The 70,784-nt window shown below is 38.7% G+C and overlaps 9 protein-coding genes and 1 non-coding gene across 15 annotated transcripts in view; 5 read left to right on the top strand and 5 right to left on the bottom strand.

The window, feature by feature from the left end:
• LOC121735925 (cuticle protein 18.6-like) overlaps positions 1-24,916 on the top strand; it is a 31,174-nt gene extending 6,258 nt beyond the window's left edge. The window contains exon 3 of the mRNA XM_042126923.1: positions 24,486-24,916. Within this exon, the coding sequence (XP_041982857.1) occupies positions 24,486-24,893 (408 nt within the window). The 3' untranslated portion in view covers positions 24,894-24,916. The remainder of the gene's footprint in view (positions 1-24,485) is intronic.
• On the bottom strand, positions 2,558-4,633 carry LOC121735930 (larval cuticle protein A2B-like). Its single transcript, XM_042126928.1, has 2 exons — positions 4,573-4,633; positions 2,558-3,053 (listed from the first exon to the last, which is right to left on the bottom strand). Exons 1-2 carry the CDS (start codon positions 4,582-4,584, stop codon positions 2,604-2,606), a joined length of 462 nt encoding a protein of 153 aa, XP_041982862.1. The 5' UTR covers positions 4,585-4,633; the 3' UTR covers positions 2,558-2,603.
• Positions 13,242-14,342, bottom strand: LOC121735976 (larval cuticle protein A3A-like). Its single transcript, XM_042126984.1, has 2 exons — positions 14,329-14,342; positions 13,242-13,968 (listed from the first exon to the last, which is right to left on the bottom strand). Exons 1-2 carry the CDS (start codon positions 14,340-14,342, stop codon positions 13,242-13,244), a joined length of 741 nt encoding a protein of 246 aa, XP_041982918.1.
• Positions 24,917-25,129: 213 nt separating the features above from the next.
• LOC121735921 (male-specific lethal 3 homolog) lies at positions 25,130-38,259 on the top strand. 4 transcript variants are annotated; one of them, XM_042126918.1, is made up of 14 exons: positions 25,130-25,440; positions 25,775-25,953; positions 26,108-26,232; positions 26,598-26,712; positions 28,956-29,144; positions 30,983-31,108; positions 31,898-32,034; positions 32,755-32,867; positions 33,060-33,103; positions 33,437-33,529; positions 35,019-35,133; positions 36,249-36,336; positions 36,816-36,900; positions 37,704-38,259. In XM_042126918.1, exons 1-14 carry the CDS (start codon positions 25,339-25,341, stop codon positions 37,774-37,776), a joined length of 1,584 nt encoding a protein of 527 aa, XP_041982852.1. In that variant the 5' UTR covers positions 25,130-25,338; the 3' UTR covers positions 37,777-38,259. The 4 variants fall into 4 exon arrangements, with proteins under 4 accessions (XP_041982852.1, XP_041982850.1, XP_041982849.1 ...); XM_042126916.1 differs by having other exon boundaries at positions 32,755-32,874; positions 32,914-33,103; XM_042126915.1 differs by having other exon boundaries at positions 32,755-33,103.
• Positions 26,938-27,027, bottom strand: LOC121736292. The gene has a single exon (XR_006036988.1). It is a non-coding gene; the product is annotated as a U6atac minor spliceosomal RNA (small nuclear RNA).
• Positions 38,260-40,017: 1,758 nt separating the features above from the next.
• Positions 40,018-48,286, bottom strand: LOC121735924 (histone acetyltransferase type B catalytic subunit). Its single transcript, XM_042126922.1, has 9 exons — positions 47,980-48,286; positions 47,720-47,889; positions 46,690-46,861; positions 46,258-46,417; positions 45,478-45,643; positions 44,448-44,596; positions 43,027-43,195; positions 41,079-41,171; positions 40,018-40,875 (listed from the first exon to the last, which is right to left on the bottom strand). Exons 1-9 carry the CDS (start codon positions 48,038-48,040, stop codon positions 40,801-40,803), a joined length of 1,215 nt encoding a protein of 404 aa, XP_041982856.1. The 5' UTR covers positions 48,041-48,286; the 3' UTR covers positions 40,018-40,800.
• A 510-nt stretch (positions 48,287-48,796) lies between these two features.
• On the top strand, positions 48,797-56,768 carry LOC121736003 (E3 ubiquitin-protein ligase Kcmf1). Of its 3 annotated transcripts, none has more exons than XM_042127021.1 (9): positions 48,797-49,014; positions 49,186-49,353; positions 51,253-51,389; positions 51,816-51,935; positions 52,757-52,851; positions 53,989-54,163; positions 54,863-55,001; positions 55,640-55,827; positions 56,703-56,768. In XM_042127021.1, the coding sequence occupies exons 1-9, from the start codon at positions 48,999-49,001 to the stop codon at positions 56,751-56,753; spliced, it is 1,089 nt and encodes a 362-aa protein (XP_041982955.1). In that variant the 5' UTR covers positions 48,797-48,998; the 3' UTR covers positions 56,754-56,768. The 3 variants fall into 3 exon arrangements, with proteins under 3 accessions (XP_041982955.1, XP_041982954.1, XP_041982953.1); XM_042127020.1 differs by having other exon boundaries at positions 53,980-54,163; XM_042127019.1 differs by having other exon boundaries at positions 53,971-54,163.
• Positions 56,769-60,812: 4,044 nt separating this feature from the next.
• LOC121736060 (SAP domain-containing ribonucleoprotein) lies at positions 60,813-62,101 on the top strand. The gene has a single exon (XM_042127104.1). It carries the CDS (start codon positions 60,873-60,875, stop codon positions 61,671-61,673), a length of 801 nt encoding a protein of 266 aa, XP_041983038.1. The 5' UTR covers positions 60,813-60,872; the 3' UTR covers positions 61,674-62,101.
• Positions 62,102-62,219: 118 nt separating this feature from the next.
• LOC121736081 (S-adenosylmethionine sensor upstream of mTORC1) lies at positions 62,220-63,366 on the bottom strand. The gene has a single exon (XM_042127139.1). The coding sequence runs from the start codon at positions 63,206-63,208 to the stop codon at positions 62,255-62,257; it is 954 nt and encodes a 317-aa protein (XP_041983073.1). The 5' UTR covers positions 63,209-63,366; the 3' UTR covers positions 62,220-62,254.
• Positions 63,367-64,155: 789 nt separating this feature from the next.
• On the top strand, positions 64,156-66,333 carry LOC121736078. The gene is made up of 5 exons (XM_042127134.1): positions 64,156-64,337; positions 64,418-64,603; positions 64,812-65,477; positions 65,777-66,008; positions 66,110-66,333. Exons 1-5 carry the CDS (start codon positions 64,227-64,229, stop codon positions 66,208-66,210), a joined length of 1,296 nt encoding a protein of 431 aa, XP_041983068.1. The 5' UTR covers positions 64,156-64,226; the 3' UTR covers positions 66,211-66,333.
• Positions 66,334-70,784: the final 4,451 nt, after the last annotated feature.

Genomic DNA, 70,784 nt, shown 5'->3' with positions numbered 1-70,784 from the left:
TAGAAATTTTACAGAATCCGTAGGTACATTTTCCCATAAAAAATATTTCCCCCGTTTTTCCCACATTTTCCTGAGTTTCTTCTGTCGTATTAGTCTTAGAGTAATAATATAATATAACCTTCTCGATAAATGATGAGTCTTACTCGATAAATGATCTATCTAACACTGAGATAAGTTTTTAAATCGGACCTGTAGTTTCTGAGATTGACGCGTTCAAGCAAACATACTCTTCAGGTTTATAATATTAGATTTTTTTTAATTATCGCTTGACAAACTCGAGTCTCGATCTAAAAGACTATGATATGGTAGTGATGATGATGATGATGATGATGAAGAATGTAATTTGCATAGTAGCATATGCTTTCTGTTCTTAAAACAACGCCGAAACTCCCAAACTTGTATCTATAAAGAATCAGGAATTCTCTCAGCACCTTCCAAACCACAGTATACCAGGTATATCTCGGTGCAAAATCTTACTTGTTGGTAGCATATGCTTAGAATACTTCTCACGAAACCGAAGTCACCATATGTTTCCCTATAAGTTTTGAGGAGTTCCCTCGATTACTTATGGATCCTTCATCAGATCATCACTTTTCTGAATATAATACCAAATTGGGATGATACCCTATATACCAAAAGAAAAATTTTGAAAATCGGTTAACCAACGGCGGAGTAATCGTTGAATATAAGAAAACGAACATAACACCTCCCCCATTTTGAAAGTCGGTTAAAATTGTAGCCTATGTGTTATTTATTTAATATTTTAATCAGCACATGAATTGAATAACAAAATTTTTTTCAAATTAATCGTAGCACCATTTGTCAGGACAAACTAAAATTGAAATAGAATAATATTGAATGCGATGATAGCGCCGTCCGCCGGATCTAATGTAAAACATTCCAAAATCAACAACTCCTTATAAATAAGAAATTAATTGAAAAAACATTTTCCAGTAGACCAAACTGTAAATCTAAACCATTCTCGAATCTCCACGAACACACACAAAAAATTTCATCAAAATTGGCCAAGATAAGATAAATCCGTTCAGCCGTTCTCGAGTTTTAGCGAGACTAACGAACAGCAATTGATTTTTATATATATAGATTTATCTTTCGATTTCTATATAGTCTTATTAAAAAAATAATCGGACAGAGGCTGCGTTCCAGAAGACGTTAATTTTGACCAAAACGCTCAAAACGTCCCCTTCTGCCGTTCCATTTGACGACCGCGGTCGTGTTGATCGCGGCTATGACGTCACTCATGACGTCATCATTTTCGCTCTAAACGACCCTCGATGAAGATGGGTCAATGTGGTCGTTCTAGTTTTTTTTTAAATTTTAACGTAACTATATCGCGAAAGCCATGTTCGGAAAGTTTTCACGACAGAGTAGAGACAAAAAACTTTATATTATTTCATTACAAATAATAATTTAATTGAAATATGTATATTAAATGAAATAACATTTTATGAAATATTTTGATTGGAAAATAAATTGTTTTAAATGAAAGGTCAAATGATTTCTTATAAAATATAATACTAATTTTCATCTCTCCTATACCTGTTGACCTCGTACTTGACTAAGCATTACGCGGTATTGTTACCTAACGTTTATAATATGTGACAATAGTCAATATTCAACGTATGTGGTTTTGTTATTAAAATATGATTCAATGTGAAAACTCAAATACATATACTTAAGTAATAAAAGTTTAACTATATTAAAATATTAAAAAATGTAATACTAAAAACGAAACAAATATAATATTATGTATTTTATTTGTAAAATAAATGTAACTATAAACAATTACTTTTATTTACGACTTGAAGAAAAGGATCGTAATATCCAAGTTCGGTTCAATGTACCTATGTATAAAAAAAAATTATAGTTCTTTTTTTAAACTTTTCTCAAAACGATCCATAATCCGTTCCACTTGGGTTTGTATCACTGACGCTCACATGCTAGTGGAACGGGAAAAACTACAGTCTTGAGCGTTAGCGTTTCAACGTCATCTGGAACGTAGGGAGAGTAACAACTTAAGTTAGCTAAAATAAAAAAATAATCGGACAGAGTAACAACTGAAGTTAGCTAAAATTGTGTTTATTTATGTACTATATATTTTGAGACTATGCAATTTTGTCGCGTTCGCGATTCACTTTCACTTTTGTTGAGTTTCAGAACGCGATATTAGGTCCTCCAACGCGCACGCGAATTTGAACTTTATGCAGCGGTAATAAATTACAAATTGACTCTCCATTTTATTTAGAAAACGTTTGTATGGGAAATAGAAAAATGCTGTTTTGAGGATTTTCCCGGCAATTATTCGAATTTTTCTCACCTTTTAAACCTTCCCTAGACCTCCACGAATAATTCAAGACCAAGATAAGATAAATCCGTTCAGCCGTTCTCGAGTTTTAGCGAGACTAACGAACAGCAATTGATTTTTATATATATAGATATAGGAATTTGAAATTAAGATTTAAATATTAGAAGAAGGTAAGGTTCAAAACAAAATTAAAAATGTTTTCCATCTTTTAATATAAATAACATTTACAAAACTTAAGGTACATTAACTATAACACAACAAAATTGTAATAATTCATCTATAGATAGTATGGTCGGGGCCCTAGGAAGGGCGCAGGGGCCGGGGCGTACAGCGGCGCCCTGGGGTACACCGGCGCCCTGGGGTACACCGGCGCGGGGGCGGGGGCGAGGAGGGGTGCGGGGGCGGGGGCGAAGAGGGGCGCGGGAGCAGGGGCGACGACTCTGGCAGGGACGACGAGGGGCTCCCTGCGGACGACGGCGTTGAAGCCATTGATAGGATCGGCGGCGTAGTCAACAATTCTTCTGGTACCGTCAGGGTCTACAACAGTATAGGATCCGGTGACCAAGTCTCCGTTGCGTTGTTCCTGGTGGCCCTTGTAGTCCCCCGTTAGGGCGTCCTGGACGTCGTAGCCGTAAGAATACTGAGGGAAGGGGTCCACCCGCGCTAAGGGCACCGCGGGCACGACGCTCGCCGCCGCAACCGCCACTGCGCTGATGAATATTACAATCTGGAAAGACAGAGATTATGTAAAGATAAACGGCATTAGTAAATTTATTTTAAAGAAATACAATTTACAATAAAGTGGTATTGTTGTAAAGTTTCGTTCTTTGAGGTTTCTAATTATAAAGGCTTCGGTATTTAACCTGAGGGCCTAGACAAGCGGCGGTGACATTAGTAGTAGCGAAGCGATGACTTATGTCAAATAGCATACATTTTGTTAGCGTTTACAATAATCGCTTGCCACTTGTCCACTAGGGCAGGAAGGATTTACCAAACTTTTCATTAAAAGAAATCTATCATATTAAGTATACTCTTTCGCATTTTAATGTTAAGTATGGATGTAAAATGATTAATATGTAGATTAAGATAGTGATAGCTGATAATAATGATGCAATCACAATAATATTAACAACAGTACGTGTTAATGATATCGATGTTATACAACACCATCCTTATTCCATCAGTGTACTTCGCGTTGCAACTGACGAAATGGTAACGCGCTTTGAATTTCAAGTGTAGATCCGACATTACACCACGTTCGATAATATTCTACCCCTGATATGACCTTATAGGGACGACTTAAGGAGTATTTTTGCAGAAACTTCAAAGTTAAGTTACTGTCATGATAATGTTAAAAATTGGAGCAAGTGCAATGGTTCTACTGAGTGGGAGTGTGACAAATAATGTCTGCATGCTAAGTCGCATGTACTACTAGATGCTAACATTTTACTTGGTAAGTACGTAGTATTGCTTACGTACATTTTACTGCAGTTAAATTTAAAACTATCCTATCTTTTTCAAAAATAAGTTTGTTTTATGTCGAAATATCGTTTATACAGAATATGATGTGTATGACACATGCACATCCTAAAGTATCGTCTCAAAGATATGATATAATATTAATCTATCTAGATCGAAATCTAATCTAGGTTGTCTTGAAAAATTGCTCCAGATTTTAGTATCTAATCTAGATACTAAAATCTGGAGCAATTTTTCAAGACAACCTTCTAATACTTCGCTTTCAAGACGTTTCTTGAAAGCGAAAGTGCTTGTAAGTCCTAATACGGGGCCTTAGTCAACGTGAACTACTTACTGTCGATAGCATCGAGACATGACTAATCTAACATCGTCGCACTTGCAACGCCTCTAGTGTTGCGGATGTCAGTGGGGTCATCTTACTTGGCGCTGATGCATGCAACAATGCAATGACATGCAATTGAATGTGGATGCATTACATACATAAATGTGAAAAGGTGACTATTTGTTACCGGCTTGACCTCTTCACTATTAAACGACTACATGAATGAAATGAATGAATCAAACTGATTGAACTAAACTGATTCAGATAGGTATGTGACGACAAAGGACATAGGATACTTTTTATCCCGGAAATGTACGGTTGCCGCGTGATAAACTAATTTTGGAGCAACGTAGATGCAGGCGTCATTTAGTCTTCAATTTTTACGAAGGAATTAAAAAGATGATGAAAATGGGGATGGTGATGAATATGATGATTAAACACTCACCCTGGTGGTCATGTTGTCTAGTTTAGTGGTGTGTGGGGCACTAGGAAGTGAAGTGTGGGTGCCTGAGGGCTGCCCGCCGTTATATACAGCCAGCAACGTAACAGGTACGTGAGGAACATACGTAGATGTTGCGTATAAAAATGCTTTCATATCAAACTGTAACGATGACGTAGGCAGCATGCGGAGTCACGGAAGCCATGTCACGGCTCTGTCCAGCGCAGCACAAGGACCTGATCAATTTCAATTTATGAGCAGCATTGGGTTGGCGACGATACTCTAATGCGAAGGAGTCACAATAGATCCTCGAGGGCCATGGCATCAGGGCTACCATGACCTGCCTTCAGCACAAAAAAAGACCTGATTAGGTACACCTATTGCCATCTAAAAATCAAGCACTCGGTAAGTTTATTATGGACGTGCTCGGCCGAGGGCACTGTCTCGCCTTTATACTCGGTAGGTGTGAGTAGGTCCTATGGAAAACTTTCGGGTTTTAGTAGGATGATCACGGGTGGCTCCATCTTAGCCCAGGAAAGTTCCGGGGATACATTTTCCGACGTGGAAAAAAAGGAGTAGGCCCATTGAATAGCAACTTTAGCCGAATTGATGTTCTGATGGTGACATAATATGTTTCTGAGGTTTTAGGCAGGACAAAAACATTGTTGATTGGTTAATTTTTTGAGGTTTAGCCTAAAAAATTATCAAGTACTATTTTACTATATTTTTGAATTTTGTTTGTAGGGAAGCTAAAACTTTTTAAAAATATTGAATCGGACGAATTAATTCTAAAACCGAAAGTGTAATATTCTATTAACATTCTTCGTAGAAAAGTCATGATCACGTTTGCAATAACCTATGCGCAGTTAGACTTTAACGGTTATCTAGTCGTAGTCTGATATCTATGAGTCGTAGCGTACACGAGCTGACAGTGTAAGTTTTATTGGCTACCATTAAGCCGCTGAAACTTCGGTCATATTATTATCAGTGGCGTAACTGTAACATCCGCGGCCCGTAGAAAATTGATGGGGCCCTATCAGTAAATCGTCACGTTAATAATAAAACAATGTATAAGTAAAAAATTTCTGACCTCACGGCCTCTTGGGCCCTTTTGGGTCGGGGGCCCGTGACATTTTGCCAGCCCTGCCACCCTATAGTTACGGTACTGATAATATTTTGACGGAATTGACGAATTTAACGCCTCCGTGGTCCAGTAGCTTAGAGCGCGGCTCTTGACTCGGAGGTCGTGGGTTTAATTCCAGTTGGTATTTCCAAGTTTGTTTAGGACAATGCAGACTAATCACTTGATTGTGTGACAAGTAAGATGATCCATGCGTCGGATGGGCATGTAAAAAGTCGGTCCGGCGTCTGACTCTGACCTCTCGCCAGTCGTGTCGGTCGTCCATCCCACTAGGTTATGAGAGTAAAGGAATAGAGAATGCTCTGGTGTACTGCGCAAACACTTGGGCACTTAATTACGTGCACAACAAAGGGGCTGCTAACTGGTAGCATAAACGTGAAACTTGAGCTCTATTATTAACTAGACATAAGCTGCCGTCTATAGTTATAGCATGACCTCTGATAAAAGAACTGTTGCTTGATTTTGGTATAAATCTGAAACTCTTAACCTAATATATTTACAAGTGCTGATACTTATTGTTCCTGCACGTTCCCTATAAAATTTCGATATGCAGTTCTTTCGTGTGGTTGGCAGGGTGTCGTTAAATCTGACTAGTACCATCAAGTTTTAAATATAAGTAGTATATAATAGATATATTTGTGCTTCACCTTACTATCTACTCAACGTAAATGAATTAAAAGAAGCAAGCTTAGCTTACCGAATGAAGCAAAAAGAAATAGTTATTTTCCAATGGGTTTCGTTCTTCTATTTAATACATAATATTTACACATACTATTTTAGTTAAATAAATACTAAATATGTGGTCCGTTTTTCTCTCTAGTTTTAGTACCTACTTTAATATAATGAACTCACTTATGAGTGAGTTCATTATATTTTGTGCACTACACGGAATTTTACCATCATTAAAGCTTTAATGAGTACTCGTATCAAATATCAAAATTTTAAATGCTTATGGTCTGGCTCTTTATATTGTTTAACTCATAATAAATTTTATTTTACTTTGGGATTTCAGTGACATAACATACAGGTATTTTGGTATGTTTTATTTAAAGCGTATAAAAATCAAGTCTTTGTTCATTGTCGTTCAGGGGTACCCAGCTTCGGAGGCGTCAGTCAGCTTGGCCGGTTTAGGTTGAGCTTTGGCTTGAGGGGCGGCGGTAAGACGAGCCGGTTCAGGGTTAGCTGGTGCTGGGGCTGGGGCGAAGGCCGAAGGGAAGGCAGCGGTGTAGGCGACCGGGGCTGAATACGCCACTGGCGCGTTGTAGCGGGCAACCACGGGTGCAGCGGCGTACTGCGCGCTCACATATTGAGCAGGGGCAGCCACATAGGGGGCGGTGTATCTCGCAACCACAGGAGACGGAGCTACTGCGTATCTACTGAATGTTAGGGGAGCCACATTGGTTACTGGGGCAGCATATCTGGCGAATACTGACGCGGTGGACACTGGGGCGGTGTATCTCGCTGCGAACTGGGCTACTGGGGCAGCGGCGTATCTAGCCACTGGGGCAGCAGCCGCTACTGTGGCAGCGGTGTATCTGGCAGGTGCGAATTGGGCTACTGGGGCAGCAGCGACTGGGGCGGTAGCCACTGGCGCGGCGGCTACTGCAGCAGCGGTGTATCTAGCCGGTGCAAATTGGGCCACTGCGGCAGCAACGGGGGCAGCAACTGGCGCAGCAACGGCATATCTGGCTGCGACTACTGGCTCTACAGGAGCCACGGCAGCAACCAACGGCTCCTTTCGTACAACAGCGTTGAACCCGTTCACGGAATCCGCGGTGTAGTCCACGACGCGACGTGTGCCATCAGGATCGACCAAGGAGTAGGAACCCTGGACTAAATCGCCATTTCGTTCTTCCGTTTGCGTCTTGAAGTCCCCAGTTACGGTGTCAGCGACGTCGTAGCCGAATCTGTATTGAGGGAGGGGGTCGAACTCTTCTAGCCTGGCGGCCACGGGGGCTGCGGCTATGGGGGCTGCGATGGGGGCGGTGTAGGCTACGGGGGCCACGCCCGAGGCTGAGGCCAAAGCCACGAAGCAGGAGAGAGCTACGATCTGAAAAAATGTTTATGATGTTAAGGGTATACTCAATCGCCTTATAGCGGGTTTACATTATTCCAATCCACCGGGAAACTGGCACTGGAATGCACTGGACTTTCCCGATTCCCGATTATTATCCAGCGCTGGATTTAGTCACTGGATTTGAATAATGCATACCGGCCGTTGTGTAACTAATAGCTTATCTGGATCACACAGCTGTACAAACGGAATTTCTGAATATCAAGAGAAAACAAAAGATTATTTAAACGTTTTGTTTTCAATATTAAAATAATTCACAGCTGTTATTTGTTAAGAATTTTAATGCGCTGCGTCACAATAACTCTTTGGCACTACGAAAGAAAACTAAGTAGTGACGGATATATATTGCCTTTCAGGCCCTTAAAGCTTTTTTATTCCTTTTTTTTATTATTTAAGTTGTTAATCACTGTTTTAATGTTATTTTTTAACCACACTGCTTAAACTTTTAATTATTGGTAAATTATTTTTTGCGGCAATTTTTTTGTTTTTTTTTCCACTATTCACTATCACAAACACTGAATCCTGTACCTGGATCATGTTGGTGCTGTACTGTAGTCTGCCTGGTGGATATGAGTATATATACCGAGGGTTGCACCATCCTCATCTCGCATTTGAATATATTCAAGAACGCACGTACCGTCATTGACATGACTATACGCTGAATTTTCAATAAGTTGATATCCCAGCAGTATTTGTAACGAGGGGCTTAAACTAAGGTATTAAAGAAAATTGGCGGTAAATAACGCTTACGATGTGCCGGAAAAGCGTACGGCTACGAAGGAAAATGGCGGTAAATTGCCCTTGCGTTGTCTTGTCAGGAAATAACGTTTGAAAGTTTCGTTTTTCTGGCAAAATAACACGATAAAACTGGCGTAACACTATATTGCCAAGGGGACCATAAGGGTCTAGAATTCCAGTTTGTTCGACAATTTTTAGGGTTCCGTGGTCAACAAGGAACCCTTATAGTTTCGGTCTGTCCGTCCGTCTGTCTGTCCGTCTGTCTGTTTGTCCGCGGTTTTGCTCAGAGACTATATAGGACCTACAAAGCTGTAATGTTTGCATGAATGCACATATTATTTATTAATGACTAGATGTCCCGCGCGGCTACGCCCGCGTAAATTAGGAATTTTACGGAAACCGTACATTTTCCCATAAAAAATAGCTTATGTCCCTACTCTCTTCACTTGATCTACTCTATATCTGTGCCAAATATTGCCATAAAAATTGCTCCAGTAGTTCGTAATTTCTAATATTTCCCCTGTTTTTCCCACATTTTCCTGAGTTTCTTCGGTCGCATTAGTCTTAGCGTGATAATATTACTCGATAAATTAGCTATCTAACACTGAAATAAGTTTCTAAATCGGACCAGTAGTTCCTGAGATAAGTGCGTTCAAGCAAACATACTCTTCAGGTTTATAATATTAAGTATAGATTTTTTTTTCAATTATCGCTTGACAAACTCGAGTCTCGATCTAAAAGACTATGAAAAGTACCAATGACAGGGTCATTATAGGCTCATAAGTCATAACCATGGGACGATGTATGATATAATAATATGGTAGTGATGATGATGATGATGAATGTAATTTGCATAGTAGCATATGCTTTCCGTTCTTAAAACAACGCCGAAACTCCCAAACTTGTATCTATAAAGAATCAGGAGTTCTCTCAGCACCTTCCGAACCACGGTATACCAGGTATACCTCGGTGCAAAATCTTACTTGTTGGTAGCATATGTTTAGAATACTTCTCACGAAACCGAAGTCACCACATGTTTCCATATAAATTTTGAGGAGTTCCCCCGATTACTTATGCATCCTTCATCAGATCACCACTTTTGTGCATATAATACCAAATTGGGATGATACCTTATATACCAAAAGAAAAAAATTTAAAATCGGTTAACAAACGGCGGAGTAATCGTTGAACATAAGAAAACGAACATAACACCTCCCCCATTTTGAAACTCGGTTAAAATTGTAGCCTATGTGTTATTCTGATGTATAAGCTATATTATTGTAAAGTTTCATTAAAATCCGTTCAGTAGTTTTTGCGTGAAAGAGTAACAAACATCCATACATCCACACATCCATACATCCATACATCCAAACAAACTTTCGCCTTTATAATATTAGTAGGAAGTAGGATGCCGACAAAATGGTATATGAAATCTTAAAAAAATATTTTTTTATGGTACCTTCCCTACACATCAAGCGCATTCGCATCTACCCCATCGGGTGGAATGTCGTTGGATAGGTTTTTTTTAAATATTATGAGTATTCATAAATATCATTTTCCGATTTAGGGATCCGTTTGTGAAATATTAAGTTTTAAAGTGGAAAAAATCGTTAGAGTCCAGTGTCCCCCAGTTCTACCAACTAAACTGTTGCTTTTGGAAATGTGAAAAAATTTACGGAAGTAGGAAATATGCTGAATTTAAAAGGAAAACTATCACAGCTAAGAGAATCTAAAAAAAAGATCAAAGAAAAAAAATGTATTCGGCGAAGTATAAAGGAACTTTTCGTTCAAATTTCTTTGAACGTAACTTGTTAGTAGTGTAAAACACGTTATAAATGTACATTCATTGACCATACAAAAATAATCAAAAACTACGGGTACTACGGAACCCTATATTGCGCGTGGCCCGACCGCGACACGCACTTGGCCGGTTTCTGGAAAATAAGCGTCCGTGTCCTATCCATGCGTACTGGCATGATTTATCCAATACTGACAAAAATGTTTTTCACAAAAATAAATTATTCAGATTAGGGTTTAAATGACACTTTTATTCGGTTCTAGTAGGTAATATAGAGGGGATCTATGTAGCTGTAAGCTTGTACCATGTCACCAAAAATATCTAACACTTACAGATGAATGACTTTGCAACTCCGTTGCGCCAAAATTAGCTTATCGCGCGGGGGTCCGTAAATTTTTCCGGGACAAAAAGTATCCTTTGTCCTTTCCCGGGACTTAAAATTTATGCAAAATCGGTTCAACAGCAGACAGACAGACACACTTTCACATTTATTATATTCTTTATTATAATCTCCGAATATATTATAACCTCCTCGACTTTTTGGAAGTCGGTTAAAAACTTGAAATTTTTTGTATGTCGCAATTAGAGAGCCTATCTGCAGAAATTATATCTTTTAAAATAATTTACTTCGAATTCATTATAATGTGAGAACCACAGAAATAAATCAAGATAGAACGGCGACGCGCGTGCTTTGCTAAGGAATCGATCGTGTCAATTTTTGCTTTGCATTTAGTTAGAACAAATAACTTACCCGTGGAAAGAAATACCCCCTTTTGACCGATTCACTTAACTGTACTTCTGTTTTTACAATTAGACACTGCACAATGAGGCATTTTTGCACAACCGCTCCGGTGTAATCAAGTCGAGATGTGCGCGCTGACTAAATGAACGTTCAACAAATCTTGCTCACTTGTGCAAGATTGAAACACGCGTATTTCACCCGCTTAGCCGTTCTATCTTGATTTATTTCTGTAGTAAGAACATACAGCGAAAATGCAAAGGTTTAAATATCTCAATAATTTATTAATTGCACTTGTAAATCGTTTAACATTCCAAAATCGAGTTTCATAAAGTGCACTTTATGAAACTCGATTAACTGCAGTTGTCAAAATAAAGTTACTGGTGCCACGCCAATTTTTAAGCCATTGCATAGCTTTATCGCGGGCTTTGAGCGCGGCCACCGTACAAGAAATTCTGTACCGGAAAAAACCTAACACTGCCCTCCGCTATACCGGTCGGCGTTGCCAGACTTCGGCACGGTGATTGTGTGTGTGCGACTAGACGTATGCGAATTATGGTTGCAGAAGCTTATACAAATTTTATCAAATTACCGCGGCTGCAGTCCCTGAGTGCAACACGTTTTTTTTTACTAAATACGAAGTGTTTTGACTGTAACTCATCATTCATCAATGTTACACTCTGCATTTTCCGGTAGGTGCTGAAATATGTTCAACTGTACCGAAGGGTGACAGGATTTTAAGATTCAGGAAATCATAATATTATTATACTACTTACATTGTTAGCATGGGCGTATCCAGGTTATGGGCCAGGGGGGGGCAAATTACCCAGGTTCTGGTGCCAGGGGGGGGGGGGGGCAAATCATCCAGGTTCTGGGCCAGGGGGGGGGCAAATCAGATTTTTCATAAGCTAGGTGTTTATAAAGAATAAAAAATTAATAATTTTTAGTTGTAAAAATATTGTATTGCAAACAAATGGCAAAAATTCGTTCTTAATTTTTATAGATAAAAGTACTAGATAATATACTTAGTAGGAACGTCAACATGATCCAGGGGGGGGGGCAGCCCCCCCCCCCCTGCCCCCCCCCTCGGTACGCCCATGATTGTTAGTCATTCTTCTTAGGCTGCTATCGTTTACCATCAGATCATCTGTCTGCTTACTTAAACTTGATGACGCCCGCAACTCCGTTGCCGCAAATATTATATTATCACACGGGAACCGTACATTCTTCCGGGATAAAAAATTTCCCATGTTCTTTCTCGGGACTCAAAGTAAATATCTTCATACCAAATTACAGCAAAATCGGTTCAGCGGTTTGGGCGTGAAGAGGTAATAGACAGAGAGACACATTCGCATTTATAATATTAGTATGGATATGGTATGTATTAATCTACCGGTTCGACTGACGACTACGGTGATGCATAGAATTTAGAAGGATAACAATAATTCTAATTTCTATCATTTAGTATATTTAAAGATTGGTTCGGGTTCAGCGCTACAGTGCGGTGCCCAGCCCCTGGATTTATAAAATACGGCCGTATGGGCTGTGGCCATAGGGCCATGTGTAGGGAGTAAGGACGGCAGCGTTATGTTCTTTAGATAATTTAGAAAAATTCTGCATTCATAACTTAACGAAAAAAATTTGGAATCGCTTAGTGAATGTTTTGACATGAGTCCAAATATTTTCTTTCAAAGTCTTTTTTATAAAATTTAATCATTAAGAGTGCGGTAGCAACTTCTATTCATTACGAAGTTTTGAGACTCACGTAACAAATTGTGATTTAGATTTTAATATTTAATGATATACTCGATAATTATTGTTATTACCTGCAATATGTATTCTATATTTTTGTTCTATTCATCATCATCATATCAGCCTATAGTCGTCCACTGCTGGACATAGGCCTCTCTCAATGAACGCCAAGATGACCGATCTCCTGCTACTCGCATCCAACATGGGCCTGCAACTAAGCGGAGATCGTCGTCCCACCTAGTTGGAGGTCGACCCGAGGTTTGTTCTATTACTTGTAAATATTATTATGTAGTCCAGACTTTAATGAGTTACTACTTACTTATATAAAGACGAAATAAGAACTATGCATGCGTATGAGGCGGGTAAAAACATTTATTCTAGTTACAAAAGTATCAACTTAATATATACATTTATACAAGTCTTCTAGTCAGTATTAGGGGTAGTAGATGCCAGGAGCAGCGCTCTCGACTATCCTCGCAGGGGCGGCTAGTCGGGCAGGGGCCACGGCGTAAGAAGCGGGGGCATACGCGGTGTATTGATACGCAGGGCCTGCGGCGTATTGGTACGCGGGGGCTGCGGCATATCTAGCCACAGGGGCGGCTACAGCAGCAACGGGAGCAGCGGCGTATCTGGCCACAGGGGCAGCTACGGCAGCGACAGGGGCAGTGGCGTATCTGGCCACAACCGGTGCAGGGGCGACGGCAGCATTGGCGTATCTATATACAGGGGCGCCTACGGCAGCGACAGGGGCAGCGGCATATCTAGCGAAGACGGGGCTGGCGACCGGCGCAGGGGCTACAGCGTATCTCGCAGGCACAGCAACCTTCGCAGCGACCACGGGCTCCGCGACGACGGGCGCAGCAGCAACCAGGGGCTCCTTGCGGACGACCGCGTTAAATCCATTTACTGAATCAGCAGAGTAGTCCACGACGCGTCTGGTGCCGTCAGGGTCGACCAGCGAGTAGGAACCCTGGACCAAGTCCCCGTTGCGCTGCTCGTTCTGGCTCTTGTAGTCTCCGGTCAGGGTGTCGGCGACGTTGTAACCGAAGCTGTACTGTGGGTAGGGGTCGAACTCCTCGAGCCGCGCGGGCGCCGCGTACGCCACAGGGGCGACGGCTGAATACGCCACTGGTGCGGAGGCATACGCCAGGGCCAGGAGGCTGGAGAATACTGCGATCTGAAAATTAAAAATCAAGTTAGAATTTTTTTTCTCCCCCTTTTGTTTTTTATTTGTTGTAAATTGCACTATTTTTAATTGACTTCCAAAAAAAGGAGGAAGTTCTATCTACATCTGTGGCTATAATATCTATATATTGAACAGTCAATGATGACTGTTGATATGAATCATGTTAATTTTTGGTCTAAAATATAACATGATATTTTTGTCCAATCCATTTTTGCCTAAAACTGTGTCACTCTTCCCTTATTCTCACTTATCAGTTATCACAAATATCACTGCACTTCCAACCGACCTGTACAACCATGTTGTCTGTCTGTCTGCTCCACACTGCCTCCTGAACATCTTCACCGCCATATATATGTATATATTGCCCAAGATTTCCAAATTTGAATACCGTCAAGTACGCGGCATAGACAATGGCCGCAAAGCGGTCACGCGTTTTTAATGTTGTCAGCATTGTTTTTGCCAACATTTTGAAATGTTTTTTAAAAAGTTTTATGGTAACATATTTGTCATAGTAGCATGTACCGTTTAGCATAAGTTTAGAGGCAAACGAGCAGAGAATCGCCTAATGGTAAAACCGAATGGTGGCTATATATAACATAATGGCTATAGTAACCTATTAGAGATATAGAGGTAACTAGATGATGGCTGCAACTCCGTTGCGGATTGCTCGGGAAACATGCATTTTTCCGGGATAAAATTAAGTATCCTAGGTCCTTTCCCGGTAATCAAAGTATACAATCTCCATGAAGAGGTAACAGACAGACGGACAGACAGACACACTTTCGCATTATTAGTATGGATCTTCTGCCTAAATCAATTTCTCTAATAATAAAAAATTCTGATGCATAAATCCAGAAATATTTTAGTCAAAATTCGAACCCACAACCAACAATATTTTACTCATTACAACTCAAATTCACTTGCCCTATAGCCATTTCATTCAAACCACTACTCATCCAAAACAATATAAATACATGTATTTTCATGTATTTGTATTGTTTTGGTAAATACTTAAAAATTCTAATGTAGGTCTAAATCCAGAAATAATATTCGAAATTCAAGCTTACGACCAAAATTTTATCCATACAAATAAGGACTAAGTAGTCAGCCATTTTTACATAACTACTCATCTAAAACAATACCACAGTAGAGCAATATGACATATCCCTATAATATTGCTATACTGTGACAATACAGATACATACAAAGAAAAGTATTTCCATACAAAAGACATGAACGGGCGCGCGTCTCTCATTAGTCATTACGCGACGGTCAGCGAAACTTGCGTCAGACATAACCGATAAACGATATGTGTTTGTCTGTCTGTCTGTCTGTTACCTCTTCACGTCTAAGCCTTGCTGAAATTTGGAGACACTTTGAGTCCCGGTAAGGATATCTAGGAAACCTTTTAACCCCGGAAAAGTTTACGGTTAAACGAATTTTCGTGCAATGGGGTTGCGGGCGTCATCTAGATATTATATGTTCAAGGGACATATACATAACAATATTTTTTGGTAAATAGGTTAAAATGAATTCAAGCAACTGAAACCTCAACATTTAAATAGTAATCTTTAAATCTGAAAACATGGACAATATAATCCATATTTACTTATTATATTTTACCAAAGTGTTTCGATATTTTCATTACATTTAAACTGTTTAACGGCCGTTCCCAATATTTGATCTATCTCTGGTTTTGCCCTACTAGAGATAGGAATAGCTCAAAATTGACATAAAATGTATGTCTCTAATGTCTAATGTGAGCTATTCCTATCTCTAGTAGGGCAAAACCAGAGATAGATCAAATATTGGGAACGGCCGTTAAACGATTGTGATGAAATTTTGATAAGTATATCATTTCAGACCCTGGAAGGATTGTTCCTATACCTAAAACAATAACTTAAAGTTTTAATATTTTAATTTTGAAATGATCCATTCAAAAAAAAATAATTACCAAAAAACTATTTACTATTTTGGCTAAATAACCATAGGAGCTTTACTTAGAGTACGTAAATACATTAAACATGAAAGTCATACATATAACCTCCTCAATTTTCAAGTCGGTTAAACCAAAATGTCTGTACGCGATACATTTACATAACGCATTTGCCAACAGTGGGCTCGTTACTGGTGCAAGGTCGGCGGAAGGTCGCTGGCTCAGTGGTCACTAGGCCAGTCAGTCTCGCCGGTTCGAATCTGCTTTTTTTTTCAGCTAAGACAAAGCCGAAACATTTTATAAATTTTGTAATACGTGCTTTACATTTATGACATTTTTTTTGTTTTTAATAGTGTAGGTATGTCGGCCCTGTCGTGAAACTGGTATACAGTGTGTAACAAAAATAAGTGATAATACTTTAGGGTGTGTACGTGTTCCTTGTAGAGAGTTCACTGTGAAAGTAGTTGGTCTGTAAGACGATTTTTTTTCACTTTTGTAAGGGCAAGGGCCCGAGCGTCACGAGTTTCCCCATACAAAAGTGAAAAAAATTTTTGGTCTGGCAGCGCTGCTACTTTCAGAGTGAACGCTCTACAAGGAACACGTACACTCCCTAAAGTATTATCACTTATTTTTTTACACCCTGTATATTGAAATTCGACACCCTTAACACCAGAAATGCATCAGTTCCTGTTCTTTAAAACTCTCAACCTCATAAAATTGCATCGTCCTATTGACTTGGTGGAAACAATCCACAATTCCACATCGATTTTCAATTGCCCAACAATGGAGTACATTGTACATTGTAGTAGTAATATAAGAGAGTTAATTTATAGGAAGATTTATAGAGGACAACCTACGTAATTTGGTAGCGTTTTGTCAAATCCATCCGACCGATCACAGCTAACATTAAATTGACATAAGCTTACCAAATGACATAGGTCCATCAGACTATGAATCAATTTCCTCCATGGTACGTAGTACATCTAGTAGACAATAGCATGTCCAACAATTAGTGTAGTAGCATGTGTTTCCCCAGTTGCGTGGCGACCTCGGCGGCTGCCAAGTGTGTCGCAAGTCGCGACCGCCCGCTGCATACTAACGCATCGGCATCCGAGCACCAGAGTTAGCTACTTGTATAGTAGCTAAAAAAAAGAGGATGTTTACAGTTTTTGTATGTAATCAAAATTCGGATGGATGTTTGTTCCGCCCAAACACTTAAACTAGACTTTAAGCGCACTTAAAGACGAACGGCACCTGTCCACGGCATTCGACGGCGCGCGTTGATAGCAGTCGACGACAGCCTTAGACAAGTGTTAAAAAAAATCAATGAGACAAATCCAGGAACTGCCATCGTCGCGTGCCGTGGTATGCCGTCGAATGCCGTAGACCGCCGTCGACTGCCCAACAAGTGCCGTTCATCTGTAAGAAGCCTAAGGTGCAAAAGTAGAACAAAAAGGTTTATAAAATACTAGACGTTCCGCGCGGCTTCGCCCGCGTAAATTGGATATTTCACAGAAAAATCAGTCCCCAAAAAAAAGCCTATGATCCTTCACGTGGTCTATTTCTTATCTAATCCAAATAACAGAAAAAATGATCTAGTAGTTCGTGAGATAAGCCCTTTCAAATAATTTCCTAACTTTTAAAGCTTTTTTGAAATTAGGATTATAATAATGAAGCACGATAGTCTATATCAAATCAATAAAGCAGCACCCGGCTGTCGCATAACTATTGAAAATCTATTGTGTCTGCGATTCCCACGATCGAGGTAATATTTACGTGGACTCTCCGGGCGAGTCTGTGGCACTGATAATTAAATCTCTCCCCTACCGCACGCACACCCGCGCATCGCGCCTTGACGCCCAATTCGCAACGTGCAGCAGAAATCGTAATATTTTAATTTCGCCATAACATTAAAACCAAACGTCCAATTTTAATCATTCAAAGACCGAATATTATCTACATTAACTGTACTTAGTGATGAAATAATTTATTTTGATAAGGGTCAATAGCATGATTTAAATAAACGCATTTAAATATAGTCAAAAAAAATTCTAGATTTTTTAATAAAAAAATGGTTATTGTGCCTCACTCAACATAGATAGGTATAGTGTGTCGCGGACTTTTTTGTAGATATTTAAAAGATCTATAATTACTTAGAACATTTTATGCCTCTATCTTTTATAGTTTAGGCAGCGTACGCAAAATAAGTAACTTTTCTGGTTGATTTTTTAAACCTTGCGTCCGAAAATCCCAAATATCTTACGGAACCTTATATTTTTCCAAAATAAAAATTAGCCTATGTTCAGCAGAAATAATGCAGGATTCCAATGGTAAAAGAATTTTTCAAATCGGTCCAGTAGTTTCGGAGCCTATTCAAGACAAACAAACAATCAAATCTTTCCTCTTTATAATAGTAGTGTAGAAAATAGTTTGTGAAATAGGTATTAAATGATTATAAAGGACACAATAATAATTATTAACATTGTATGTTAATAATTATTATTTTTTAACAAAAAAATTAACAGGACTTCCAAGGTAAAAACAATATTCTTAAAAAATCCTTTTTGGAAGTCGGTCAAAAATCATTTGGAAGATCCTTCTTCAGCATGATTGGCCAATGGAAAAACCCGCGATGTGCCTAGGCTTCGCATGTGGCTGCCGAACTCGTGCGAAGGTTTTTATTTAAATAGATTCTTGATAAGTCGAAGTATAACAGCCGCACTGAGTTAAGTAACTCAGTGCGGCTGTGATTATTAAGTAATAATTATAAATTAAAAGCAAAAAATTCATACGATTTTTGTCAAACCCTTCATAAAAATCATTAGGGTCTGTTTCAGCACTTCCTGATACGTACCGGACAGGCTATCCACAACTTAACTTGACAGATAGAGTATAGAGAATCTGTCAAAATAAGTTGCGGATAGCCTATCTGGCACTTATCAGGAAGTGGTGAAACAGGCCCTTAGTCTTTGAGTGCGACGAGGCTTATCACAAAACTGCATTTTAAATACAGCACATAATTTTTTGAAACCTTGTAGCTGGTCTATACTATTGTTATAGATCATGGATCAGTTTTTTTAGTCGGAAATTTTACACCATAGCCTCCTCTTGCGAAAGTTCAGGTACTTTAGCCTTGAGCGGGGCTTCGTATGAGGTGGTGGCCATGAGACACTGGAGGTCACCGGTAGTGGTCGAAATAAAAGGCCGAAATTAAGAGCTAATTTTTAGACCTCGTTTATGCACTACATCTGGACCCTTTAATTTAAACAACATTACTCGTACAATTCGACGTAAAAAGGTCAAGCTATCAAGTTTGTATAAAAACTTGCTTATATACTTACTTAGTTACTAGTTACTTACTAATATTATAAATGCGAAAGTGTGTCTGTCTGTCCGTTTGTCTGTCTGTCGGTTACCTCTTCACGCCCAAACCGCTGAACCGATTTTGATGGGGACACTTCATGGGTCGCCCATGGCATGATGGGTCATTTAAACCTCTGACCACATCTCTCCAAGTTAGTCAAATAAGATATTACGAATGTGTTCTATGCTTTTCAAATAATAATTGCTAAAATCATGGTTAAATCCATCTTGATCAATGGCACAATATGAAGTTCTAACTTAGTATCTTATATCTTTAAACGAGCAATACAAGAATTGCTCGTCAAACAGCTAGTAATTATTATGGTAAGAATATATGGTGTATTCTAACCATAATAATAATTCTTACCATAATGCATTGTGGTGAGTGTGACTCATATTGTGAATTGTTGAAGCCTTAATTTTAAGGAATTCGAACATAAATACTCTCTTTTCGTACTTGACATTAGGTACAAAATAAAAAGGCGCTTTCAATAAATATCAAATATGGCAAGCACGTGCCACTCGGCCAGAAACGATAAAATTTTTAACAATTGCAGCTTTTATCATAAATTTAAAGTACTGTCGCAGTCGAGAAGGTTGACTGATTTTGTCCAAAGAAAGTTGTGAACCGTATGAACCTAGTAGTTACAAATATTTACGAATAATTATGCGTGTGATTGTCTGTCTGATAACGCAACCTTTTTTCCAGTTTTTCCGAGTGAGCACGTATTTTGCTGTTTATCTACCATGTATCACAAAAGGTCGTTTTTAAGTATAGGCAGCTCCTACGATAATGGCCGGTTTACATTTTTACAATCCAGTGATCCAATCCAACGCTGCATTGCTACTGGAATAATGTAAACGGGTACTGGAATGCACTAAAATGCAATTCCGCGCATTCCAGTGCATTCCAATACTGTTTATATTAATCCAACAGCAATCCAGCGCTGGATTGGATCACTGGATTTCAATAATATAAACCCTCTTTAAGTATAACAATTTTTTGCTATATCATAAAGATATAATATGAAGGAGCGAAAAATCAGCAGTATAAGAATAGGAATAAGAATATTTTTATTTTGTCACCACACAAATAATAATACAGAAGCACCTAGTAAGCATTAATTTCCACAATACATACTTTGTGTGATGTCAAAATTGGCCAATGCCGTAAATAGGGCAGTGCCACCGGTGCCCAGGCACAGGGCGTAGACTCTGGGGGGGCGCAAAAATGGCCAAACCAGGCAGTAGTATTATTTTTTCGGTTTGATCCCGATAATAGTTCCCGCTGCGCCCCTAGAGCACGATTCCAACAGTAAAATAGACCTATACATTGCTTTGGGTAATATAATATCTAAAAAAAGCAAGGGCGCAGTTGTAAAAGCTCGCACAGGGCGCAAAAAAGACTGTTTACGGCACTGAAATTGACCCAAGCTCAGCTATACGCAGCAAGCTAGTAGCAGTATCGAAATTTCGTGTTCAAAATCAGCTGATTTTGGAAAGTGTTGTGTATATGAGTGTACCTACAATCTACATATTTGACAGTCGCAGTGACACAGTGGCGAGCCGCGAGTCGCGACCTTGCGCCGCTTGTGGATGTGTGCGGCTTACATAATGTGCTTACATACTATGCTAGATAGCTTTACATACAAGGCGTGGTTGCAGCCTGAAATTTTATCAAAAGACTTTCTAGGGGGTTGTGAAATGACACAATAACTAGGTCGCAATTGAATATAAAGACGAACTTAAATAATAATTAGGTGCCTATGTTTTAGGGGCGGTCATGTGACAGGTCCCCGTGACTCTATAGCCGCAGTACATATGGCACGGCCGGATGCGGCCGCTTGGGGAATGAGGATTGAGGGGTTAAAAGACTTGACTCGTGAGCACTAAGGGTCCCCGCAGACTTACAATTTAAAGTTGGCCGACTATCGTACAAACCACAGAAATAGATCAAGATAGAAGCGCCATACGTTCGTGTTCATACAAATTGGAGCGACATGGCGCTTCTATCTTGATCCATTTCTGTGGTTTGTACGATAGTCGGCCAACTTTAAATTGTAAAGTCTGCGGTGACACAGGTCTAAGTATTAAGTATGTTCCTAAAATCGTGGTCGCAATCATATCTAAACGTATTATGCGCATGCGCACGGTAAGTTCAGTGAGCTTGAGGTTCTCACACTAGTTGACACCACACACGTCATGTCGTGTTGCGCATAGATGGCTGATAGCAGCCAGAAGTCCTCAACGCCGCAGGCTTGGCATGAGCACAGATAAATCGCAGTCATCTGTTTCAATCTGATATTTTATCCAATGACTAGCGAATTCATTGAATGAAACCATCTAATTTACAGATAAAGTCTTGACGAGTTGGTCTTTAGTCATTAAATTAAATGGCTTTATTCAATGAATTCGCTAGTCATTATATTAAATACTGGATTGGATTGCCTACTGGATTGGAATAATGTGAAGTTGTGAAGGTCATTTTAAATAAAAGTTTGAGTAGCTCTGACAGACCCTTTATTATATTTTGTTTTGACATGAACGCTGCGTTGGCACTGCACGCTATTAATAATATCATTTAGTACGGTTGAATTAACAATACCAAATTTTGTATTTTAGGTTACCGTAGTTTGGGCTTTCAATAGTGAGCCTCAAATAATTGTTGTTACTTACATATTTTTTTAAACTTTCTTAAAGTATGTCAAGCCAACCCCTAGCTAGGTTCCAATAAAAGCTCAAAGGGATAGAATATGATATCCCTATTTTGGATGTCAGTTAAAACATATACGGTAATTTTTGTAGAGTACCATTTAGTGCACTTACCAATAAAGCTTTATAATAATTTGTAACATTCAGTATGTCAGTAAGTTATCGGTATAATAAATGTCTTCGACCTTCCCTCGGGCGCCAAAAGCAACGGGCTCCAGTGGACTTGACAAAATTCGGAACCGGACGCTAAAAATACAAGTAAAGATTTTTATTGCATTTTTTGCGCATTATGTAACATCGTAGACTTATTACATGCTTATTACATTATTTCTATACTCATCAATATTGAGAGGTAGAACCAGTTAAATACAAGAGATTATATTTTAACCTCTTAAGAAACAGATTAGGTTTAGAGGTCTTTGATTTTTTTGTTCTGGCTTAAACCTCTATCACAAATTACAGGTGTATAACTAAGAACGTCTTTAAATAAGCTTCAGATTATATTCTACTTACTTATTTGAACTTATTTAAACATACATAGGTACCTATGTATAAATAAGTTATAAGTACCTATGTTCAAATAAGTAAGTAGAATGTACATTTAAATGTAATATAATACGTAGACTGTTGAGTGTGGTCTCAAAGTAGGGTCAACTTATTCTCAGAGTTAACCTTTAAAGGTCTAAGTGAACGCAATGCCCAATGACCCAAATGTGATGTTCAAAGGATCAAAATAATTGATTCTGATTCAAATTGTCAAAACAAATGATAAGAGCATCCAAATCAGGTCACAATAATAGTACTTATGTAAGTATAAAAACTTTAATTTAATAGTACGATTTTGCTTTTGGCTACTGCACCTACGAGTATAGTTCTTCGGCTACTCTTATGTTGAAATGTTGATAGATGGGTCTAGATAAACATTGATTTTATCGCTTTTATAACCGAACCCTAAGTGATATAAAAAATTAGTTATAATATATTTTATTTGTCATACTGAATATGATCACATAAGATGCTATTCAAATGCAACTAGGTATACCTAAGTGGCCTACTTACTACTTAGGTATACCTTTTTTTGCGTTGGGGGAATGTGTTTACGCATCCCCGGGGCCTGGGGAGGACCACCGATGTATGTGGGATTCCCCGGGGCGGACGTAAGATCCTCACCCGGGACTATACCCACCAAAACCCCAATGGTGTTCCTGCTCCTGAATGTGGAACTACGGGAAACGCGTGATATACGAGTGACACGACCGCAGCCCCACCACCTGTGACTCTTTGGGCTCTACTCGTGGAAACACCACATACCAGTTACCGCATGACACATCACTCCGCGACGATTCGCTGGAACTCTTCGCTGGAGCGCATCGTGGCTTACCAGGGACTCGATGTCATGGGCGACGGCCACTGAGGCACTGATCTCCATTAGGAGGTCAGTGGCGACGGTAGACCCATGCCGACGCCGGACGCCCCGAGCTCCCAGCTGCTAAGGCGGACGTCGTGACCACTGACCATGTCTGGCCCTCCGACCTCCGTCTCCGCCTCGGCCTTCTCCGAGGATCCCTTATAGTTACTTAAAGTACAGGACTTGAAAGAACAATCGGTCTAATGTAAGAACAAAAATACGTTTAAAAGCATTTTTTTTAATTATAAATTTTAGTAATAGCGCTTCATTACGTAGCGTAGATAACTCATGACTCATGAGTGATGAGCGTTGAATGATTAGCTAAATTCAGATTATTTTTACTGAATAATTAATTTGCCATGCGTAAGTCTTGACCTACTTAATCCTTTGCGTTACATATTATTCTTTGAAAAAAAAATTACTAAGCTGCGGCCATTTTCAAATTTTGAATTTGAATCTAGAATAGCTTCGGGGCTGCCCGTGCAGAAGGTTCACAAAAGCCTGAAGGCGCCAGCTCACGGTCAAATAACGCCTGGCTCGAAGTGAAAGGGTGAGACCCTCATATTATAAAAGCTCAGATACCTTCCTACAGGTTATCATTTTACAAACATCAGCAACATGGCATTCAAGGTAGAGCTACTGCAGTGGGTTCTAAATTTAAATATTTTTTTTATGGAAAGGCCAAGGACTTTGGCGTTGGCAAATCCCTCCTTTTGGATTGCCAAAAGGAGGGATTTGGACCAATCTAAATGGACTTTTAATGAATTTCAAGTGATAATACGGTGAAATGTTTCCTGAATTACCTAGTGAAAAGAAAAGCTACCTAGGTATATAATGAGAATACCTATATCATTATACAAGCTTTACCCTTAATTAATAAAATCCTTAATTAAAGAAAATCTGTATTAAATCTTTCATGACTAAAATACTTTTTTTTCTACAGTTTGTCGTCTTCGCCTGCTTTGTGGCCGCGGCCAGCGCCGGCCTGCTCCCTGCCGCCCCAGTGGCGTACTCCGCCCCCGTCTACCACGCGGCCCCGGCCTACCAGACCTACGCTGCGCCCGTCACCAAGGTGGTAGCCCCCGTGGCCAAGGTCGAGGAGTACGACCCCCACCCCCAGTACACGTTCTCGTACGATGTCCAAGACGGTCTGACTGGCGACTCCAAAGCCCAGCACGAGACCCGCGATGGTGACGTTGTCCAGGGCGCCTACTCCGTGGTCGACCCCGACGGCACCAAGCGTACCGTGGAGTACACCGCCGACCCCCACAACGGCTTCAACGCCGTCGTCCACAGGGAGCCCCTAGCCGTCAAGGCCGTAGCCCCCGTCGTTGCTAAGGTCGCCGCCCCCGTCGCCTACGCCGCACCAGTTGCGAAGGTCCTGCCATCTTACGCCTACACCGCCTCTCCCGTTGTCCACGCGGCTCCAGTCGCCAAGATCGCCTCACCAGCCATCGCTTACTCTTCCTATTACCATTAAAATTTAAATAATGCCAAGTAGAAGAATAAGATTTAGGGAACCCAACTCATTAGCATAATAAATTATTTTCATTATGATAAATCTTTATTTTATTTTCCTATTTCTAATTTCTATTGCATTCTCTACATTTTCTATAATAGTAACATTAAAAAAACCAACACTAAAATGGCAACATTTTACGCGCAATTTGACAGTTTTGACTTTTGACAGTGTTTGACATATTTGACAGGAAGCAAACAAATGCGGATTTCTCGTGTTTTTGTTTCCAAAATAAACAAAAATAAGTTATAATATCAATAGTTTGACTGAATACGTATTAGAGGCTTATAAACTAAGTCGTTTGCAGTGTGTGTGATAATTACAATGATTTTATTTCAATAAACTTTTTGTTTTTTCACATTCTCACTTGCCGGGTTTGCCCTAGTTTGATACTCAAAAACTAACAATGGTATCTACAAGAGGATTACGCTATAAGTTTAGTGAAGGTGAAAGAGTACTATGCTATGAACCAGATCCGACGAAAGCAAAAGTGCTCTACGATTCCAAGGTGTGTACTTAACACAGTATAATCTTGCATAGTTCGCGGTTCTTGAATGTTTCTAATGATTCTATAAGCCAATTTATTTCCGTAGCTTTTTTCTGTAAGACACAGTTATATTTCTATCACTTTTATATCCAATCAAACGGTAAAAAAGACAATATTATTGTACAGCCAAAGCCAAATCCAGCTTATTTCTTTTGTACCTTATTCAACAAGAAAAAAGGTCAAATCAGATTTGTTTATATCGTCGTTAATTTAAAGAATACTATGAAAAGGACCAGTAAATTTTATCTTGATGTAAATAACAAATATAGAAACTAAAATATCAACAATGTTGCAGGTTTTAGAGGTGATAGAGAGTAAAGACAAGCGTGGACGTCGTACGGTGGAATATCTGATCCACTTCCAAGGCTGGAACTCGTCCTGGGACAGGTGTGTCAGCGAGGACTTTGTGCTGAAAGACACAGAGGAGAATCGGCAGCTGCAGCGGGATTTGGCAGAGAAGTCGCAGCTCCAATTGTGAGTTTAGTTTTTTGTTTATAGGAGGAGTTACATAAAAGATGTAGCAGTTGCTTGGCTTTTTCAATTAATGCAAAAATTCTAGTTGTAACTTAGTGACACAAAGGTTGTGATTGCCTGATGCCAATATTTTCACCAAAATTCTCATTTGCAGAGGAGCATATCTGTATCGAAGAGAGCGCAAGAAGGGGAGCACTTCAAATTCTGGAGCTGGTGCTGCGAAGAGAGTGAGACATGGCTTCAGCGACGATGGCTCTACCAGTAGCACACCCCCAGATGGTAAATTACTATTTAGTCTATTCTTAGGATATACATCGGTGAAGTACAGTTCGTACGGTAAAGGAAAACATCGTGACGAAACCCGCACATAGTCGGTCCTCTGGACTCTTCTTTCCTCTGGACTAAGCCAACAATGAAGCTAGAATGCCGTATGCGCTTGGGCAACCATACGGACATTTAAAAATCTTGTCCCAGGCACTACAGTATTTGAGGAGTGGTTACTTCGCTCTGAAAAATACTGAATAAATCTACAACGGATGTAAAGGCCTAGTTAGGATATACATACCATGTAGTATGATGATAAGCCAGGGCCTGTAAATTGTAATCTTTCATATCAAAGAATCATCCCTTATTTTATTCTGCAGATGGAGAAATCGGTGACACTGACTCCTCATCGGGCTCAGGTTCCAGTGCACAGCCACAATCTCCACCTAACCCACATGCTGGGAGGGCCAGCATTACATTACAATCTGCACTGAGGTAAAGATATTTTATTCTAGGAGGCATTGGACTGGAGAAATAGTGTGCGAATTGAGAATATTATGTAAGCTTTTAAAAATCTATAATGTCCAAAATGTAATACATAATAGTCTTTTCAAAGCTTATAACTTTTAACTGCATCTGAATATTTACTGATAATTTTATAAAATTGTGCATCATAAATTATAGTGTTATGAATTTTACTTTTTTTTTTCAATTTCTTAAAAAAAAATGTGGTCAAGTTGTGCCTTAACCATTTTGTGTGTTCCATCCTTGTCAAGGGGAGTGCTAACCGTCTCTCCTTTCAATAGACACAACATTTGAGTCACAGACCCAGGTATATATACTTAGCGGCGTAAAAAACTTCGCTAGCGCGATCCAGGATTATAGATAGAAAACATCAAAGAGAATGAATTATTTAAAAACTTATCTAACTTTTACGTTCAATACGTAAAATTTAACTTATTTAAATGTTAATAAACTACCTATCGTTTCTTAATTAGAGAGAAATAATCAATTTTATTGAATTAGATGTAAAAGCGCCATCTAGTAGGGTATATGCGAACTAAAAATCATTAAAATGCATAATATTATCATAGCATTAGTTTTTATTATTCGTAGCATAGCATACTGTTGGTAAATTAAGTACAATAATCATACGGATATTTAGTGCAATGCCAGAAGCCTCATTGTAAGATTAATAATCATCATCAGCCCAGATCCAGTAATATAAATGATTGATGATTATTAATTATTATGATTAATTCCCGTGTTACCCGCGGCTTATTGGGGAAAAGAAATTGTAATATTAACTCCATAAAAAGGAACACTGTATACACATTACACACTCTAGTGATCTAGTCACTTAAGAGGATTCCACACCGCCATTTTTTCCATACAAACGTTGTCCCCTGTTTCCTCCCTGGATAATGCTAGTAGAGTTATAATTTTTTTCCTGAATATCTACGGCCACTAATACAATGTCCCTATGTTTTCTTTTTTTCATAATTTAATTATTAAATAAGATATGAACGTTCAAAAACCCAAAAAAATGGCCAGATTTTCAACTGTGTTCAAACGTCCAGAAAACAGATTTGGCTAGATTATACAAAAAAAGCAAAACATAGGAACACAGCTCAAGCCTTTTTTTAATCTTTAATGAAAAAAGTACTTAAATCGGTTAAGTTTTGGAGAAGGAATCAGGGGACAACGAATCGTTGATTTTCTGGATTTTCTGCAGTTGTCTCTATCGCGTTCTGCGGTATAGGCTTGAGGTAAGGGAGACAGCTATAGATATTACACGTACTTTTTTTTCATTTCTCTAGCCGCTGTTGTATCCTCTTAAGGCTGGTTTTATCGTAGAGCGTTTCGCAGCGCCGTTGGAGCGCGCGCGTTCGAAGCTGTAACAAACGTATGGACGAACGGCGCTGCTCAAGCGCGCGGACTTTAAAACGCAATTACTACCCCCATACATATTCGAACGCGCGGCGCTCCAACGGCGGTGCCGAAACGCTTAACGATAAAACCAGCCTTAGCGTTGCGTCGTTTTAAATATATTTGGCCCTGTTGGGCAGGGAAGTGGGCAGCGCGAGAATGTAAATAGTCACTCGCAGCTGCCTGACGCGGCAAGTATGTAGAGGGCTGAGTGTAAACGCTCACTCGCGTCGTTACTGCCGCAGAAGTATTCAGGGTAATATTGCCGGCAGTGGCTGAAAGTAGATGGCCCATTAGTTTTGTTACATCATGTTGAGAGGAAAGGCCAGAGGCAACATGCAGTAGGTTAGTGCAGGTTTTCGCTCGATCCTTTTCTTTTATCATATTGTAGCAGTACCCACAATAAGCCTCACAATCCTACATCGCGCTATCGAAGTTTCTTAGAACGACAAGATATACATACAACGTCTAAAATGACGTCAGTGGGTTTCGGCCTGACCGACCATGCTACCTCGCTCGGTCGGAAGATCTTCCTTTTTTTGAACCTTTATATTTATGCATAAATAATTACAAAACAATGTTATTCAATATAAGCTTATACAAGTTTTACCATGCGCCGTCCAGTCGTTGTTTCACATATCATAATAAATGCAAATCATTATAAGTACATACATTGATCAATGATCATAATCTATTAACGTGTGTAGTGTAAGCGTAGTGTGTAAGACTAGGCGTCATGATCATACTAAACGCGCGCGCGTTTTTTCGGCCGCCACTTCCATCGTTAAACTATTTAATGTATCCCACAGGGACCGTCTTACCTTCGACTACCATCTCGTCGTAAAGCGTGGCCGCCTCGCGCGTCTGCCCGCGTCGCCGTGCGTCGCGCAGATACTGGAGGGCTTCGTGCGGTGGTTCGCGCGCGCCGGCGCCTGGCGCACGCCCGCGCGCCGCCACGAGCCGCCGCCCCGACCTGATATGCTGGACGTCACTTGCAGGTCAGTGGGATGGTGGATGCCACTTGCAGGTCAGTCCGATGCTGGATGTTACTTGCAGGTCAGTCCGATGCTGGATGTCACTTGCAGGTCAGTCCGATGCTGGATGTTACTTGCAGGTCAGTCCGATGCTGGATGCCACTTGCAGGTCAGTCCGATGCTGGATGTTACTTGCAGGTCAGTCCGATGCTGGATGCCACTTGCAGGTCAGTCCGATGCTGGATGTTACTTGCAGGTCAGTCCGATGCTGGATGCCACTTGCAGGTCAGTCCGACGCTGGATGCAAAGATTCTATCAAAAAGCTTTGTGAGGGCTCGTGTCGTTTTCGTGCATGGTAATAATCTTTAAGGCACTTTTTTATATTTTAATAGTAACCAAACCTTGACTGACCGATGATAAGACATCTAAAAATAAATAAAAATGACTTTAGTTAAAGCACAAATCAATAGGCTCGATAGTTTTTCCGTAAAGTGTACCACAAAAGTGCTCAGGTTGTAGGATATAGTAGGGCTCGCTTTGCTCGCCCTAACAAAATGCCGGATAGTTTTTATACTAGAAAATGCACAGTTCTCGCGCGATAAACTTAGGACAATAAAGTCACCAACAACATACATCTAGTATTCAAAATTTCGCCAGTCGCTATAAATTCATATCGCAGCGCGGCCTCCAGACGCGTTGCAACAAATTTTTAATGCATCACAGTTTCAACTGTACCACACGTGACTTGTAAGATAAGTTTTTTATTTACTCTTTGCATAAATTAAGTTGCTACATATAAAAAGACCCGTATATGAATTCATTTAAAAGAGAACTTCTACAGTCTACAGTTATCGGTATAAGAACGAAATATAATCTGCCGTATCTTTAAAAACTTTAATGAGAAAACTGCCAATTTTTTGCAGAACACTTGCGATAAAAGTTGCCCAATGCAAAAATACACTCCTAAACGCACTTTTAAAAATCCATCGCATAGGCAAAAGGCCCAGTTCACAATCTGCGATGGATTTTTACCAATTTACGGTGGCTTTTTACAATCCGCAGCAATTTTTTAGGCTGCAGTCTCGAAACCAGCGGCCAGCAGAGCGGCAGCGGCGGCGGCGTATCCAATGTAAAGATGTATAAGGACAGGCCTCGAAAGCAGAGGCGCGCCGCTCCCTACGCGGCGTACTAGATGGCTTATTCATATAAATCTATGCATTGGAACGCGCCGTCGCCGCTCCTGCTCCGCTGCCCGCTGATTTCGTGCAACCTACAGCTTTAAATACTTACTTACTTAATGAAATAAGGGGGCAAACGGGTCACCTGATGGTAAGCAACTTCCGTCGCCCATGGACACTCGCAGCATCAAAAGCTACAGGTGCGTTGCCGGCCTTTTAAGAGGTAATAGGGGAGGGTAGGGAAGGGAATAGTGGAGGGTAGGGAAGGAAATATGGGAGGGTAGGGAAAAGGGCCTCCGGTAAACTCACTCACTCGGCATGAAATAGCGCGGTTTTTGTGAGAACTTTTTTTTTTTATGAAATAAGGGGGCAAACGAGCAAACGGGTCACCTGATGGAAAGCAACATCCGTCGCCCATGGACCCACGCAGCATCAGAAGAGCTGCAAGTGCGTTGCCGGCCTTTTAAGAGGGAAATGGGGTAATAGGGGAGGGAAGGGAACAGGGGAATTAGGGAGGGAAAGGGAATAGGTTAGGGGATTGGGCTTCCGGTAAACTCACTCACTCGGGTGTTGGTATTTCTCCGGTCGAGCCGGCCCATTCGTGCCGAAGCATGGCTCTCCCACGTTTTACATTCATTGTTAACTTTCTCATACAGCAGCATTTAAGACTTCTTCCACTTCCAGGTTGAACCTGCTGCGCGAGGTGGCGGACGGCTTGCGCGTGTACTTCGACTTCGTGCTGCGCAGCCACCTGCTGTACCGCCGCGAGCGACAGCAGTACGCCGACCTGTGCGGACAGTTCGCCGACGAGTGAGTAGCCTGCGGTCCCCGTGGTTGTTCTAGTGTCAGCAAGATTAGTAGCAACACCAAGTAACAACGTGCGCGGTACGCAGTGTCAGCGAGACCCAGCTCGTACTGTTCTCGTGTCATCAGGACCAACTTGCTCCATACATGTCCTCACGTACCTTTTTAGTTTTTGTACAGCCCGGCGAGAAGAACCGGTGTAAGAATCTCGCTCAAAGCCGTCTTTTGCGATCCGCGCGGTTAAACCGCTTGCAGCTTATGGTCGATTTACACGGGTGACTAACGGGTCGATTTTAGTTACCCAGCAAGTCACCAGTCGAATCGCCTGTCCAAGTCGAATCGCCACCCCATTTACACGGGTGACTAACGTGTCGGTCACCCGGCAAGTCACCAGTCAACAGTAGTATTCGCAGCAAGCGATCGCTTGCGACTGAGCGTTTGCACGGTCGATTTTAGTCACCAGCCGCATGCGGCCATTGGCCGCACGACTTTGGGGCTTGCGACTTTAGCCGCATGCGGCGTAGTCGAATTGCCATTTACACGGTCGACTTTCGTCGTGCGGCGGAAATCGTGCGGCTTTAGTCACCCGTGTAAATCTGCCATTATTACAAAGGCATTTACATTAACCGCTCGGTTTCTACGCGGGATTCGCGCGGTTCCCGCTGTGTCTAAACAAGTCACGATCTGTCGGTTGGGTTTGACATAACGTGACCAAATTGTTTAGGTCTGCCATCTGCCTATGAATGGACTTCTCTGGTACACTGATATAATATTTCCTCACTTTTTATTTTTCAGTCGCGAAATAAAGAGTTCACCTGACGACGAGAAGGAGAACTACAGCCAGGAGGAGCTGATGATGCTGATGGAGCTGCGCAGCCCGCGCCTACCCGACTACAGCCACCTGCCGCCAGACCCCGACGACCACTACGAGGGTAATGCCCAATATAGAACCTCCTCCTTTTTCGGAAGTTGGTTAAAAAGTATGAAAGAGCATCCCTCCAATGACCAGTACCTACTCGGATAAAAAAATTTCTTTCGTTTCGTTGTCTTTAATGGAAAAAGTACCTGGATGACCGAGCTTTGCTCGGTATTTGACTTCGTGTTACTTAACAACGCCATCTGCTGGAATAGCTTTAGCTATTGTTGTTTTATCGCCCCCGAAACCCCCTATATACTAAATTTCATGAAAATCGTTGGAGCCGATTCCGAGATTCCAATTGTTGTAACAAAAATAAGTGATAATACTTTAGGGTGTGTACGTGTTCCTTGTAGAGAGTTCACTGTGAAAGTAGCAGCGCTGAAAGACGAATTTTTTTTTCACTTTTGTATGGGGAAACTCGTGACGCTCTGGCCCTTGCCCATACAAAAGTGAAAAAAATTTTTCGTCTTTCAGCGATATATATATATATATATATATATATATATATATATATATATATATATATATATATAAGAATTGCTCGTTTAAAGATATAAGATAAACAACTGAAACCTTGTTACCAATCGTTCTTTTAGAAAGTCTTGAAATACGAGGTTGTCTTTAGGTACTCAATGTAAACTCACCCAAAAAAAAAAATTCTGCCAATCCATAAACAATATTCTACCTTTATTGTATAATACAATGAGAAACAAATTATATTTTCAATTGACAGAAGACATGCAAGATGACGACCAGAATAATGATGATGAGGAGAGAAGCGAAACACATGATAAGAAACCGGAGTCCCTCTGCGAGGAGAGCAGTAGCCAGGGCCGGGAGAGCACCAGCCAAGGCCGAGAAACCAGCCAAGGACGAGAAAGCAACAGCCAAGGACGTGAGACCAGCCAAGGCCGAGAAACCAGCCAAGGCCGAGAAACTAACAGCCAAGGTCGAGATACCAACAGCCAAGATCGGGAGACAAATAATAAAGGCGGGGAAAGTAATAGCCAAAGCCGAGAAACCAACAGCAGAGACAGTAAGCAGGAGAAACCAGAGTCCAGAAGTGGGAATGTAGCTAGAAGGTAATGAAATTGGTTACGATAAATCTTAAGGCTTTATCTTCTTTACGTGGGAGAGCCACGCTTCGGCACGAATGGGCCGGCTCGACCGGAGAAATACCACGTTCTCACAGAAAACCGGCGTGAAACAGCGCTTGCGCTGTGTTTCGCAGAGTGAGTGAGTTTACCGGAGGCCCAATCCCCTATCCTATTCCCTTCCCTTCCCTACCCTCCCCTATTCCCTCTTAAAAGGCCGGCAACGCACTTGCAGCCCTTCTGATGCTGCGAGTGTCCATGGGCGACGGAAGTTGCTTTCCATCAGGTGACCCGTTTGCGTTATGACTTGATATTTTGCAGGTTACGGTCGCACAAGTCGGCAGTGTCGCAGTCTGAGAACGACGCGCCCTCCACCTCCGCCGACCACAAGACCTTCGAGACGCTCTCATCCAGGTACTATACTCACTACGAATAATGAAAACTAAGTTTAACTGCGTCAAAAAAATTGTTCCACGAGTCTACAAAATGTGTACCGAATACATGCATACTTTATGCATGTGTTCCCTACCTCCGTGCCTACTCAATTTTGTGTCATTAAACAAGTGACAATTATTGTCAATGGCTTTTTTTCGTAAGTTTGAGTGTTAGGTTAGGTCGTTGCCACGTGGTGTGGTACGTGTGGGTTGCCCATTGGGGTCAATACAGACCGCAACGCGACGTGTAGATGCGTTTCTAAAGTATAGATCTGACAGATTTGTAAGACTGGGTTGCACCAGAGGCGTGGGTAAAGTTAAATTTATGGTTATAGTTAAGGTAAATTTAACTTTAATTTTACCCTTAACTTTGCCCGGAGAAATTGACAGATGACAGCTGATCCAACAAAGTTATACATGCGCGTGGGCGGGGGCGCTGCTGGTAAAGGAGAACTGTCAAAAATGGCGTTTTTGTATGATGACAGCGTTAGTTCCTTTTTTCGCCACATACATTTAAAACCTTGTCGAGCTCTATGGTTATGGTTAAATATGGCGTCTTGATGGCGTCCATTTTTATCTTTACCCAAAGATTTGACATTTTGCACTGTAGTCAAAGTTAAAGTTACAGTTAAAGTTGGTGCAATCCAGTCTATCTTGGGTTACACCAGAGACGTGGTTATAGTTAAAATTAAATATGGCGTCCAAACACCCCATATTCTCATACGACATCTGTCAAATTTTCCGGTTAAAGTCAAAGTTAGTTGGTGCAACCCAGTCTTACGGCCGTTCCCAATATTTGATCTATCTCTGGTTTTGCCCTACTAGAGATAGGAATAGCTCACAATTGACATAAAATATAAGTCTCTAATGTCAATTGTGAGCTATTCCTATCTCTAGTAGGGCAAAACCAGAGATAGATCAAATATTGGGAACGGCCGTAAGACACCTTACGCAATTGAAGTCTGTCAATCTACGCGTCCGGCGTCGCGTTGCGTTCTGAATTGACCCGTCTCTCGTTGCTATTGACATTTGCCATAATATTTGAGTGTACGCAAAGGAACCAAATTCAAAACGGTTGAAGTATGGGAGTTACGTTTCCTTAGTTTTTATTATTCGTAGTATACTCGCATACAACTTTAAGAACCTATTTCACCACTTCCTGATAAGTGCCGGATAGGCTATCCACAACTTATCTGACAGATACTCCATACTCTGTCAGACTTCGGCACGGTGATTGTGTATGTCATGTGTGCGACTAGTCGTATGCGAATTATAATTGCATAAGTTGATTACTTTTATCCAATAGCTTTTAACCGCGGCAGTCCCCGAATGCCACACGTTTTTTTTATGATTTTTTTTAATGGAAACTATTATAATCGTTGCCCAGTGTTGGCAGTAGCAGATCGACAGCTCGCTCACAACTGGAAAATTTGTTTGTTTTTAACTTCTCTTTGTTTGTTTATCCTCAGTGTGGGCAGTAGCGGATCGTCGGTCAGCGAGGCGTGGGCGTCCCGCCGGCCCGCCGCCCCCGCGCCCCCCACACCCGCCACCACGCGCACGCCGCTCTCGCAGCTACTAGATAAGGTAACTCTACGAAGAATGCTTAAGTTAAAGAAATAAAATTTAGTCAAAAAATGAAAAGAGACGCGAGGCCCCGGGCGATTGCCCTGTTCGCCACCCCCTAAGGCCGCCACTAACTCTACCCCCTTTTTTGTGTTTTCTGTATACTGTATTTCATAGTTCACTCCAAATTTTTTAAACATTTTTTTTATAAAACTAGATGAAAACCCGGCTTCGCTCGGGTAAACTTGTAACTCAATACACGTCTATGTACAAAATGTAATTAAATATTTGTGTAGTCTTCTTTTCTCAAGAAATATTAAAGGAAAGCAAGAATCGTAATGATTCGTATACTTAGCTTAGTTAATTATATTTCAAAATAGTAAGTACTTAAATAAAACTGCAAAAGTTTTACATAGGTACTTAAACATTTTTATTTCAAATCAACATTATCTGTTTCTCTACATTGGCAGGTAGGTAAGTACCTACTTACTAATTTTAAAGAATCATTGAATTTAGTTTATTGAATTTACATGAAACCTATTATGAGTTTCAGACTCCACGCCAGTCGGCAGCCCTTTTATTTTATAAGAAAACTATAGGTGGCAGGGACATGTCAAATAAATAATAAGAACCAGTCCACACGGCGCGTTGCGTCGACGCAGCGCTGTGGTTTGACGCATAGCCGGCCACACGAGCGCTGCGTCATCGCAGTGTTATTACGAAGAAGTCTTAGCCCGGGCGCGCACTAGCGGCCAGGCCGCGGCGGCCAGGTCGCGGCGGCCATCGAAAATATGGTGTGGCCGCTGGCCGAGGTGCGGCCAGGTGCACGTAGTCTATGGCGGTTTCATACTAAGGTATTTATCTCGATGGCCGCCGCGACCTGGCCGCTAGTGCGCGCCCGGGCTTAACGTCAAAAACTCCCGCTTCGTCTCGGGGGCTGCTGTCCGTCATGTGTGCGTTGCGACGATGCACACATGACGGACAGCACCCGTGTGAACACCTTGGTTATTTGTATGTAAAACAATGCAACGGCAACGCTACGTCGACGCAACGCGCCGTGTGGACTGGCTCTAAGATTACAAGTTTACTTGGCGACACCAGTTTGCCCTGTCGTTACTAATTCCATGTCTGTGCAGGTGGGCAAGTGGCAGATAGTGCCGCGCGAAAACACAGAACACCTGCCGTGCAGAGTCTACGGCGCCATACATCTAGCCAGACTGTTCGGTAAATATTACACACATCCATGCTAATATTATAAATGCGAAAGTGTATCTGTCACGCTTGGCACCAATTTCACCAACGTCTGTTAGCAGTTAGTGTTAACAACTTGTCTTCTCTTTCATACATAAGAAAAACGAAAGAGGTAACGTGATACTAATTCGAGCGTTAACTTTAACAGTCGTTGGTGAAATTGGGGCTTAATCTCTTTTCTATCTAAAAATAATCTAAACCGATTTGATAAAATTTGGTATGGATAAATTTTGAGCCCTGTGATAAACTTATTTCACAGTTTTGCGGGCATCAACTAGTGACTTTATACCCCTTGTAAATTCATCCATAATAAAATGTTACTCTGTCTAATATCTCCTTCTTGAGGCTGCATTGTCGTTGCAGTAGTCTAAGTCACTCTTAGTCAAGTGTTCCTGATAAGTGATAAGCCTACACATTTAATAATATTATTGTAATAATACTATTGTTTTCAGTGAAACTACCAGACTTTTTGAACGCAACACAGATGCCAGATTTAAAACTGAAACTGATATTAAAACATATTGATGTCTTCGTTCAGTGAGTATTCATTTTCAATGGTAATGGGGATTGTCCATTTTTTTTAAATTTTGCTCATTACAAAAACATTTCGAGGAATAAGGTCAGTGATTGTTTTTCTGTATATAAACGAAAAAAATACCCATTAGTTACTTATATTTTTGAACAAATACGTTTAACCTTTGTTTGACCTTCAATGGCGTTAAATTAGCAATAAATTCGACCAACATTACGTTTCAACCTTTTTTTAAGCTTCTCGTATCAGCTTTCACATAATGAGAACTTGCATTTGACGAACCAGCCATTATAAATAAGATTGAAAGGAAATTTAAAACATATGCAGAGGTCAATTGGCGGCCGATGATGACGTCAGAGCGAAACTTTAAAAATTTATTGAGAAAAAACTAGCCAATGAATTTCAAAATTATTTAATTTATATTCTTAAAATACTCTATTTTAACGAAAAAAAATATAAAAAGTACATGTGATTATTTTTTTTTTTGGACAATGCCCATTATGATAAATAGGAAAAGTTTTATTGTTTATTTGCATAAAATAGACTTTAATACTAACCAACGTAACGTAGCTTAGACGAAAAGCTGCAAGATGTACAGCTCCCACAGTATTTAATATATGATAATATTTGTGTTTGTTCTATATGTTAGTATCTGATTTCGAGTCGCTGGAGCATTTTATTTATGTTTGTGGATATAGCCTAGTATTTTATTTATAAATTATTTTATATCCATAAGTGATTTTGTAAGGCCTCATGTATACCAAATTCTTGATTGATTGAAAATAAAACAAATGAATTCTATTTCCAGCTATCTGGAAGACCACAGCGAATGGTTCGGCGAAATGTACTACATCAACGACGGTATATCTCGCTCACACTGAACCGGCTTAACTAGAATCATCATGTAATAAAGTATGAACAAACCCCCTTACTAATTTAAATATTTACATAGCGAACTATACAAGATTTGCTAGTCTCTGTCTGGCTTAGGGTCAATTTATAAAAGCGCAGAGTCGAAGCGCGTCGAAGCGTCAAATTCGCAACAAGTCAAACAAATGCGCGCGGATTCGCCAGAGTGCCTACAGAGATGACGCGTAGATTCGCTTGTGTGCGCTTGGATGCGCGAGAACGCACCAAAAAGCGGTGGTCAAGCGAATTCGCGAAAGTGCGCGCGGATGCGTGCGCCTTTTTAAATTCTCAGAAGTAATATGTGCGTTAACACTTTGGAGTTAAGGTTAAATTTGATATGTTCAGTTTTAATAATTCGCTTCGATGCGCTTCGACTCTGCGCTAGTATAAATTGACCCTTATTGGAAACAAGTTGAACCCGCATTTATTTTAAAGATTTTATATACCATTTTGTCGGCATCATTAAGATGTGTATTCATGCCGAATTACAGCTTTGCAGGTCCTATAGTCTCTGACCAAAACCGCGGACAGACGGACGGACAGACCGGGTTCCTTGTTGACTACGGAACCCTAAACAGTAACACTGCGTAAATGTTTTTATTTGTAAGGGGTTATAATTTATAAGTAACGCATAATATTTGTCTATGACCACCAAACAAAAATGATTTTGGTAAAGGCCTTATTAGGTAATGCATTTGTGCATGAAAACTTTGCTTTACTGGTCTTTACAGAGAAAAAAGAAGTGTTGTATTTGACTTTTTCTCCTTGTAAGTACATACACAGCTCGTTCAAAATATCTTCTTATTCAAAATTAAAAATGTATGGATGGATCAATTGAATATAATGATATTGTTAAAAAAATCATGTAAGTACAGTAATTAAAATAAATAATTTTTGATTGAAATAAATATTGTGTAGTAGACATGCATTTTATGAATAAGGAACTTATGCATAACAATTACCTAACATAGTTTTAAGAACAACAAGTTTATTATGACAATGTTTCGCGTTTGTTTGTGGTCGACGATAGAGATTTAAAAAATATGTATTTGATTATACCGACTTCCAAAAAAGAGGAGGTGATATTCAACTTGTGAAACAATTACATAATATATTGTATATTTTCTGTCTTATAATTGTATGGATCTACAAATTGATGTTTGCAACAAAAATAAAATTTACATACATATATTTTAGAGCTTTTTACAGTTTTTCCTCTGTATGCTTAAACCGCTGAGCCTATTTTGATGAAATTTGGTACGGTAACCGCACGATAAACCATTATCCATACCAATATTATACATGCGAAAGTGTGTCTGTCTGTGTGTCCGTCTGTCTGTCTGTTACCTCTTCACGCCCAAACCGCTGAACTGATTTTGAAATTTGGTGTGAAGGACATAGGATACTTTTTATCCCGGAAAAATGTACGGTTCCCCCGCAATATCGTCTAGTAATGTATATAATAGAGTTGCGCGCAACATCTAGAAAATAAAACTATTCTGTAAAAATCATATTATTTAATCCGTGAGAATAAACTTAAATTTAACATTAGTGGACAAATCTTCAAGACATTACTAACATAAGACACAATTAATTCATCATTTTTATCAGACACTTTTTCATAAACAAAGGCGAAATAACAATTTTTCATCATTACAAAAATTCGATTTAACAATTTTGGCGTTTTTCTTGAACCAGCAATATTTACCAAACATTTTCTTTGAGAGCACTACACTCTGTACAGACTAGGATAAAAATTAAAATTAGATGATGAATTCGCTAATAAGGCTGCGTTTCCACCAGAGATGTGTTGCATAGTAAAAGGAGGGGAAGTAAGTTATCTTCGTACAAAGGCACCGCGCGCGGCTTGTATGTGTGCGCCATAGTATCGATGCACTACTATGGCGCACACATACAAGCCGCGCGCGGTGCCTTTGTATGAAGATAACTTACTTCCCCTTCTTTTACTATGTGTGTTGCGAGGGATGTGTTTTGACTTTTGGAGAACCAATAGAATCGCTTCATTAACGTGAGCTTGCCGTTACATCGCTCAGCGCGGCGATGCTATTGGATCTAAATACATTCCTCGCAAATCGCAACACATCTCTGGGGAAAACGTAGCCAAGGCTCGAATTAAATGCATCCGCTCAAACGCGCGGTTTGGCGGCACCGCTAGATCACAAGCAAATGTATGTGAATGACGCGACCGCGCCGCTATTTAAATAAATCGTTACATACTTGTGATCTCGCGGTGTAGCGGCCAACACGCTCGTTCGCGCGTATACATCCAACACAAAGGCAATAGTTTGAGGATAACCCCGTTTCTGTTATTTTAATCCAAAAATACAGCTCGATTTCGATGCAATCTCAGCCTCAACTCAAATTCCAAACAACATGTCTACTGATTGAAACTCGAAAGAAAGAACTTGAGTTTTTTAGAGCACACAATTTGATGTATTATTACAGCACTGTTTTGCTGTTTATGACTGGATCTAAGCTATATTAATACTAGATTTAAATAGCAGATATCGATCCATCAAATGCGGTAAGTCATAAAAATAAAATAAAGTTTTACTGCCCAATTGAACACAATTTTAAGACTGAAGACCTCCTGTAGTAAATGCCAGTTTCGAGTTGGGCTGGGAGTATAAGCTAGACCGCATTAGGCGTACCGATGGGACAATATTCTTTGTAATTGTTATTGTATGACTTACTGTTTATGACTGCACTACGCGGCAACCAACCCTCCTAATATATTTACGCAGCTATCATCTCTATTTCATTTATGTTATTTTTATAATGTGCTAGGAAAATACAGATCAGAAAAAAATTTGTAGCTGCCGCGCAGTGCGGTGTGCCTCATACACGATTTCCAAGAATATTTGGCTGTGACGTGTCGCGTCGCTTCGCTGCCGCGTAGTGTAGCTTAGTGCAGTCCAACCTTGACGACTAGTGCGGTCTTATTCATACAACAGAAGGCGCTGTAACAGATGTCGCTAGTAGTGTTCTAGACGGTGTATGACGCGCCGGTACTCGCTCTCCAGCGTACGATAAAGAGACGACAGACGGGCCTGAAAATATTCATTTATTGTTAATTTTTAATGTGACAATATCTTTTTTTTTTCAAAATTCCTTCATTAACCGACTTCTTTTCACATCAGAACATATTGTCTTTATGATTGTGTAAAATGTAAAGTTGTAAATGTAGCTATTGACAAAAGTGTTTATCGTTAATCGTACACGTTCATAGTAAAATAAGGAATTATAAAATAACCTGTGTCTCTCCTAGACCCGCGGCGGTTTGGGTCGCCGCGAATTCCTCTGGTTTTAGAACTTTCTGGAGTCTGTTTAATTCTAATTTCTTTTTCTGTAACAAAAATATGAACGTTGAGCCTGTAGCATGTTTTATAGCACAGATGGATTGGTGATTGGTGCAATAAAAGCTAGCTTATAGTTTGTGCGTTCTAAGATCATATGGGTGACAGTTTTCATGTTCCTTGCTACGGGTTTTTTTTTTACAAGAAAACGAAAAAAATCTAAATGTAATAAATTATATTCCATCTACAAAAAAAAATGTTTCCTATAATTGTAAATGAATAAAAATGAAAAGATGCTAAATGCTAACTTATTAATAAAAATTATAAATATTAACTGTGAAATAGGAGTATAAAATTATTGTTACGAAAACATTTGAAAAATGTCATGGAACTTATGTCAATAGAGATTGACCCTGTTGAATCGAAATCAAATCGATAAAAAGGGCGGCCATCTTAAATCGCCGGCACCACTGAAATGTCAGTACGAAATCGATAATTTCGATTGCAATTCCTTTACGAATTGATTCGATATTTTTAAACTATCGATTAATTTTTGTTAGGTAACTTCCCTACTATTGTCAATTATAATGTGTCACGCATATCATCATAAAACGCACAAACTATAGTATGGTAATCTGCGAGCCTAATCATTCGATTTTTCCATCCTTGTTTGTCTTCACCCAGTGTTCTTTGTTTCAGACTTCAATACCAAAATCAAGCAATACTTTATAATTTTTCATGTTCCGTTCTCGTTTTTTTTTTTTTGTTATTTTCAATACTTGTCACTGGCAGAATGATGCTAAAAAGCGATTGTTTGCCATTAATAAAAGAAGAAGAGTCAGAGGACAAAGTTTTAATTAGAAGTGAGAATACTTGCACTTGGCACATTGAGTAGGGTCAATTCGTATTGCGTCAACCAACGATATCAAAATACTTAGATACGACGTATGCCGTCAAAACTGTAGCAATGTTTTTGCATGCAAAATGTGTATCGAGAAAATATTGTCGTCCTTTTTTGTCTTACAGTAATAGCCATATACTTACTACTTTTTCTTTCGCTCATTTTACACTTCGCTTTTTTTTTCTTTTTTTTATGAAATAAGGGGGCAAACGAGCAAACGGGTCACCTGATGGAAAGCAACTTCCGTCGCCCATGGACACTCGCAGCATCAGAAGAGCTGCAAGTGCGTTGCCGGCCTTTTAAGAGGGAATAGGGTAATAGGGGAGGGTAAGGAAGGGAAGGGAATAGGGAATGGTAGGGAAGGGAATAGGGTAGGGGATTGGGCCTCCGGTAAACTCACTCACTCGGCGAAACAGCGCAAGCGCTGTTTGACGCCGGTTTTCTGTGAGAACGTGGTATTTCTCCGGTCGAGCCGGCCCATTCGTGCCGAAGCATGGCTCTCCCACGTATAAAAATGGAAGACAATAATTTAAATATTAATAAAATCTTAGTAATTACGAGTGAAATATTACACCTTTGGCTTTATTTGTATTCCTCGTTTTGTTACTGCACTGTCGGGAGGCACATGACGGCATTCTGGAGCGAAATGCAGCGAAAAACAACGCGGTAATTAATGAATTAAACACGTTCGGCTGTTACCGCGTCCTAAGGCACACTGCTCTCAGATGAGCGAGCTCACTCATTTCGAGGGTGACACATGTTAGCGCTGACGATTGTATGGAATGCCTTTTCTAACGTTCTAATTCTATGGCGTCAACGTGAGAGAGGCGATCTGATACAATTTTAAAGAAGCCATTCAAAATACAACAGGTAGCCTAACACCATGGATAGCAAGTCTGTCGATTCAATCTTCTAGTACAGATAATAAAGTTCAGATTTTATAGCATCGCTGCATTATATTGCAATGTAAACTAACGCTATGTCATTTAAAAATAATAATTTACCTGGAATGGAGCGTTCAATCTGTTCTTGATGTCGAGCCTGTAAGCTAAGTACTCCGTTTTGTCCGATGTGTTGGTGTTCTTCAAACGCAGGATTTCGTAAATGCGCCGCGCTTGTTTCTTGTTGATTTTGAATTTAGAACACGCTTGGGTTGCCATTTCTGTTGTGAATCTGCAACAAATATTTCTAAATAAATTTTAATTACTAGGCCTTAGCTGTTAATACATAAGTATCGAAAAAGTTTTCTTTGAATTTTCCTTTTTTTAGTCTATTTACTAAACCAATTTTATAAATGTGAGTGCTTCTTACTGCTTTATGCTTAAGGGCTCCCACACATAACTGCGAATTGGCATCCCATCGCAAATTTCTGGATAAAATCATACTAAAAATGGCATTACGATGCGATGATGCGATGCGAATTCGCAGTTTTGTGTGGGAGCCCTAAACTGCTCTAAACCCAACCGACAGATCACAATTAACATTGAATTGACATGATCCGACTACATGACGTTGTTCTGTCAACTACCTAGGATTTAGGATTCAATTTCCTCGATGGCACATACTAGCTATTTTAGTCACGACTGTAGTTCAAATTGTAATCGAACACCAAATATAATAAATGATCACCAAGCTTTACAGCTTCATCAAACTTCAAAATGCCTGACAAGTGACAGAAGTGCCTGTTTTTTTAGTGGCTTTTGGCTATAGCATATAAATAACCATAATAAATGCCAGTGTCAAGTATTAAATTGCGAGAAAAAAAATTCGTATGACGTTTCTCTCGTCGAAATTGACTACATGACAAAACTCTAGACCCACTCCCCCCTCTTGTGACCGAGCGTAGTATTTTGAAGACCCGTCTCTAAATGGGTCACGTAGTATGGGTATGTTCCCTTACGCTTGCGTTCGGTATTATAACCGAACACCATAGACCATCCTTGTCACTCTTGTTACAAAATAATATTGGCATCTCGCCCTTGACTACGAAGATACAGTTTTGTTTGTGTGTAATGTTTTGAGTGTATTGTTTTAGGATTGCTTTTCAAATGTCATTTCATAGAGTCTGGCATGTCTACATCAGTTTGAATAGAAGTCTTTGCACCCGTTTAAATAGAAGTCTTTGACACCCGGATGCAATGGAACGAAGTTATAAAAAAAACGCCATCTAGTTGACGCCTAGGAATATTAATGACACTTGTGAAATTGTAATAAAATTTATTTAAACATCCGGTAGTTGTCGCTGTTTATTCTCAAAAACTCCATCTAGTTGACGCCAAGGTCCAAGGAATACTACCAACGCCCTCTGCCCCTACAGCGCACGAACTAATAAAAATGTGTTGTTACAACTTTTTCCGTCTAGCCTCCTTTCGCAACGCGCGATAAGGAACTTCGTTCCAAAATTATGTAATATGTATTAACCCACCCATTCCTCAACTTGGCTGGCTGGAATGCGGGTAGAGTCTCACAGTTCTTGGCATCAACATAATCTCGTATCCGTTGGAAGTCTTCTGATGGATCCTCCACTGTGATATCTCTTACTTCCGGCTGTATCATGAAGTGTGAGTATATTGCCTGGAAAAGTTGAAAAATATAGCAAAATAAGGACTAGAGCATTAGTGAGCTTTAATATGCAAGTCTGCACTCTGCACCTCCACACTATTTTAACATTAATGTTGCCATTTTATTAGAATTTCGAAAAGGTAGTTTTATACAAAATAAACATAATATAATATTAAGAATACCAAAATGGTAATTTTATTTTGCAGTCCTATTAAATGAATGTTAAATGTTTTCTAATCATGCAAACCCCTAAATACGAGTTATTTTACATAATATTATGAAAGAAATAAGAATACTACTTAGCTGCTGATTGGGTTTTTTGTTCATTAAAAGCTGAATTTAACCCATCGATCGTGAAATTACGAGACACAATAGCTTATCTATTGTTATCGCGGCTGGATGTGGCCGATTGGGGCTTCGTGAATTAATCTTAAAATCCCAAACTAACTGTAGTATAGTTTGAGCTGCTCTAGAATTGTGTGTTACAACTCAGTATTTCAAAACGCCTCCGTGGTCTAGTGGTATAAAGCGCGGCTCTTGACTCAGAGGTCGTGGGTTCGATTCCTGTGTTGGAAACATGTTATTTCCAAGTTTGTTTAGGACAATGCAGGCTGATCACCTGATTGTCTGATAAGTAAGATGATCCATGCGTCGGATGGGCATGTAAATAGTCGGTCCTGCGCCTGATCTCTTGCCGGTCGTGTCTGTCTTCCATCCCACTGGGTTATGAGAGGAAAGGAATAGAGAGTGCTCTTTTGAACTGTGCACACACTTGGGCACTATAAAATTACTCCTGAGCAGCTGGCCTAGTTTCAATTAAACTGGCCACCGTCACCGAAACCAGTGTGGGAGCTATTATTATATTAGTATTTAAAAAATATAATACCAAATACCTGTAACATCTGTGCGCATATTCCCAATTTCCTGTAAGGTGGTAATGTGAGGACCTGCGACACTCTGGGCCTGGTGTTTGCGGGATAGGCGTAATAGCGGTATACCGTGCTGTATGCTGCTGTGGCATAACGGATACTACCTTCACTGCTCTGGTACTTCTCAAAACTGTAATGTGTAGGATCCTAGTATAGATTTAAATAGCCATTATTACCCGTTGAGAACATCAAAAAATGTTACCATCCCAACTATTAACACATTTGAACTGATATTGCAACTATTCTCAAATCGCAGAATTCTGCCTGTAGGCCGTAGCGGTCATTGACTCCCTGTCAAAAAACTCGTCATTGTCTATTCAAACCGCGACTGACAATGAAGTGACAGATGTTTCTTGTCTAAGGTTGATATCGTATTTTGCAATACCTTACAATGTGAATTATATCACTTCAAACTCATAAATAGTTGGAGATTATCATACAAAGAGGTAACCAAGACGTTTTCTGATGAATTTCTTTACAAGAATTCAATTCTATTCTTAAGTTGACAGAATGCAGTGCAAGTATTTTTTACATAGCTCCTAGACTAGAAAGGTCAATGACCGCTGGTGCCACCTTAAATTGCCCTGACTATAGCTGAAACAATATTACCCAGCTTTGGAGATCCTAGGGTTCTGAAATACAGGCTAAGCCCAGCTTAGGCACATTTTATAGTCTATATACTGTTGTGAGAAAAACAAATGAAAAATCTATGTGGTAAGTTACTATCTAAGCTAAGCAACTTACACGGTAAAGAATGTCCATTGATCATCATCTACGTCAATATAGGAGGCGGCATCCACAAACCACATTAGGAAGGTCTGCAACCGCTCATGGTACGGGAGAAACCCTGGTGTGGTTGTCTCCGAGAAGTACACTTCAAATGTTCTCTTGTCCCCACCATCATCTGAAAACATAGACACCCTGTATGCACACCCCATAGCTAGGGGGGGAGGGGGGGCATTGTGGGGCAATGCCCTACCTTAAAATCATAATGCCCTACCTTACTACCTGTAACTACTTTTTTTTACTACCTGTAACCAAAATAAAAAAACCTCAAATCTGACTTTAGCTACAGCCCTGCCTGTATGTAAAAGTTTATCTGGTTGTTTATCATGGATTATGAATCAAAGATATTTTTAATAATAATATATTTTTTTTTTGACTTTCTTAACAAACCTGGAGTTACTGTGAAAGAATGTTTGAGAGTGCCACATGGTGTGAAATTTTTATCTTTCTCAAGCGATGACACAAATAAATCTATGTTTTTTAAATATCCCGGAGCCAAGACCTTCTTCATACAGCCTTCAATATCATCAGGTTTCAGACCACCTGTTTTGGCTGGATCCAACTGTAATTCAAACAATTAATTGTTAATCATATACATTTTTAATTTTATAAAATTTCCTAAAAAAAAAATTTTAATTTTAAACTTAGTATGTTATTGTTTTTTGTATATTAAAAACTTTTGCTACATTATGAGTAAACTGTTCAATACCTGCATACTGCCAGTTTTGATATACGGAAGCCAAACATGGTCTCTAACCAACAAACATATCGCTGCTCTGGCGACATGCCAACGCTCAATGGAACGCAGTATGTTAGGCATTAACCCCCTTATTAATAAACATTGTATAAGCTTAGAATAGTTATGCAGTGTTTTGTTCCTGTCACACAAGTGACATTTTTAATTGGATTGTAGAAGACAAAACATTGTGTAACTATTCAAAGCTTATACAACGTTTATTAATAAGGGGGTAAGAAATTGGATAAAATAAGAAATGATGTTATAAGAAAAACTACTACTACTACAAAGTGCAAGATGTTACTGTTAAGGTCAGACAGTTAAAATGGAGATGGGCTGGCCACACCGTCCGAGGAGTAGGAAAATGGAGTGAAAGAATTACTTCATGGTACCCTAGACATGGAAAAAGGAGTAAAGGTAGACAGAGAAAAAGGTGGGCTGATGATTTTAAACCAATTGCTGGAGTAACTTGGAGTAGAGTGGCCAGAGACAGACGAGAATGGAAGAGGCTAGAGGAGGCCTTTGCCAAATGGCAATCAGAAATTGTTAAACTTAGATAACTTAGTATTTAAAAACATTACTGTAATTCTGAAATAAAGGCTATAAATAAAAATAAACATTATGAGGGTATGACTAAAAAGAAGTTAAGTTTCATTTAGACCAATTTTTTTAAATGTTTGTCACCTTGTCTGTGTAGGATATTCCAAGGTATGTTTGAAGGCTGGCTGCTGTGTGGTATAACTTTATCTTGAGGTCTGTGTAGCCAAACACATTCTCATTTTCACCAAATACCTGATGACACATCTCTGGGGGAAAGCTTATATCATCGTTCTCAATGTCTTCAACATCCCGTACTGTGAAAATAACAAGTCGTTATCACAATAAGTAGCATATATACTTAGTAGTGAATAGTGAAGTACCAATATTTAACGGTGGGTATTTACCTAATTTTATTTCGAGGGCTTCACATCCATCCTTGACGAAATGATCCAAGTCGTTCGTCATTTTAAGGGGAACGGAAAGGCAATTATTTTATCGTATAAAAACCAGCCGATCAGATTTCCCGCGCTAAGTTTCTTCTTCGGAAAACTAATGCTTCTAATTAGGCAGGTGTAGTAACCAAACGTTACGATTTAATGTTTTTAAACATTTAAATAATACTTAAACCCAATAAATTTACACAAAATCAAGCTAAATTAGTACTTTTAACTATTTTTTATTCCTGTTTTACAAAAAATAAATTCGATTTGAACGAATGACACTTAACAGCTAACAAGAATCTGTCAAATTTGAAAATTGAAATGTCACTTGCGCAGTGCACTTGACAGTTGACATACTTTTTTAAAATAGTTGCAATATTGAAAATTGTGTTTTATTTCAAATAAGACAAACATTACACGGTCTCTCAAAACCAATTATATATTTTAAAGACAAAGCTGACAAACAGGCCAAGCGGCAAGCAGCCAGGCCCAAGCGCAAGGCGTGTAGTTAATTTTTAAGCAGCTAGGGATAAGGGCATCTCAGGAATGTGATTATGATGAAGCAAGATATATGATACGGCCAAGCCAAGGCTAGGCTGTATTGCTTCAGTACCTATTTTAATACTATGATAGCTAGATTCAGTAACGATTTTTTTCGTTTTCGAAAGGACGTTTACGGAATAAATAAGTTCCGACAGCTAAAGATGGAGGATCTTCTATAACCGACGACCGCAGTTCATGCCAAAAATGTTATGAAGTCTGCATGACCGTGGCACTTTTTTATTTGGCAACACAGCCCAATTATGTGACGTCATTATGGCCTGGTTGGGTTAGGTTTGCTTGGAAATTTTTGTTATAAATCTTGTATTCTAGTGTAATATATGTTGTGCTATTTAATTTAGAGTAGTTTAATAAATACCTCAAACCGTAGTAGTAATCCTGGTACCCGGGAGATATTCTTACGGTTACAATTCCTGGCGAAAATGAATCGCCATGAAGGTGGGTAATGATAATCAAAATTTGTACGATGCTTTTGTCAATATACAATTCATCGTAAAAATCTAAACATTGCACTTTCTCGCGTCGGGAACAAGTTGATTGGCTCGATTTGGTGATTTTCAATGATTCCACACGAAATAGGAGTGAATACACGTATTGACATAATTTCAGGAGTCAGCTGTGATTCGTGTTTAAAAAATAACTTTAGAGGACGGCGATACAAATGTTTGATATGCATTGATTACGACTTATGTGCTGCCTGTTTCGAGTCTGGTGCCACCACGAACCAGCACACCACACAGCACCCTATGCAATGTATACTTTCTAGAAGTGATTTTGGTAAGTGTTTTTGTTAACTCATAGTTCTATTTTAGATCCCTTACAAAAGTCATTTTGCTGACATACATTGTGCTTTGGAAAAATCAGACTATATTATTTATTATTCAGAGTCATAAGGTATTTGGAGTCCCTAAACTTAATATATTATTCTCTGGCTATTTTTGCTTTATATATAAAACTTTAAAATAATAATAATCGGTTTGGTATACTAAAATACTAACTATTAAAATGTTTTATTATCCAAAAAGTTAAATTAAAGTTGTCTCATTTTTAAAGTGTTTTAAATCAGTACACAATTTATTTCATCTAAGTATAATATAGGTACATTGTGTGATTTTTGGCACCATAATACATTTTCTTTAGCCTGTAAACTTTTGTACTAATTTAATATTCTGAGTATTCATTTGCTACTATCATAATTCATAATGTTAGGAAATCTTAAACTTTAAAAATACATTTTAAGTTTGAAATATTAATATTGTGTTATTTTTATGCAACTTTAAGGGTTTTTATTGTTGAATGTTCATTATGTTTACTGACCCAATTTAAATAAAGTATATGTTTATGAGGCTGAAAAGGGTGAAGCCAAACAAGCGTAATTTTATGAGTCGTGAGTCGCAGTATTTCGGTCGCGTAAATATCTTTTCATACAAATCATGACTCACGAAGTTACGCTCGTTTGAATTAATTCTACTTGTCTCTTTTACTTATGCAACGTAAAAAAATCTCTTAGTATGTTTTTCTGTTTCTGTTAGGTTAGTGCAAGAAACTGAAAAAAAGATGACATTATTATGCTATTTCAAAAAGACAAGTTCTAGTGTTATTTACATAAGATGCTTAACATTGTTAAAAACCATTCTTATGAGTTTGCTGACAAACATGAAAATGATACCCACATACATTATGTTGAATGTCGGTTTAAATTTGCTTGTTTTGATTTTCTTGTAGCTACTATACTGTACTCGGCGATACATGGCGGTAGCGGTCATTGACTCCCTGTCAAAAGCTTGTCATTTTCTATACAAAACCACGATTGACAACATCTGACACTTAATTGTCAGTCGCTGTTTATATAGAAAATGACAAGTTTTTGACACGGAGTCAATGACCGCTACCGCCACATTTCGCCGAGTACAGTATAACTTGTTATAATAGAATCTCACACTTCATTAAATTATAAAACAACTGGTTTTATGATCATAAACAAACAAGCACAGGCTCTGTCTTTCTGAATTTTTACGATTACTGTTATAAATAATATTTTGATAACATTGTATTTTGATTTGCCCTGTTAATGATGATTTAATGTACAAAAAATATAGTTATTACTAGCTGTCCCGGTGAACTTCGTGTCACTTTAAAACCTTCCCTGGACTATGAATATTTTAAGACTAAAATCAGTCCAATCCGTTCAGCCATTTTCGAGTTTTAGCGTTACTATTCTATCAGTACAATATAATCAATATTATACCTAATGAAATCACAGTTACTCTACTAAAATCTATGAATCTTATCTAAATTCATTTGAGTTTAGAGAAAAAATATGAAATGCATGTCGGCTTATTGAAGAAGCCATATAAATTCTTTAAGCTTATCTTTTTTATCTAAGTACTAAAATATACTATGACACTTTCTTTTAATAATAATAATATTATGTAACATTTAGATATTATCTTAGGAATATTGACTGGCTTAAATGCAATATTACTTATTTGAGAATTTATCAATAAAAATATTATTAAAAATACTACTAAACTAATAATGCACTAAATATCATTCTTGCAAATTATTAGTTTATCTATGTATTTAAATTGTGTAAAATCAAATGTAAATATTTCAGAATAATAAGATCTGTTTGCTACTGCTTTTACCGGACCTAATTTTTCTCTATGATTCCAGAACTTTATTACGGCGGGGAGACGGTTGCGTTGGAGCAGCCGCAGGCGTACACGTGTCCGTTCTGCAACAGAATGGGTTTCACCGACACTGCACTCATGGAGCATGTCACCGCCGATCATGCTGACACCAACCTTGCGGTGAGAAAAATGCCCCTGTATTGTTGCTACTTGCTATTATAATTTGACACTTCATTTGCCACATTACTTGACACTCCGATTGTAAAATTATAAATGCTAATTTGTGTCTGTCTGTTTTTGCTGAAATTTGGTGTAGGGATATTTCCCGTGTCCTTTGTTTTATTTAGTCCCGTGACCTTGATATTATATACATCGAAAAAATGTACGGTTCCCGCGTGATAAACGATTTTTGGCGCAACGGAGTTGCTGGTGTCATCTAATGCACATACACTTTGTTAATATTATGTATAATATTATCAAAGTGTATCCTTTAAAGCTCTATGCGCCAATGAAAAGATAATTAATCGAGTAACAAAAAGAGAAGGTACTATTTTGGTCTGTATTTTTTATATCATCTCATGTAATTTTTTTAAATTGTTGTTCTAGGTGGTGTGTCCAGTATGCGCTTCTCAGCCGGGCGGGGAACCGAACTTCGTGACGGACGACTTCGCCGGACACCTCACACTCGAGCACCGCACCGGACCCAGAGACCTCATATCGTTTCTAATATCCTTTGCAATAGCCTTGTCTACTCTATAGTTTGTGCGTTTTAAGATGATATGGGTGACAGTTTTCATATTCCTTGCTACGGTTTTTTTTTACAAGAAAACAAAAAAATCAAAGTGTTATAAATTATATTCCATCTACAAAAACAAATGTTTCCTATAATTGTAAATGAATAAAAATGAAAAGTTGCTAAATGCTAACTTATTAATATAAAATTATAAATATTAACTGTGAAATAGGAGTATAAAGTTATTGTTACCAAAACATTTGAAAAATGTCATATGCATGAAACGGAACTTATGTCAATTATAGAAATTGACTCTGTTGAATCGAAATCAAATCGATAAAAAAGGGCGGCCATCATAAATCGCCGGCACCACTGAAATGTCAGTACGAAATCGATAATTTCGATTGCAATTCCTTTACGAAGTGATTCGATATTTTTAAATTATCGATTAATTTTTGTTAAGTAACTTACCTACTATTGTCAATTATAATGTGTCACGCATATCATCATAAAACGCACAAACTATAACTATCTATGTTTTTTTTTTATCTGGTATATGGTATAATCTGGTAAACAGTTCATTAAATTGAAGATTAATCATTATAAAAATGATTGCGGCTGTGTGTCTCATTGGGTTAACTCAGAATCAAAGATTATTTTTGCAGTAAACAACAGGTTAAGCGCAAATGAGTTGCGGCCTGCGGGCGTCATCTAGTTAATATAATATAAGGTTTTTGGCCAGCAGTTCTTGTTAGCTATGAATAATACTAACAATTGTGTATCATTTTAAACGATTTTCTTAACCGTGTACCACGACGAACCCAGTGGTATCAGACATGGTGGCGTGCGGCGGATACCGCCTTCCGGCCGCGGCGTCAATCGCGCGCGCCGCTCCAACATGCAGTTCAGGTATTGACCACATGTGTGTGCAAGTGCAGGAGATATTGCGCTGTTGTGTTGGCAAGATATATTTAACTGGCGTGTGTGCGGGAGGGAGAAAGGTGATATTGAATAGATGCGTATGTAAGCAAGAAAGAGAAATATGCAATGGAATTTCATAATAATAGTACAAAAAGGTGAACGAGAAGGTTTTGACAACAGAGAAAAGGAACAAGACCATGGAGCTAATACTAAGAGGAGGTGTTGTAATCAAGTTTCCTTATGAAACGACGCGTGACAATTTGCGGGGTGAGGGGGTGTCAAGCTCCGCCCACTTCTCAATATTTCATGTATCGGCTAAAAGCCATCAGCTTAGGTCGATGTTGATGTTACTACGTAGTTCAACTATCTTACACTAGATGTCATTTTGTCTTGAATATTATGGGACGTACTACGGCCCTGGATATTTTTTACGTTTCAAATAGTTATCATAGGTGACGACAGATGGCGGTTTATAAGTAATATCATAATAAAAGCTATATAATCACGCTTTTAGCTATTAAATGTGTTTAAAACTAAGTGTATAACGGTTTTCAGTATTCAAGTTGATTATTGTAATAAATATATGCAAAATTATACGCATTTACGTCTGTATTATCTTTCAAAGGTTTGGCCACCTAGTGTCAAGTAGTATAATTAACGCTGAAAGCTGAAATGTTCTAGAACTTTTATATTTAAATTACATTTAAAATTATTTCCAAATGAAATGTGATGGTATTTATATTATCAGAACGTCTGTCTGAGTGTTTTCGACATTGTAAAACACAATACTTCATCCTTTCCTTGTTAAATACGCAGAAAACACCAATTTATTGGGATTCTCGTTACGTGTGCACCTGACAAATGCTCAAAGTGGACTGACTTAAGCCCCGCCCACAATGATGACGTCAGGACCTAGTTGAAAATCACAGTGCACAGTTGCTTAGGCCAGCTCCTCTTTGTATGAGCTCCGTGAGCAAGACAGATGGGTTCAACATATTATGTACTTGTTTGTGTACGTGTTTGAGCGAGAGCGAGACATTCAGGTAGTTTATGATTGACTTTTGCCAATTATTCGGGTGTTAGATGTGTAGCTTAAAGTGCATATTGTGGTTACATGTCGTACAGCACGAGCGGCGGCATCTCGTCGCTGTCGCCGTCGTCGCGCGACGCCGTCGTCGACCCCATCGCGGAGCTGTTGTCGCAGCTGAGCGGCGTGCGGCGCGGCGCCAACCAGCCCGGCACGCCCAGCCAGCTGCAGCAACTGCAGATGCAGCTGCAGCTCGAGCGCCAGCAGGCCAACGTACGTCACACACGCACACACAAACACGCGTCGCGTGCACACGCAGTGTGCTCATACACAATTTATAGTCACATGATCAGTCTTATATAGTGTTGATAACACAATGTTTGAAACTGTAACTTATAACTATTAGAAACAATGTCAAGGTTGTGAGAGCCCCAAATGAGTAATGACAAACTCCTTAAGCCCGTCACAGACTTAGCTATAATATATAATAATATACCGTACTATAATATAAATTATAGTAGCTACCAGAAATATATATTATAGCTAAATCTGTGACGGGCTTTAGGGGCAATCCGCAACGCGACGCATAGATATCTATTTCTAAATTTGTACTGAATTGACATATTTGAATTGCGTGAGAAATCTTGCGAATCTGTCAAATCCATACAAATTTAGAAATGCATCTACGCGTCGCGTTGCGGACTGAATTGACCCATTAGAGTCCACACGGGCGTTGCGTTATCGCTGCGTTATTACGAAGCAGTCTTAACGTCGACACCCCCTCCCGCTTCGTCTCGGGGGCTGCTGTCCGTCATGTGTGCGTTGCGACGTGAACACCTTGGTTATTAGTATGTAAAACAACGCAACGGCAGCGCTGCGTCGACGCGATGCGCCGTGTGGACTGGCTCGTACAAATACATAATAGTGATTAAAGTAAAAATGCAACTAAGTAAAAAAATCCCTTGTTTTCAGGCGGCGCGACAACAGTTGGAGCGTCTACCGCGGCGGGCGGCGGCGAGCGCGAGCGCCCCGCCCCCCGCGCCGCAGCCCGCCGCGCCCCCCGCACCCGCAGACGCCGCGGACTCACAGTTCCTGCTAGCCGGCTTTCTAGGTCAGTAATAATGTTATAACAATACTAGCTGTCCCGGCAACGTTGTTTTGCCATATAAACTATTTCGCCCATATTATTTTATTGAAGTGACTAAATACATAAGTATGGCACCATAGCAACGTCCATCGCTATCCCGACGCACAAACAATGGTCGCCGTCAGTCTCGAGACGTAATAATTTACTATTATTTGTTTAACAAATGCACTTATCAATATAACAACTAGCCAAAAATAAAATTTCGTGAAACTCAGTAATGCCGTTTCGGAGGAGTACAGTAACAGCTAACATTGTGACACAAGAAATTTATTTAAAAGATTGTTTTAACATTGTAACTTTCGTGAACACGAACTTCATTGCTTATAAAGTCACGATTTTACGTTTGAGTTTTATAAAACGAAATTTAAAAAGTTGTTATTACAAAACAAATAAATTTTACCATGACATCCCGTAAATAAAGAATTTGATTGCTTGTAAGTCGTAACTATTACAGCGAGACATTGTCTGCAACATTGTTGGGCAGTTTCGGAAAAACTATCATAATATATTATGTATCCTTAAATAATAACTCCAAAATTGTTTATCGCGTGAAATCTTAGATTTGCAGTTCAACAGTGGCTTAATATAATCTTTGTTCACAGGTAGCAGCGCCGGCACAGACGACGCAGAGGCGGGTTCCCGCGCGGGGCTCCTGCGGGGGCTCCTGCTAGCGTCGCTAGGTCGGGCGCCCCCGCCGCCGCCGCCGCGCCCCGCGCCCCCCGCCCCTGCGCCCGCACCGCCCCCCGTCAGCGCCCCGCCGCCCCGCACCAAGCCGCAGCCACGGACCAAGGTACGATTGGAATGTTAAGTAGCTAACATCAGCCCACTCATTTTGTAATTTTGATGAACATGAACCTTATTGGTTATGTATGTTATTGATTGTACTGTCGGTTCTTGGTGGAAATTCATATTGAACACTAATAAAACACAACTTTTCGTGCACTTTTTCCACTATATTAAGATATTATTACAACTTTTAACAAATTACTCAAACAAATTAATGAAACAAATCATCACACCTGATGATGATTTGTTTCAAAACCGGTTGTGTAATTTGTTAAAAGTTGTAATAATATCTTAATATTATTGGTTATGGTCACAATATTGACGTCTTTTTAAAAAGTTGTAATGTCAATTTTTCAAGCTTTATACTTTGTAAATTGACTTGCAGTGAAGTTCATTTTCATCAACGGTACAGAATAAGGGGGGAAGCTATGATTCATTTTGGTTTGTAATCAAAATTCACTATAAGTTTTCAGTTGTTCAGAATGACACTTAATCCTTATGCAGTAAATCAAGACAATGGTGTGTAAAATTAAGTATATTTGCTTACATGACGACCAAACACAGTTTTTGAGAAAGATTACAAGTAGAATGGAGCTTATTATAATTTGGTTTGGCTGAACTGCAAACAAGGGATTAAATTTTAGTATTTTGATTGTTTCAAACGTTGATTATAACACAATCATAAAATCCAGAACTGTTGGTTAGTGACGCTGTATTAGGTGAGGTTGTGTACCTTGGGTCATATCACAAAGCTGGTTATGGATTTTCGTGCTTGATTACCACTGTCGATTCTGCTCCTGCAATTTCCATTACTACATAGGTTAATTACGTGTTTGGGCTGATACCCGTTAAAAATAAGAATATCATGTTGTGTTGCAGGAGGCGGCGGCGCGCGCGCACGCGGCGGCGCGGCCTCAGGAGGGCAGGTAGGAGCGCCGGCCGGCGAGCCCCGCCCGCCCGGCGCCCCCGCCGCCGCCCCGCGCCCCCCCGAGCGCCCCCCGCCGTGCGTGACGTCGCCCCGGCCGCACCCCCCGCGCCGGCCGCGCCGTGTCGCGCGACGTCACGCCGGCGCCGCACCGCGAGTCGGTGCAGTTCGTTGTTTCTCGCTAACACTTCACTAGTGGATGCTTAAGTTTGTTTTGTTGGCTTTTCAAATATCAGTGTGATTTTTTCCTTAGAGACATAGTTACGGAATGTTTTAATATATTTAATGAGATGCGAGAGGAGTCGACCGGAGCGCCCCGGCGCGTTTCGCCTTTTCAGTTCTCACCGCGGTTAGATATGTAAAAAGATGTATTTTTATATTAATAAAAAACGAAATCTTAGCTCTTTCGTCGTTTCAGACTCCTCTCCTAAGTATAATCCTTAGAGAAACGAAGCTACTTACACGGTTGTCACACTAGCTACTCGAAATCGCTTATTAGTTCGATCATTATACTCCAACATTACAAAATGTTTGTATGTACCCTAATTAAATTCTATAATATTTACATTGGTTTTTTATTTCTTACCCTGAAAAACCGTTAACCGTTTTAATGCCGGAAGTGGATGTTGCTGCAATAGGTTAGTTTAAAATTATTTATTTTAGAATGTCTAATTTACATTATGTGTGTGCTGCAATCTTATGTATTGTAGATCTGAATTCCACATTATTCACTTGAGCATGGTAAGTCTGAAAACAAATTATGAATTTCTTGACAAAGTTTTTAAGTACCTACAGCAAGATGAAAAGAATTATGTCTTTTTGGCAGCTTATCTGAAAACGAATGATCACACATAATGCCGTATCCACACGTGCCGCCGGCTTCTACCGCCGCTAGTGTTGAAAATTTCGGAAAGTTTCCGAAACTTTGGAAAGTTTCAGGAAGTTTACCGGAAAATTTCCGTGAAAACTTCCAAAGTTTCCAAAATTTTGGAAACTTTAAGGAACATTTCCGAATTTTTTAAAAATGGTTTTACTTCTATAAAATAGTAATTTTTACCGACGAAAACAGATGAGGTACTCAATTCAATACGTAATTTTTTTTTTATGTAGTATGAGTAAGATCAAATCAGCTGATTGACTTTAGAAAGAAGTTTAGCCGTTAATTCGACCCTTAATAGAGACACTTATACTTCAAAAAATGTTATTTTCTGTATTACTATTAGAAAACTATTCTAGTTTTTATTAAAAAAATACAATTTTATATAAAATATAAAACATGATGTTTCAAAGAAAAATATACTTACTAAATATAAAAAATCGAAAAGCGTAAAGCAAAGTCAATCCTGAGCAATATATGTTTGAAAATAATGTTTTCTTAGATAAATATTTACAATAAAAAGGTCTAAATTATGCGACTGAATAATAAAGTAGACAAATCTGCTTTCATATCACATATTTTATACCTATAGTATGTTCAATTTAATCAAAACTATAAAAAGTACCTAATTTTAGTGTTATTTGCATTTAAAAATAAACGTCACAACTGTCTTTATAAGATAAATGACAGTTTTCAAAACTTCCAAATTTGGAAGTTTTCAGGAAATATTCCTTAGAAATGGAAACTTTCCGGGTAATTTTCATCTCTAACCGCCGCACCGGGTTTACCACCGGCAGGTTTAAAAAAAAATAAAAAAAATATATTTTTTTTTTTTTGTTTCAAACTCAAATTTTTTTATTCAGAATAATTTTTTTCAAATATTCTCTGAACGTCGGGGCTACACAGATGATGACCACCAGTTCGGGAACTAACCCGGCGAGAAGAACCGGCGTAAGAAACTCGCACGGGGCCATCTTTTTATAAAAAGATGGAAAATTACAAAAAATATATTATAAAATAACAGTGTGACTAAATAAAATACAACGAGTGTACGATTATTATACATTATATTATATAGAAACAGCTCTGCAGGGGGCGACCTTATTCCCATGGTGTACTATCATTCATGAAATCAGTAACTTGATAGTACGCTTTGGTACACAAACGTTCTTTAACAACTTTTTTAAATCTATTAATTGAGAGATTTTGAACGATTTCTGGGATCTTATTATAAAGGCGTATTACATTGACCTTTAAAAGAATTTTTTACCTTAGTAAGTCTAGTCACCGGAATTTCAAGCTTATGTTTATTACGAGTATTTCTCCCATGGGTATCGCATTTTTTCGTGAATTGATATATATTCTTTTTAACATATAATACATTTGATAGGACATATTGAGAAGCAACAGTTAAGATTCCAGTTTCCTTAAATTTTTCTCTAACTGAAGTATTACGGGCCAACTTGTAGATTGCCCGTACAGCTCGCTTCTGCAGCACAAAAATTGTATTTATATCTGCAGCATTGCCCCACAGCAAAATGCCGTAGGACATAATACTATGAAAGTAACTAAAATACACTAGACGTGCTGTTGTTTCATCTGAAAATTGTCTAATCTTACTTACTGCATATGCTGTTGAACTGAGTCTGTCGGCCAACCCAGCAATATGAGGGCCCCAATGAAGCTTGGAGTCTAGTGTAATACCTAAAAATACAGCTGTCTCCACTAGCTCCATAACATCACCATTTAAAAGCACATTGGTTTCCGTTTGCCTTACATTGGGCAATTTGAATTTAATACATTTCGTTTTTTTACTATTAAGTAAAAGATTATTGACGCTAAACCAATGTACAATCTTTGAGAGAGCATTTTTTACTTCGTCATATCACGCATTAAGCCGTTTGATATTGAATGTAAGAGATGTATCATCAGCAAATAATACTAGGTATCCCATGTTTATCTTTAATTAAGAATGGCAAGTCATTTATATAAATAAGAAACAGGAAGGGTCCTAATATAGACCCCTGTGGGACCCCCATTTCAATTTTTGCACCAGCAGATTTTTTACCATTTATCTCAACCCATTTCTATTTGACAAGTACGATTTTAGAAGATAGGCCCCACAAGTCAGTAGTATTCTTAATATTTAGTAAATTGAAAGTTTTTAAAATGTCTTCAGGACCTACTTCTTTAAATCTGAAGTCGATATCACATTTATTTACATTTAATATAATTGGAATCTCGGAATCGGCTCCAACGATTTTCATGAAATTTAGTATATAGGGGGTTTCGGGGGCGATAAATCGATCTAGCTAGTAGCGAATAATTTTAAGAAAATGTCTTTTTATTCGTGTTTTATCGATACCTAATCGATAAACTGAAAAATATGACTCTTCCTGACATCTATTGGCGAATAATAATACTATTTTGTTAGCAACTAATTGTTTTAACGACCAGCAGATGGCGTTATTAAGTAAAACGAAGTCAATGAGTGTTTGCTATACCGAGCAAAGCTCGGTCATCCAGGTACTGCTGTACTGTAGTATACAATGATATTCTATGTTACTAACGTAACATATTTTAGAAACTCATTGGTAGTATAATAAAACAACAATTTTACATAAACCTTAAGTTTACGTAAACAATGAACTGCCAAAGAAATCTATCATATAACGCGCCTAACAATGAAGGAGGGGGGGGGGCAAATTACCCAGGTTCTGGGCTAGAGGGGGGCAAATTACGCAGATTCTGGGCCAGGGGGGGGCAAATCAGATTTTTTATAAGCTAGGTGTTTATAAAGCATAAAAAATTAATAATTTTTAGTTGTATTGCAAACAAATGGCAAACAATCGCCCTCTTAAAAGGCCGGCAACGCACCTGCAGCTCTTCTGATGTTGCGAGTGTCCATGGGCGCCGGTAGTTGCTTACCATCAGGTGACCCGTTTGCTCTCTTATTTAATAAAAAAAAAGCATTTTTTTTTTGTTTTAGCCATTGAGACCGAGCATTAATTTATAATGCATTGAGTTTTGAGTATGACCATGGAATTATTATGTACTATATTAATTCCATGAGTATGACACTCAGCGTTAGCCATAGACAAAAGAGTACAATGTTTTAATTTATTTAAAAAAAATTCAACCGCCTATGACGTAATTGACATTGACAACTGACATTACGCTAGTTTCATGTTTGGTGTTGCACTTTAGAATCGTTATATTTTCTAAAACTTCTATTTTTGATATAAACATGGCTGACTCGACATTAAACGACGTTAGCAAAATGAAGGTAGTCGATTTGCGTAAAGAGTTAAAGTCACGTGGGCTCTCTTACGCCGGCGACAAAGCCGAGTTGATAGCGAGGCTGCAGGGCGCAATGGCACAGGACGAGCATGCAGACATCAACCTGGACTCCGACGAGATAGATTCAGACGGAGTGCTAGAAGACGAGGACGACAAGAGCCAGAACGATATACTCGACGACTCGGCCGTGGACACTATAAACGAGGAGTTGGCGCTCGCCGACGCTTCGCCGCCAAAACCCGCCGCCGAGCCCAAACCGCCGAGAACACTGAAACGGAAGATCGCTATAGACAACGGCAAAACGGACAAAAAAGAGGAGGGCAGTAAAAAGATTGTCTTGAACAGAACCACATCCATAACTACAATAACAGCCCCAAAAGTGACCGAGGAGGAAGACGAAAAGGAACCCGCAGCCGAGCCAGAGCCGGTCAATAATACGTCGAACAAAATAAAAATAACCTGTGAAATGGACGCCAAGACGAGGTTAGAAATGAGAGCCAAACGTTTCGGTCTGCCGGTGAAAATGAGTGACGCTGAACGCAAGGAGGCTAGGAAACAAAGATTTAATCAGAACTCTGTAAGTGCACCCAACAGTACACCAGAATCTGGAGCCACATTGACAGAAAACATTGAAAAATTACGGAAAAGAGCGGAAAGATTTGGGCAAAATGTATCTTCCATAATGACAGTAATAGAGAATAAGGAAAAGTTGGAGAAACGCAAGGAAAAATTCAACATTGTGAAGTAGAATTGACTTTTTGACTTTAATCATAATGAAACTACTGTAAGTTGTTTCCAAACTTAACTTTTCATAATTACAGCAAAGATTTAATACATAAAAAAGAATTTAAGTAACAGCATGTGACGATAGGTCTTTTAATTGCGCTTTCAAAGAATCAGCAAAAAGCAACAAGAAAATAGTAGGTAATGGTAACCTAACACTTTCTTTGTTTTTCTTCATCAACATATTTTGTTGAATTTTGTATTATTATATTAATAATAATAATATTGTAATTTACAATATCTTGTAGATTACTTGTATTGTTTTCTATATTACATTCATTGTTTATTAAATTGTGATATAATGTGACATTCTTTCCAAGTAAAAATCTCTTTTAGTATCTTCAAACCACATTATAAATTTTTTTTATGTGGATGATCATTTTGGTTTAAGTTCTTAATGTGTTAATTTACGTTAAGTGTAATGATATAGAACTAAGATGTATAATTTTAAATAAAAGTTTAATATGATACTACATAATTATATTTGCATCACTTTAAATATAAGTTATGATTTAATGTTAATAAATTATGTTAACTCAAATATAATCACTCAGGTCCAAATGGCAACTCTGCAAAGTCTTCCACTGATACAGGAGTTTCTGTGTTATCTGTAATTTCTTTTTCTAGCACAGAAAAGTCTTGTGGTATATTTATGTTAAAGCTCATGTAAGTTTCCTGATGCAATTCCGCCCATCTCGAAGCTATATTCAAATGTAATGATTTCCTATAGGCCATGCAATGCATATGCTGAAATTTCTCATATTTGATCCTCGAGAAACCCATAAGAGCTAAGGAGTACCTCCAACATTTCATTAGCTTACTGTTTGCACCGACATGCTTGGAATCTGGTGTCGCTATCACCAACATACCCTCAGTTTTTAAAAGTTTATATGCATTCCTACAAGCTTGTATCCGTAACTCGGAAGTAGGTAGATACTCTAACAAAAAGCAAAATGTAACAACATCAAAACTGTTTTCTTGTAATTGTTCTATGTTGTTGTTTCTTAGGGTATTATCTGTGCCTATAGGAACATTTAAAAAGTCACATTTAAATACCATTCCGTTTGCCGGACACAAGTCTATTGCTATTACGTCTAGAAACTCAAATATTCTAAAGGGATTGTAACAACTACCAACATCTAATAGCTTCATAGGTGGTAGGAATGTTTCCTCATTGTTAACAGTTATACCAATTTTTGCTCCAATATCTTTTTCTCTGTCTCTGTATTTTATGTATGTTTTATTGAAGAAATAGTCAGAAATTATGTCAATTGACCATTTGATGCGACTGACTGTTACACCACGTTCTTCAGAACTATTTTCATCCCAGAAAGTAGTTGCTAACTTTTCCATACATTTTGCATATTTCCGTAAAACCTTTTCGTCTTTGCAATGTTCGTTCCAGGCAGTTTCGGCACCGACAGCACATGTTTGTTTTCGCAAGCTAAGGTGAACATCTTTCAGAAATTGTGCCAACTCTTGATGTTCCTTTGATGCCATATTTTTGTTTTAAATTACTATTATAAGTATAATATCATTTTTATCCTTAACATGTAAGAAGCATCAGTTGTTTGAGTAACCTTGTAATTGTTATGGACCAAGTAAGTAGTTAGTAGCAACGAATACTATACTCACAGTTAGTAGTACCTAAAAATGTGAGTCACAGAGTACTTTATTGATGTGAGTAAAGCAAAGTGTAAACATTGTTTTGATTTAAAAAAATTTAAAACGAATCTTGAATTTTGCAATATTTTTATCAATGAATAAGGAAGCAATTTTTATCTTGTGATATTTTCAAATTCTATCTGACAATTGACAAGTGACATTGGCATTTGGCAAATGTTTTTTTTTTTTCAAGATTTAAATTTTTATCGGCCACAGTAAAATCTGTTTAACTTTAACTAAAAGATTAGTGGACGAGATATCTAGCTCATAAGTCATAGCTGAACGCTGATTGACATGGAGTTTTGCCGGGAATGTGAAATAGTGATGACATTGTGTTTTCGTATTTTTCTAAAATTGTGTTTGGATTTTTAATGCGTATATATAGATATTCGTTATGGTGCACAAGTGTAGGAAAGTGATGCAATTGCCAGAAACGTGCTATTTTGTGTTCCCTCCAAAACTCCATTGAAAGTTTCAGTAAAGCGTCTACCGACTCCGACTGGCGACTACCACTTTATTGAATCGACCGACTTGACATCTTGACTGTATTGACTATTACTTATACTTTGATTAGACTTTAGAGTTAAGACCTGACAATATAGAAAAACGATGCTGAAAATCGTCGAATATCTGCGTGTGTGTGTGTGTGTGTGTGTATTATACTCGACACTGGCCGTGGCTAAAAAGCCGAAGTGCCATAATAAAAAAAAGATATTTGACATTCAAATTTTGACAATCACAGCAAATAAAAACCACAGATTAGGTACTAATAAAAACGCTCCTGCCCTCCTCCTGCCCGGGCTTTTTGTTATTGTTTATTCAGCGGATTATAGAAAACAGGAGAAAGAACAAAATGAATTTGTGGGATTCTGATGTTATAGTGCAGCAGTGGTTACAAGACAACGATGAAACATCTATGCCAATGCCGAGTATGGAATCTGACCCTCATCTACTCATTTCCAAAGTAACGAAATGCTCCTTATCCATTTTTAGCTTCTACAGTGATATCGGTACTTGTATACATTGTTTAAACTATTATTTCAGGTTCGCAAACACTATATGGAGTACCTCATTAAGTTGTTAGCGGCTAATTATGAGAGTAGCCAAAAATTAATAAATAAAAACATCTACCTACCAAGCGCTATATGGCGGTGTGCAAAATTACTGGAATTATCCGCTGCCAAGTCCTGTATGGTCGTGCAATTGTACAGACAAAATGTGTTAAATGTGGTAAATATGTTTAATTTTTTATGTTTATTTCATGACATGTAATTATGATGTTTAGTTGTATTTTGTCCCTTACTGTTGACTTTCTTGCTTAAATATTCATAATCATTTGAGTATGAATAACTTTTCAATTATCTATTCAAGTAAATGCTGTTAGCCATGTTAATATTAAAATATTAAACTTGACCTCTACAAAAAGGAAACTTTTTAGATAAAGGAATTGAAGGAAATGACAAAAAAGGGAAAATTATATAAACAGCTATACACCTGTCTTAGAGTACAGCCAGAAAATGAGAAGCGGACTCAGGCGAGTTTCACTACCGGTGGATGTGATTGTCAGTGCTCCTGCGGCTTAAAGAGGAAAAAGAGAGCATCTGTCGTACAGCCTACAGTCCCTCCTGATAAAACAGAGCCCGTTAAAAATGATCTTCCACTCCCCGACTCTCAAAACCCTCCAATAGAGAAAGCAAAAATAGATCAAACTATAAAAGTGGATAAGGAACAATTGAAAACAGACGATATAATGCAGCAGCTGGAAGAACTATTTCATGGAATACCTGATGATGATGACATATTTGAAGGTGCATTTGATATGCCCACAACAGTCCCAGAGAAAGTTACAACTATAAGTAAATTACCAGAAATAAACCCACCATCGGATACGGCACAAACAGAAGCGCAGGCTAAGAATTTAGAAGATAGATTGGCAGTTTTAAGTGGCATATTGTCAAGTATGGACTCAGATGTTAAACCAACTAAAAATAACAAAAAACCTCACCGCACAACCAAGTGGTTGTGTGAAGAATATTTCTTAAAAGTTAAATTGTACGAAAAACTAGATGAAATCAGAGAAAATAGAAGAACTAAATTTAATAAGGTAAGAAATTAGTTTTTAATTAAATTTATACAATTTTTTTCTTACAAAATGTTGCCCACTTACTCCAAACTTTTGGTTGATGCATGGTCAAAATGTAAGGTATTTTGACTTTACTATTGCCCACTTTAGGACTTAATGCCAATACTTATTCTACTTTCTACCAATCTTAATACCAAACCTTATCCTAAACAGTTTAGTACTTTAAAGGTGTGAAGAGGTAATAAATAGTCAAAACATTATTGCATTTAAAATATTATTAGTAAGGATTTTATTGTGAAACTAATAAAAAATATTTACAGATAAAAAATACTATGATTGACCTGTTCGGCTATGACAGTGATGGAGAAGGAGTGGTGTCTCCAATAGACGAGACACCGGAATTCATGACTAGTTGCAAGGAAAGAATAGCACCCTGGGTGGTGAAAATACTCAACCCCTATTATGTTAAAGGAAGAATCAGGGGAAAGGCATTGTTTAAATCACTAGCCAGACATCTCATCAAATTAATATATCAGTGTAGTAAATATCCATGTAAGTTTCATTTTTACATTTTTTACATACACTTAAGTATTATGCGAGTTAGAAATGTTAAAATAATATATAAACTGTACAATAACTGTTTTTTTTTCCAGTTGAATATGAAGTCCAAAGTTTTGTCCAAGACTTCTTGGAGAGCCATAAAATGATAAGATGTGAAGCTGATTTTGAAGGGTTTAAAATTGAAAATGTGTAAAGAACACACTTTATAGACCTAAAGTTAAGAATTTATTTTATCTTGAGTGTTCTATGGACTATGACTTGTAACAGTAAAATAATCTATACTAATATTATAATTGGGAAGAGTTTGTTTGTTTGAACGCGCTAATCTCAGGAACTACTGGTCCGATTTGAAAAATTCTTTTACTGTTAGATAGCCCATTTATCGAGGAAGGCTATAGGCTATATTTTATCACGCTAAGTATAATAGGAACGAAGAAATAGAGGAAAATGTGGAAAAAACGGGGGGAAATTATTTGAAAGGGCTTATTTGAACGCGCTAATCTCAGGAACTACTGGTCTGATTTGAAAAATTCGTTCAGTGTTAGATATCCCATTGATCGAAGTAGGCTATAGGCTATATTTTATCACGCTAAGACTAATAGGAGCGAAGAAATAGATGAAAATGTGGAAAAAACGGGGGAAATTATGTGGAATTGTTTATTATTGAACTACTGGAGCAATTTTTATGTTATTTGGCAAACATGAAGAATAGACCACGTGACGGGACATATGCTATTATTTGCTGCAAAATGTACGGTTGCGTGAAATTCCTAAATTACGCAAGCAAAGCCACGTGGATCATCTATAATAGATAAAAATCGTAGGAAAGTCAGTTCTGTATATTGAATATTTTTGTACAATAAATAATTATTAGGGATGTGATCTACTATGCTAACGCGGACGAAGTCGCGGGCAACAGCTAGTTAGGAATAATTTAAGTCTTGGATACTAAGTTTTGTCAATTATTATTAACAATATACCTACTTATTTTGTGATAAAAACTAACAATTATTCATAGGCTTATGATATTTTTTGCCACTACACTCATGTTTTTTTTCAAGTCTAAAAAACATGAAAGCCAGTATAATATGGTGGCAGTAATAGTATAATGCTAAGTACTCACATATGGTTTTGCTCGATAGTTTTACTTCGAATCGAAGGAAATGACATATTTGACATATTATTTAATTCCATCGAGCCGGCCTCGAAACGAGCCTTCGAGCTGTCAGTTTTATGGTTATTGCTCGATTGGAGAAAAACTATCGAGCAAAACCGTATGTGAGTACTTAGCAAAAGTACGCTAAAACCAGTGTGGTATCTAATATTGTACTATGTAATGTGATAAAGCTTTAACAGTTTATTTATCTTTTTTTAATGTAAAACTAAATTTTACTGTTTTTTTTTCATTGGGGTTTACCATTGAAAATAGTTGTTTCTGAATTTCAATATGAAATAAGTTGTACTTTATAAGAGAAAAATACTGAGGAGCAAAATTTCTATTAAATGTGTTTTCCCATAAGGGTGAAGCCAAACGAGGGTAATTTGTGAGTTGTGAGTCGCAGAATTTCGGCTGGCAGAAATTCAGTTTCATAGTTTCATACAAAAGTCCTGTTTGATTCACACGAGCGTAATTCTCCGACTCACAACTCACAAATTACACTCGTTTGGCTTCACCCAGTGTTTTGCATTTTGCATAAGTGTTGGTTAGTAATAAAATATTCAGAAAGAAAGCTAAGTTTTTCTATTAAAATAAGGGAGTGCCCCCGCTGCCGGCGCCGGCGCCCAAAAATATCAGTAATGGGAACCAGCGGTAAGTATACTGCCGGCAGCCGAGATTTAAAACAACGGCGCTGGCACTCAAATGGTAACCGATGATTAAAAATAAATGCTAGGTTCCAGTGCCGATATCAAATTTTAAAAACAAATAATTTGGCTGTGGATATTTTAAGTTTTTTGTGATGCATTTTCATCTACCGTAAAGCGCTTATTCCACTTATCCTAGCTAGGAAGTCCTAGCTAGGATCCTAGCTTTCTAAATGTTATTCCACTTGACTAAATTATTTAGGATCCTAGCTAGGACTTCCTAGCTATGATAAGTGGAATAAGCGCTTTAGCTACCTTTTTCAGCTACCAAAAAGTAAGATTTTGCAACATGGTTATAAACCCCGTGGACAGTGGTATTAGGTAAGTATATATACTTCCGAAGGTACCTACTGAACAAAACTTCAGGCTCCTTTTAAACAACATACATGTTAAAGGGCCCATTCACGGCAGGACTGCACGGCAGTCCTGCCGTGAATGGGCCTCTTTAGAGAGTTTCAGCGTTGTTAGCAAAAATACTTATAGCTACTATGATCAAATTTTTATCAGCATCATCATCACCACCATTAAAATATGCATCCTTACATTATGAGTTATGACCTACGGTTATGACCTTATTATTTGTACTTTTCATAGTCCTTAATTAGCTCAAGAGTCGAGAGTCTCAAGACTGATGTATTTGATAATTATTGTCATTTGACAAGCGATGTTTGTCGAATAGGCGCCGGCAGCCTATTCGGCAAACTTCGGAAAACGGCGCCGGCAGCTATTTCGGCAACCGGCGCCGGCAGCGGAGGCACTCCCTTAAAATAAAGTTGGGCAACGCAGCGAACGCCCTTTTGACAACATTTCAAAATTTTTAAGCCTTAAAATAAAAAATACCGTTTCTTTAGTTTCTTCTCCTGATATCAAAAAAATATTCAAAAAATTTTTATATTGCTTATTTACTGAGAAAATAAATAAAAACTGAAAAATACGCTGTGACGTCATACTTACGGCATAATATCATACAGTTTGTTTGCCTGGTGTAAAATAGTTTTAAAAAGACAACATGAAGCATAAAAACAAAAACGTCACTGTCAACCACCTGTCAACACTGACATTTCTAAAAAATAACATTACCTCATTGGTTACCTATCCTCCAGGTTGACGATGACATTGACAGACGTCATAATAAACGTAACAAACTTACATTGACAGATTTTTTCTTTTGTTAAAGTGTAATGGAATTAACCGTTCAGACGTAAGTATGACGTCACTTGGCGCTTACGTCTCTTTAGAATACGAAGGATTAAAATCTATTTTTTAGGTATCATAAAAACATATTTGTGAAAAAGCAAGAAACACGTGTCGCCTTATTTTAAGTCTACTTTCATATAAAATAATAAAAAAGCCATGTTAAAATTTTGAAATGTTGTCAATTCGTCAGTACTGCCAGAGTAGACAGAATTATAGAGTATGTCGACTTAGAACAGATGTTGAAATTTTTAATTTTGACGTATTATAAATATGTTAAATTGTTACCTACGAATTTAAAACTATGACATATTCGCTGGACGTGTTCCTCTTTGGTCGTATTGTTGTTTGTGTTTTGGCACATGTGATTAAAATTGTCAGAATCCAATTTGGCAGATATTGAAACCTGTCCGTTTCTTAGCAGTCGAACTACTGGTTGTTATGTCTATTGTGGTACGCCTCTTATAATATTGAAGTATATACCTCTAATAGCTGTTGCCCGCGACTTCGTCTGCGTGGACTTCAGTTTATAGCGCGCGATGTCAACAAAATTGGTGTCAAAAGCTTTTATAAAAAAAAAACCCTGGTACCCCTTAAATCAAAACAGCTGTGCAGTGTGCACATAATATTTCATTTTTTTAAATTAAACTTTATATTTTATGCCAAATTTTAAAGCTTATTTAGCCCCCTAATTACACAACTTTACCCATAAACTATTTATCATTGATAGGTTTAAGGTTACGTCACTGTATATAATATAAAGTACTGACTTATTAAATAACGTAAAAAAGAAATAACAATCGAATGTAGGTATGATGATACCACCTCTTATGTCGGTTGTACATTCTCGCCGAGACACAGCGAGGCGGCCCGAGTGCGAGAGTGTAAATGGGTGCGCTCGCCTCGTCTCGCCTGTCTTGGACCCTCTCGGTCCGGTGTCGGTATTTTGCGCCCGAGACAAAGGGTCTCGCGAGGAAAGCGAGTGCATTACTGTACACTCTAGCGTTTTTCACTACTAGTAGCGCCGCTAGACAGTGCAGAACAGAAAAATAACAATAATAAACGTTATTATCAGTCATTATCTGTGAGAAATAAAATAAAATTTGATTATAGATCTTTGGATTACAATGATATCTTTCGATGCATAGAGAAAAATAATGGTCCATCTTCTCTGAGTTCATAACTGCGATTGAACTAAGCGAGAATGTACATGATCGCACTCGGGCAAGGGGCTCTTGCACGAAACTCTCGCCCGAGAGTGTACAGCCGACATTACAGAAAGATGTTGGGCAAGCGTTAGCGCGACGTAAGAGACGCACGGCGCCATCTAGTATGAATTTTTGGAACTAACTTAATTGAACAAATTTTCGTATTTTCACCCCCTTACAACCCTTTTTTCCAGTAAAAAAGTAGCCTATGTCCTTTCTTCAGGCTTTAGACTATCTGTATACAAAATTTCATTACAGTCGGTTCGGTAGTTTTGGCGTGAAAGCGAGACAGACAGACAGACAGAGATACTTTCGCATTTATAATATTAGTATAGAGTATAGATTTGCAGGCGTGGTTCAGGAAGAGGGATGAACGCTCCAGCCAAGATTTAGGGATTTTTTCAGAAGACACGAATAATATGATAAGGATCTTTACTTTAAATGACTTTGAATAAAAAGGTAAAGCTGTCGAACCATTTGACAGCTGACAATTGACAATGAC

This window comes from Aricia agestis, chromosome 18 (genome assembly GCF_905147365.1).
Source record: "Aricia agestis chromosome 18, ilAriAges1.1, whole genome shotgun sequence".
Lineage (NCBI taxonomy): Eukaryota > Metazoa > Arthropoda > Insecta > Lepidoptera > Lycaenidae > Aricia > Aricia agestis.
The sequence above is the reverse complement of the archived record's forward strand: the minus strand, read 5'-3'. Positions and strand labels throughout refer to the sequence as shown.

Excerpts from the sequence above, each read along its gene's own strand:
- LOC121735924 (XM_042126922.1), bottom strand. The coding sequence starts at position 48,040 with ATGACGAACGACTTGGATCATTTCGTCAAGGATGGATGTGAAGCCCTC. Across the intron at positions 47,890-47,979 it reads AGCCCTCGAAATAAAATTAG|TACGGGATGTTGAAGACATT; the intron begins GTAAATACCCAC and ends TTATTTTCACAG. Across the intron at positions 46,418-46,689 it reads TTCTTTCACAGTAACTCCAG|ATGATGGTGGGGACAAGAGA; the intron begins GTTTGTTAAGAA and ends CTATGTTTTCAG.
- LOC121736060 (XM_042127104.1), top strand. The coding sequence starts at position 60,873 with ATGGCTGACTCGACATTAAACGACGTTAGCAAAATGAAGGTAGTCGAT.
- LOC121736078 (XM_042127134.1), top strand. The coding sequence starts at position 64,227 with ATGAATTTGTGGGATTCTGATGTTATAGTGCAGCAGTGGTTACAAGAC. Across the intron at positions 64,338-64,417 it reads CTCATCTACTCATTTCCAAA|GTTCGCAAACACTATATGGA; the intron begins GTAACGAAATGC and ends CTATTATTTCAG. Across the intron at positions 64,604-64,811 it reads GACAAAATGTGTTAAATGTG|ATAAAGGAATTGAAGGAAAT; the intron begins GTAAATATGTTT and ends GAAACTTTTTAG.
- LOC121736081 (XM_042127139.1), bottom strand. The coding sequence starts at position 63,208 with ATGGCATCAAAGGAACATCAAGAGTTGGCACAATTTCTGAAAGATGTT.
- LOC121736003 (XM_042127019.1), top strand. Across the intron at positions 51,936-52,756 it reads GAGACCTCATATCGTTTCTA|GACGAACCCAGTGGTATCAG; the intron begins ATATCCTTTGCA and ends ACCGTGTACCAC. Across the intron at positions 52,852-53,970 it reads CGCTCCAACATGCAGTTCAG|TGGTTACATGTCGTACAGCA; the intron begins GTATTGACCACA and ends AAGTGCATATTG.
- LOC121735921 (XM_042126915.1), top strand. The coding sequence starts at position 25,339 with ATGGTATCTACAAGAGGATTACGCTATAAGTTTAGTGAAGGTGAAAGA. Across the intron at positions 33,104-33,436 it reads AGTGGGAATGTAGCTAGAAG|GTTACGGTCGCACAAGTCGG; the intron begins GTAATGAAATTG and ends GATATTTTGCAG. Across the intron at positions 36,901-37,703 it reads CATATTGATGTCTTCGTTCA|CTATCTGGAAGACCACAGCG; the intron begins GTGAGTATTCAT and ends TTCTATTTCCAG.